We start from the raw sequence: 72,089 nt of genomic DNA, 5'->3' as shown, positions 1-72,089 counted from the left end.
GTTGCACTGTATGCTAACTAACTTAGATGTAAATTAAAAAATAATAATAATAATTAATTAATTTAAAAAAATTAGGACTGAAGGCTGGGGATTAGGAATGTGCACAAAGTGAGGCTGGCATTCATATAAGCCGGCAGATTTTCTTGATTTGTTGTGCAAAACAGGTTGCTGGAAAGTCAAGGCCAGGAAAGCTTGAAGTACAGGCCCTTACAGAGATCACAATCCATTGGGATTTCAGACAAAGAGGTAACCCAGGGTTTGATTAAGGGCTCTGAAGAGAGAAGAAGAGGGGTGCCTGGCAGGCTCACTTGGTAGAGCATGCAACTCTTGATCTCAGGTTGGGAATTTGAGCTGCACATTGGGTGTACAGCTCACTTAAAAATAAAAATAAATAGGGGCACCTGGGTAGCTCAGTCGGTTGAGCATCCGACTTTGGCTCAGGTCATGATCTTGCGGTCCGTGAGTTCGAGCCCTGCGTCGGGCTCTGTGCTGACAGCTCAGAGCCTGGAGCCTGTTTCGGATTCTGTGTCTCCCTCTCTCTGACCCTCCTCTGTTCATGCTCTGTCTCTCTCTGTCTCAAAAATAAATAAATGTTAAAAAAAATTAAAAAAAAATAATAAAAATAAAAATAAAAATAAATAAATGAAGAGAGAAGTAGAGATTACTGTGATGGTATAGCGCATAGGAAGGATTTGGGGCCTGTGGGAAGGTAAGCCTCCTAGAGGAAGTCCTTTCTAAGCTGAGATTTAAGTAATAAAGATGGCATTTCAGGCACAGGAGTGGGATGGGTGGGTGAGAATGGGGACCATGGAGGAAGAAGTGTTTATGCAAAATATTGTTAAATTCGAGGTACATTCCAGGAACTGAGTGTAATTCAATATGCTGAAGCACAGTGTGCAGGTGGAGTGGGTAGGGAGTGATTAAGAGCGAGGCTAGAGATAGATACCCAATTACAGAGAGCCTTATAGAACAAGGTAAAAATTGATATGGGGGCAATGGGGATCCAATTAGGATTTTAAGGAGAATGATCAATTGAAAAAGAGCAATTAGGCATCAGTGTGAAGAATGCATTGAAGTGAAAATAGTGAGATTTGATAATTGGTTAGAAGAAGGAGGTGAAGGAAAAGGAAGCCTACCTTTCTCTAGTTTCCTGGTTTAAAGAGCTGGTGGATGATGTATCAGTTCTCTAGCAGGGAACCAGAGTCAGTTGGGCTACTGTTCTTGGCACTAAGTCATACTATCTCCCTTCTATCACAGATCGTGCATGTTGTCTTGAGAGGGAAATTGGGGCAGCCAAAATGCAGCTACGTATTGGGAACCATAGTTGTGATTTGCCAAGTTAGTCCTGTTTTATGCCTATTGTCCTGACATCTCATCTGCTGAAGCATTTTTCTGGAGAAGAGTGTCCTGGTTTGGACCTTACTAATGGGTGACTTCCCTTAGAAAGAAAAATAAGTTAGCTCTTTTCTTGAACACAAATTTTACTAGGGTTGCAGTCATAAGCTAGTGTGTAAAAGGAATGAGTTGGCTAGAATAATATAGTAATGAATAATTCATTATTCATATCACTTATCTGAGTAAAATTACTGTAGGAGACATTCTAAGTTATAACTATCTTGATTGAAAAAAGTTCAAGTACTTGTTGAACCTGCCCATTTGAATTTTCACCCCAACCTGCCATTTTAATTTTTAAATTGTAAGTATAAGTTATTCTAAATATTCCAGAGAGGGTTAATAAACCATAGACATGGCTACAGTACTACACATGTTTTGCAGAGCTTTTTTTCACAAAGATATGATTTATTATAGGTAAGATTATTCTCAGGATATAGTTAAGGAAGCCCCATTATATCCTAAAGTAAATAACTGATTTCAGGGCTACGGGAAAAAAAAAGATCTTCAGGATGTCTGAATTTGGTGAAACTATTCTATGGCTCTGTCTTAAAAATTATCTATCTAAATGTTTTTATCTATATAACTCATTTATATATTTATAGCCCATCTCTTTCCAAAAAATATGTAAGATAGCCACAAAAGACTCATCCACCACTAGAAAACATTTTTGCACAGAAGGTGATATGTTTCTAACTGCAAACTCTTTCAAAAGATAACTTATACAGGCTGCCTGGTTATTTCATTTTCAAACAGATTGTATTCCAAAAATGCATTTGAGGGTTGGCTCTTTGGAAGTTGGAATAAATTTTTCTTTCAGAAACACTATGATGGTTGAGTTCCTAGGCAAGTGCACAAAAACCTGGTTAATCTTATATATATACTACTTGCTTGAATTCTGGGTCCTAGAGGCATTACTGAGGACAGCAGAATAAAGAGAGCTTTCCCCCCACTTTCTATATAAAGAGGAAAGTTCTAGAAAATTTGAACTCTATCTTGTTTTCTCCACCTTTTTCTCCCTGTTTCTTTCTCCTCCTGGTGATTCTTCAAGGTCCCAGTGATGTCCCAAGTCCTCACTACTTCCCTCCATTTGGGCCTGTTCCAATTCCTTGAAAATGTCCAATTTCCTAATGATTGCTTTGTTCTTCCTTAATACAACTCCCATGCTTTCAGTGTAGTTGTCTTAACTTCCCATTGAAACATTCTAGTTGTGAATAACTAATTAACTCTGGATATTTGAAGAGCTCTTTTAAAATATGAAGGGAATGTATATTATTTCAAACATTTATGTTTTGGGAGGAAGAGCGTAATGCAATTTAACAACAGGCCTCCAAAGTTTGATTCTTTTTTTTTTTTTCTTAATTTTTAAAAATTTTTCCAAAAACATTTCTTAACATTTATTTATGGGGGGGGGGGGAGCGGAGGAGGGGCAGAGAGAGGGAGACAGAGGATCTGAAGCAGGCTCCATGCTGTGAGTACACAGCCCAATGTGGGGGGTCAGCCCATGAACTGTGAGATCATGACTTGAACCGAAATCAAGAGTTGACCGCTTAACTGACTGAGCTACCCAGGCAGCCCAAAATTTGATTCTTTAAATTCCTACTTTTATTTTTTTTACAATGTTTGCCCTTACTTTTTAACATTTGTTGTTGCCTTTACTTTTTTAAGTGAATGATAGCAATGATGAACATATCATTTTATAAAGTACATTGGTATAATTTTGAAACCTGTTAAGGTATTGTTCTTATTTAACAGGAAAGGAAGACAAGGCTCAGAGAAGCTAAGTAAGTATCTTGCTTAGAATCTCCAGCTCAGGCTGGAAAGGACCCAGGTTCTGAGATTCTGCTTTTGGGCCAGTTCTGCTGCATTCAACTGCCTCTCCAGTTTCCAAAGTTCCCAATATTTCCATGCTGACATTGAAGGTTCTAGCACTATTTGTGAGGGGAAAAGCTTAGAAAGTCAGGGATTTAGTGTAGGACTGTCATTTCTTGAAAACCATTTTTTGTCAGACTATAGATGTGTTTCTTCTTGTAAGAAATAGTCATGTTGCTAATAGCTGACATAAACCTGAGATCTGGTCAGAATAGACGGAGGACGGGGCGCCTGGGTGGCTCAGTTGGGTGAGAGTCCGACTTCAGCTCAGGTCCTGGTCTCACCGTTTGTGAATTCAAGCCCTATATGGGGTCCTGCACTGACAGCTCAGAGCCTGGAGACTGTTTCAGATTCTGTGTCTCCCTCTCTCTCTGACCCTCCTTTGTTCATGCTCTGTCTCTCTCTGTCTCAAAAATAAATAAATGTTAAAAAAAAATTAAAAAAAAAAAAAAGAATAGACAGAGGAAGGGAGACATCAATAAATGGAAACTTTGCCCATTCAGAGGATATATTTATATTCATATATATATGCATATCAGAGAACATAGATCAATATATACTATAATTGTTTTTCAATTTTCCATTACTGATGAGACAAATAATGTAAACTATGAATGTCAGTATTTAGGAAACATTCAGAGATCGAGAACATATACTTGACCAAATCGTGAAGAAATGAAAAAAAGAAAAGGAGGTACAATCCAAGAGGCCATAATATTAATTGTTGTAATCAGAATTAAAATGAAGCCTGTCAAAATCAAATTTAGAAAGAGTCTGTATCTTTGGAAGAAAGAAAGCCTTATTGACAAGGTCTGACCATGCATTGGAAACTCTTTCTCTATTCCCTAATAACTTGTATGGATTTGTAAAAAGGATTTAGTTTACTTTCTCCTTTGGGGCCAATGTAACTAATCAGCAGTGAAAAAGATTACATAGGAAAACAGACATGCTCAGAAGTCCTAGCCACAGCTTTTGGCATGAAGCACCAAGGAGACCACTGGGACACCCCTTGGGGTGGTTAGAAGCATGAACCCTTGAAAATCTTGTTTTGGTCTGTCTAGTACTACAAGTGCTCTGAAAAAGCAATAGGGAAAGAACAGAAATAATTAACTCTCTCCATATTAAAAAAATTAAAGATAACTGAATTTAAAAATAATATTAGACAAACATTTATCAAAGCTTTTCAACAAGGAAAAACTTTTGCAAACCTGAGATCTGGTCAAAATAGACAGATGAAGGGAGACATCTGTGATTAAAGGAACTGTGATTAAAGTAAGTTATTAGACTATTGCCAGCATTAAAAAAAAAAAAAGAGTCAGATGATCTCATGGGAAAGAAAGTTTTGGGAATGGGGGTGTGAAATGAGGAGAATGAGCTATGGAGGGCTGTGGTGGTTTTTTTTTTTTTTTTTAAATTGCTGATAATCTATCAAACCTAGATAGGAGAAAATCTCATCAATGAAAATGTTAATCCATTTACTTTAAACAAGCCTAGAACTTGAAGTAGGCAGATAGGTTAGACTTTATCATTATTTGGGAGTGATTGGATATACTTGTAATTCAGAACCTCCTCAAAGAATGCTGAGGTTAAACTGGAGCAAAAGAAGCATTTTTCATTTTGTTTTGGGAGCTAGGGAAACTTGTTTGTCTAGAAGCATACTGGGTCTTACTGAGGTATAGGAAAATACACTAAGATTAATTTACTGTACTACATGTTATTAGTAAAATAAAGATTCTAAAATCAAAGATCTGGGGTACCTGGGTGGTTCAGTCATTTGAGTGTCAGACTCTTGATTTCGGCTCAGGTCACGATCCCAGGTTCCTGGAATCTAGCCCCATGTCAGCATGAAGCCTCCTTAAGATTCTCTCTCTCCTTCTGCCCCTCTCCCCCTCTTGCACTCTCTAAAATTTCAAAAGTAAATTTTTTTTAATAAAATAAAAAATAAAATTGAAGACCTATTTGTATGCAATGGTTATTTGTAAAAATCTTTACTCAGTTAATCTATCATTACTTAGACGTAAAAATGCTGTCTCTGTCACCTTAATTCTACTGCAAAAAATGATTTTGTTCTGATATTCTCTATCAACATACTTTGCTTTTGCCAGCATATAATTCTCATAGTTTGATAAAGGAGCTTCTTTTGTATTTAAAGGATATCTTTGAATAAAAATAATATATAAATTATGTTTTGGATCAATTTACATTCAAATCCTTTACCTTTAGATTTAAGCTAAGAGCTCAATAATTTTTGAATAAATGAGTTTAAGACCAAGATAAATTTTTTAGAAGGGCAGATTTACTTAGCTACGATAGGTGATACAGTACAGATACAAAGAGCATCCCACTGGCAGCAGAGTAAGTCAATATAGTCCTCTTAGTGCAATAAAGCCCAGAGGGGTGTATTAAAACTCAAAAGTCTTTACAGTATTTACTGTACAGGTTTACTAAATTTGTCCAGTTCATTATTTTATAACGTCTCCACAATTTCTATCTCCAAAATATGTCTTAAGTATGTCTACTTCTTGGAGCACCTGGGTGGCTCAGTCAGTTGGGCATCAGCTTTGGCTCAGGTCACGATCTCACGGCTTGTGACTTCAAGCCCTGTGTCGGGCTCTGTGCTGACAGGTCGGAGCCTGGAGCCTGCTTCAGATTCTGTGTCTCCTTGTCTTTCTGCCCCTCCCCCACTTGTACTCTGTTTCTCCCTCTCAAAAATAAATAAACATTAAAAAAATATATATTTGTCACAATTTATAATGACTTTGTTTCCTTCTAACTTACTGGTGTTTCTGTCTTTTCCCTCTAGACCCAGGACCACAGACTATGCCCATCTTGTTCTGATGAATGCCCAAGTACCTAACATAGAGACTGGTGAATTTATGAGAATTCATAAATGAAGAAATTAACAATAACCCTATAATGTGGACAGGCTTTTCAAAGAGGCAAAAATCACTTACTAATAATCACCCACCAGTGAAGTAGTGACCCAAATAAAAGTTAAGCCTTTATGATTGATAGTTTGGGGTTCAGTGAATGGCTGAATGATAGCTTGGGGTTCATTCACTGAATGGCCACTGGCTGTTTCTTCCTCTTGCCACACACCTTTGTTGAGAAAATTACTTACTAATAGGAAAAAAACTGAGAATAGTCATGGAGCATGAAGAATACACATGATAAATTTGTTATTTTCTATACATGAGCAATGAGTAGACCAAATATAATATCTGCAAAGTATGCAAAAATTAGACTGGAGAAGGCCTTGAACTTCAGGGTAGAAAGTCTAAATTTTATTTGGGAAATAATGAGCAGCCTGTGAAGGGTTCAGAATAGAGAAAGAATATTTACCAAACAGAACTTTCGAATATGCAAAATGTGTGAGGTTAGTGTATCATAGGGATATATGGAAGGATACCCTCTAAGGGACATACTGCTATTTGATTATGTGCTTGGTCAAATCATGTCCTTCCTGTACAGTGTCAAGATGATGAAATGAGGAGAGTCCAGAACCAGAGAAGAGGTATCCCTGTTCGAGTCCCATCACTAACTACCTACCAAAGGTTGTCATATATCCTGAGTCTTTCTAACCACTCAGATGAATGGCTTGTGTTAAATAACCTCTAAGCTTCCGATTCTAGCATTGAGGAAAGTGCATAGTGAGCACTAAACACATACTTACCTATTAAGAGAATTAATGAATAAATAAATGGAACCTATAACTACATTTGTCACATTTCAACATGTATAGTTCCTTATAGAAACTTTGACGTTTCAGAAGAGTATGAAGAAGGAAACAAATCACACATAAATCTCTGCTCCTCCCGTTCTCTCTCTTAAAATTAATTAATTAATTAAAAATAAATAAAAAATACAATATAAAATTATATGTGCCCCTGTACCATCTTTTTTAAAAACCATCTTAGTACAATCATTTTGTCATATTACTAAAAATTCTTCAGAAGCATGGTTTCTAATATCAGTAAAATAGTGATATACTTTTTCTTTTTTAATTTTTACTTATTTTTGAGAGACTGAGAGAGAGACACAGAGCATGAGCAGGGGAGGGGCAGAGAGAAAGGGAGAAATAGAATCTGAAGCAGGCTCTAGGCTCTGAGCTATCAGCACAGAGCCTGATGTGGGGCACGAACTCACAAACTATGAGATCATAACCTGAGCCAAAGTCCGATGCTTAACTGACTGAGCCACCAGGTGCCCCTGGGTACTCTCTTTTTAAATGAACCAGTACCTGGGGCACCTGGGTGGCTCAGTTGGTTCAGTGTATGACTCTTGGTGTTGGCTGAGGTCATGACCTCACGGTTGGCAGGATCAAGCCCTACATCCACCTCTGTGCCAACAGCATGCAGCCTGCTTGGGATTCTCTCTCTCCCTCTCTCTCTGCCCCTCTCGGCTGGTGCGTGCAGGCTCTCTCTCTCTCTTAAAATTAAAAAAAAAAAAAAAAAAAAGAACCAGTATCTCACTTCATGCCCATCAGTCATCTGAAGTGACCTGTTGAGCATACACTGTGTGTTGTACATGAATACTACCATCAAACTCAGGGCGTTCCCCCCAATTTTATTTTCCTAGTATTTATTACTCATCTTTTTACCCTGGGAAGACATCCTGGACTTTTACAATGTCAGCAGAATTATGTATTCCCTCCTCTGTATTCCCATTTCACTGTGTTTATCATTCTATTACTATAACTTTTATATCATAATTAGCTATCTATTTCCTTCTGTGAATTATGGGCTCCCAGAGGGCAGAGACGATTGTTCATCCTTGTGTCCTCAGGGCCTAGGACAGGGCCTGGAACTAAACTAGGTTGGGTTTGGTTTGGTTTAAATCTCAATTTCAATGTATCCTGTCATATAAATAGTCATCTGTCAGAAATTTTCACCTTTCAGGACTTACCATTGGTTCAGCTCTACATACCTAAAAGTATTAAAACTCCTAGCTCCTCCTACAAGAAAACAAACAAAAACATCCCTACTCCTTCTGTAAGAATAGTTCTCCTTGTTATTGGTACCTTATTATCTTGGTCAAGCTTTAAACCTTGAAATTATTTTGACTATATTTGGTTGCTTATTTCCAGTAACAATTTATTCTTTCCACAAATATATGCGGAGTGCTGCTTTAGGCCATGCCTTGTTCTGGGTGCTGGGTCTATAATAGCAAACAGGACAGACATGATTCCTTATCTTTTGGAGCTTACTTTCTAATGGAAGGAGGCAGTTAATAATGAAGCCAAGGAGAAAAATATCAGATAATGGTAAGTGCCTCGTGGAAAATTAGAACAAAATCATAAGTAGAGGGTAACTACTTTAGGTTGATCATCAGGAAAGGCCTCCCTATAGCATATTTCTCCTGTCTCTCCCCTTTCTTTCTAGTCCTGCCAACAGGCCCTCCTCACTTCATGCCTGCATCAGCGTAATAGCTTAATGGATAGGCTTCCTGGCTCCAGAATTAACTCTATATCTTACCACTAAATTGATCTTCTATTTGATTGTTGTGGGAAAGACAGGATAAGATCCATGGAAAATTGTAATTTTCTCCTTTGTTAAGCACACAGATAACAGCCTAAATTACAGAACTCAGATCCAATTTTTACTCACCAAACAAAAAAACTTAATTACTCATTAAGCTAATAAGGCATTAAAATTGGAGAGATCTCTTTGAATTTAGGCTCAGAAACCTATCTGATTAGTATTTAGGGAGAAGGGATTCAGAATTATACCCTGAAGGGAGCAAAGATTGACCCCTTTTTCTTTAACTACTGAGGCCAGACAGAAAAGAACATTCATGGAGCTCCAGCTAGATGCTATGAACTGTACTGTTTTATTATCCTTCTATTACTTAAACCTCAAGATAACCCTCTAAAATAGATATAATTAGTTAACTTGCTTCAAATCTCCACAATTAGCAAGTGGTAGATAGTACAGTGACTAGCACTCAAGTTTGGGTAGAAACCCTAACTTTACAAATTGTTTGGTTATAAGTGATATCCTGAGAAACAAAAACAAGAACTACAAATCAGCTGAAAGAGTGGTACCTAGAATAATTATTTTATTTACATAATAAATGAATAAACAGATGAGAACAGGCAGAAAAATTTATACCCAAAGTAGTCATTTAGGGAAATGGGCAGGGGATAGAATTAACCAAAGTTAAAGATACTTATCTATTCATCAATGCAACAAATAGTCAGATGCTGTGTTCCGCACTAGGGACATTGTTCCTTTCTCTTGAACCTGATGAGCTAGTGGGCCAGTAGATATTAATATATATGTGCTTTGAAACAAAAGCACAGGCTACATTGAGAGTTGGAGACCTGAACTATTCTAGAGGGTCCTTAGCAATTGACATTTAGGTTGGAATCTGAAAAGTAAATTGGAGTTTATCAGGCAAGTAAGCAGGTATTGAGCACTGAAGACAGAGTGAACATTACATTCTATATTGTACCATTACATCTTAAGGCAGAAAGCATCACAGTATTTGAAAACTGGAAGGGAACCACTTTGGGTGGAACACGAAAAAAGACAGGGGGACGTAGAGTAAGGGAGATTGTGCAGGGACTTAAAGATTTTGAGCTTTATCCTAAGAGTAATAAGTAGACATTAAAGGGTTTTAAACCAGAGAAGGAAACACCAGATTTGTATTTTAAGAGATCACTATGTCTGCTTGCTGGAAAATAGGAGGGAAATCAATTTGAATGCAGAAAGACTACTAGGGACAGGATGGGTGGGTGGTGTCATTACAATAGCACAGGTGAGACTTGATAATATATCTCACTGGATCAGAGAGAACTGGGATGGATTCAAGAAGTATTTAGGAGACAGAATAGATAGGACTTGGTGACAGATCATATTAGCATATGAGAGATAGGAAGGCTTCTGGAATTATTGGCCATATTTTCAAAGTAAGTAAGAAGGTGTTGTTAATTAGTGGCACTGGGACCCCAGATGGAAGAAGAGTGTGGGGAGTGAATACCATAAAGAAGTAAGCAGCTGAAGAATGTTTGGGATGGGCTGTATATTATGCCCACTGTGATAAAGGAAAGTTTGGAACTCATTGGCTGAGAATAGTAATCTCTAATTTCTTTTTCAGAGAGGGGACCCTGGGGCTATGGGACCCTGCCCTCCTGGGGAGAGTGGGGTAGGGGCCAGATTGCTCCTAGTTACAGGTCCCTGGTCTAAGCTTTTTTTTTTTTTTCATGCCTATTAGTAAAAATAAATTTTTAGTAAGTAGTCCCATAAATTATAATTCACCAAATATTGGTACTCTCTACATTGATTTATTTTATAGATAAAATAAGTAGAAATAAAAATGATATCAATTTCTTCATATACCCCAATAAATCATGATACTGTGGATGTTAACTCACTCGAGTGTTTTGAAAAACAAGGTATTATTATTTCAGACATAGAACTCCTGGAAGAACCAAAGCCACCCTAAATATTTTAATTTAAATAAAATTAAATTAAATTTTAATTTAATTAAATTGGTGGCCCAGTCAGTTAAGTGTCCAACTCTTGATTTTGGCTCAGGTCATGATCTCACCATTTGTGAGTTCAAGCCCCACTTCAGGCTCTTGCACTGACAGTGTGGAGCCTGCTAGGGATTCCCTCTCCCTCCCTCCTCTTTCTGCCCCTCCCCTGCTCACACACTCTCTCTAAATAAATAAATAAATAAATAAATAAATAAATAAACAAACTAACTAAAAAAAACAACCAATCAAACAAACTAGATAACAAAGGAAAGCCTATCAAATACTGGGGTGCCTGGATTGCTCCGTCAGTTGAGCCTCTGACTCTTGATTTCAGCTCAGGTCATGACCCCAGGCTCATGGGATGGAGCCCCATATCAGGCTCTGCACTGATTGTGGAACCTGCTTAAGATTTTCTTTCTTTCCCTCTGCCCCTCTCTCCTGCTCATTCTCTCTCTCTAAAACAAAGAGAGAGATAAACAAACAAAAAACCATCAAATACCTTACCCAAACTGAGAGGCTACCACCCTGGAGCCCAAATAGCAACTCTAGAAAAGTAACCAATCAAAGACAGGTTGCTCCCAGCAGACACATAACAAACTTCAAATTCACAGGCTACTAAAGTACATGTTTATTAGCTGGCACTGTTTTAGCTGCAAGAGACAGAGATACAAATTTTAACCTGTTTAAGAAAAAAAGGGGAATTAATTAGGAGGGTTCTGGAGTGTTTTATGGGACCTAAAGAGAGTAACATGGTGAATCAAACCCAGGAACTTGAATCACATCAGTCCCTACATTTTCAAGTCTCTGTTCTTTTATATATCTTCTTTCTTCCTTTTATATTAATTACTTTAATTTTCATAACGTATGAAGTAGATACAACTAACATTTCCATTTTACGGATGAGGACGATGACCCTGAGTAGGTTGTTCAAGGTCATAAACTTAAGAAAGTGGCATAGCCAGGATTCAAACCCTAGCCATCTATTGCCAGGGTCCATTAACTTTCTATTATGGAATATTTTAAAGATACACAAAAGTGGAAAAACTAGTACAATTAATCCTATGCATGGACTAATCTAGCTGTGACAATCTAGGATACACACACACACACACACAAGGCTATAACAATCATAAACTTATGCTCACTTTGTTTCATATATACCCCTACCAATTACTCCCCATTGGTACTGATTATTTTGAAGGAAATCCCTTAATTTCATTTCATCCATAACTATTTCAGTGCATACCTCTGAAGGAGAAATTTTAACATGATGGCAACACCCGTATTAGTCCTAACAATTAACACTTTCTTAACATCATCAAATATCCAGTCCATGTTAAAATTTCTAGTTGTTTCATAACTTTTTTTTTCTATAGGTGATTAATTTCTATTGGGATCCAAGTGGTATCCAAACATTACATTTGATTGCCATATCTCTTAAGTCTCTCTCTCTCTTTTTTAAGGGCCTATACTTATTTAGATAAGACCTAAATAGTTATATTTGAAGTAGAAATTGACAGATGGCATAAGACATAGAGAGCTAAAGTAAAATGGGAATTCAGAAATAACTTTTGGTGACAGTTACCAAGAATAATATTCTCGATCTAAAAAAAAAAAAAAAATTACAGGGCACCTGGGTGGCTCAGTCAGTTGAGCATCCAACTCTCAATTTTGGCTCAGGTCATAATTCCAGGGTTGGGGGATTGAGCCCTGTGTTGGGCTCCACATTGAGTGTGGAGTCTGCTTAAGATTCTCTCTCTCTCTCTCTCTCTCTCTCTCTCTCTCTCTCTCTCTGCCTCTGCCTGTCTCCCCCACCCCACTCATGCTCTCTCTCTCTCATAAAAGAAAAACAAAAATACAGTGGAAGAGTACATGATGCCTATTAACATCCCTTGTAAAAGACAAAGAATTCTTATACCTTGTTGTCTTTGAAAAAGAGAGAGAGAGCATGAGTAGGGGAGGGGAGTAGAGGGAGAGAAAGAGAGAGAGAGAATTTTAAGCAGGCTGATATGCTGGCAGTAAGTAATGATCACTGTCCACAGCAGCAGATAAACATAATATGAGCCACATATGTAATTTTAAATGTTATAGTACCCTTATTTGTAAAAAAGTGAAAACAATTTTAATAATCTATTTTATTTAACTCAGTATGTCGAAAATACTGTCATTTTGATACTTAACTAAAAATCATTAATGATATATTTTATATTCTTATTTTCATACTAATTTTTCAAAGTCTGGTGTATTTTTTCCACTTATAGCTGGTAGGTGTTACAGTCTGCTTGCCCTGGCCCATGAGAGCTGACTGTGAGCATCTCATCCCATCTACATTTAGGACATTCCACTGGTAGCTCAAAATGGCTATGGTGATAGTATTTACACCACAACAAACATCACAAAGCAGGGTTTTTTCCACCTCAGAGAGCCAGTTATTAAACACTTAACAGTATACCACTGGTTAAATCACATCTCATTTTGGACCATCCCCATTTCAAGAGCTCAATGACTATGTACGGCTAGCAGATATTGTATCACTTAGCCCATTATGGGGCATGGAGTTGAGTGTAATCTATTCTATCATTTCTTCTCTGCTAATTAGCTAGAATAGTCCTACAGAGAAAAATTTTCCTCGTTAACTTTTTTAGTTATCCTAATGTATAGTAAATTCAAGGAAGGCAACATACAGCCTCAATTATTTTCCTTTATTAACTAGTATTCACAATAATGAGTTGATTCCACAGCAAAAGTAACCAATTAGTATTTTTTGGTAGCATTATGAGTTCATAGATTCCAACATATTTGATTGTTTCAATCCATTGCATTTACTATTTTTATTAATGCTCATATTGTCCCATCTTTGGCCACTGGAGGCTTCTTTAAGTTCAGAACCCACATTTTAGACTGCTAAGCCACCACTAACACCAACCAGACTTTATGTCTTTTAATTTCAACCATTAGAAAGTAATTGACCTTATTTTCTAGATCAAAAGTACAAAAAGCTTGGGATTCATTGACCTAGCTTGTTTCAAGGTCCCGCCACTATGTACAGCAATGTCACATGGGAACTTGGCAACTCTGTTAGGAATCAAGGGTGAGGCTATCCTAGAAGAACAATCACTTGGTAGACAAAACAATAGATGTCCACCATCACATATTTAAAAGATTACCCAGAAAATTTTAAAGCACATCATCCTTTTCATGTCATTGATTGGTTGCTTTGTTTATTCATTCAACACATATCTATTAAGAATCTGTGATATTCATGGAACTATTATTCTGACTGTAAAAGTTAGTTTAAAAAAAACATAAACCTATGTGAAATTCTTATTTTGTTTTATTTTTATATATTTTTTCTTTTTATTTGTTGCTGTTATGCGTTTATTTTTTTTTAATTTTCCTTACGTGAAATTCTTGAATCCACAAAGATGTTTGACTCTATCAAACTGAAAGACAATGAGTGTTAAAAACATTGATATCCTTTAGAAAGTACTCATAGGCTCTTTAGAAAGTAGCACAGAAGGCATAATTGCACATATGTAAGGAGACAGAGAGCATCTTTTTGTTTCATGTGAGTTCAAGAAAGAGGCACTTTTACTCAGATCGTCCCTGAGATATGAAAACTAAATTTTACATTAAATGACCTCATTTAAAATTTTCTATGCCAAAATTAAATGGGACAACAAAGAGTTCTAACAGAGCAAGTGTGGCCCCTCCAACTTCTTAGTATCCCCTCAATGAAATCTCTGAGAGCAGTAACATTCATCCAACATCCCTGCTAATCAACTGGAGATTGGGCAGATGAGTATTTTAGTCATGGTCATATGCTTGCATAATCTTCAGTGAGCAAAATATGAAGAACCTATTTTCTAGTAAAAATAGAATGCACAATGACCAAAACATTCAAAGAATGAATTGTTAAAATTCACCAGGTACTCCAAAACAAGCAAAGAAGTACTTTCAGGATTTTCTTTTTAAAAACAAAAATATCAGCAAACGTTTCAAAACTGAAACTTAACTGACCTTAAAATTGTAGTTGTCTTGAAAAAAAGAAAAATTGTAGTTGTCTTATAATATTTATGGTTTTTTAATAAACTTGTACATTTGTAGACAATTTAACAAACAAACACAACCATAAAACATGCTAGCAGGGAAAATAATTAACCTGAGGGAATAAATGGGGAAAGTTACCAAGCAAAAGAAAGCCTAGATTCCAAGATCCCTCCAAATAGGAAATTGTTATCCTGTTCATTTTATTTTAGAATCTTGCTTCTTTTTTGTGGGTGGTGGCTACAGGGAAGTCTAGGAGATAATGTAAGGAAAATAAAAATATTATGGATTATATTTAAATTTTTTCATTCAAAATAGAAATAACATTGAGAGAAAAAATGTGTACTTTTAGAACTCAAATGATGTGTTTTATTGAAAACTGTCAATAAAGGAAAGAATATGGTATAACTAGTCATTCTTTTTATTTTTGTAATACTGATGACTCTAATTGTCCTGTGCTTTGAATAACAGTATACATTCCTGGAGATTTTCCTTCTAAGAGGTACCTGTACTTCTCTGGGAAATGTTTTTTCAGTCTAATATTTAGACTTTCATTTACAAGTGTGCTACTTAGCAATTCTGATTTGGTTAGCAACATTTAAATATATTACTTAGTCATTTATGATAATTTAGCACTAAAGATAAATAATCATACTTATTCATATTTGCTATATTCATTTGAATTATAGACTTCAGTGATTTTTAGGGGACTTGAAAGTATAAATGAGAGTTATTCTCCTGGTTTGGTCACTATATTTTATGTTATCAGTACCAATATAATCTGTTGCAAATTCAAGTTGATGATACTATTGCTTCTAATTGTATTCTATTGTATACACTAATAATAATACAGTGTCATTTTTTCAGTCAACATCTACAGAAAGATTGCCAGTGTAATAGACTATGTTAGTGTATTATAGACACAAAAGTAGATATGACATAATGTTCCTTTAGAGAGTTCATAGTGGTGGTGCAGAAAAATCCATACCTAGCCATATTAACATAATGTGATAAGGGGCAAAGATAGGCAGGGGTCTTGGGGATTACAAAGGCACAAAGGTGTGTGTGTGGGGAGAGTAGGTCGGTAGGTAGGTAAAAGACTTTCTAGGAAGAGATGATAACTGAGGTAGGTTTTATGAAAGAATTAATTAAATGATGAGAAAGAAGGAGGGTGCTCCAGACAGAAATAGCGCCACTGCTAGAGAGCAAAGTGAAAGATAAGAAGTAGAGGGAGATGATAAGAGATTAAAATAGAAAGTCAGATGGAGGCCAGATCATAGAATTATTGAATTCCATGTTAAGGAGCTTGAACTCAATCTCACAAACGATGATTCACTGAAATGTTTAAATAGGGAAATGATGGCGCATGGGTGGCTCAGTCGGTTGAGCTTCTGACTTCGGCTCAGGTCACGATCTCACGGTTCGGTTCGTGGGTTTGAGCCCCACGTCAGGCTCTGTGCTGACAGCATAGAGCCTGGAGCCTGCTTCGAATTCTGTGTCTCCCTCTCTCTCTGCTCCTCCCCCACTCATGCTCTGTCTCTCTCTCTCTCTCTCCTTCAAAAAATAAATAAAATAGTTTAAATAAATAAATAAATAAATAAATAAATAGGGAAATGAGATAGTAAGCTATAGACAGGGCCAGACCAGAGACTAGAAGTGTAGTTAAGAGGATGTCATAGTATTCAGGATGAGAGCTGATGAGAGCCTGAACTAGGAGAGTGATAGCAGAGTTGGGGGTAGGAAAAGGATTCAAGAACTAGTTAGGAGGTAAAGTGCATAAGAGTTGGTAATTGATTGAACATGGGACGTACAGAAAATGCAAGACTTAAAGACAATTGTGAAGCATAGCACCACACCAAGTACAACAGAGAATACAGGAGAATGAATAGGCTTCACAGGAAGTGATGGCTTCAATAATTTTAGATTTGAGTGTGAGGTGTAACTGTAGCATACACATAGCAGCCAATCAGCGCTCTGCAGAATGTTTTGACATATAGCTCTAGACTTGATGTCATTACCAAGTGGCAGTTAAAACCATGTCAATGGGTCAAGCAACTCAGAATGTAGTGAGAATTTTTCCCTCTCAACTCACTGTGGAATTATACTTTTAGAGTGCTTATCTCCACTTTTAACTGTGAACTTTAGATCCAGTACCTATCATGAGTGGATCAATCTACTTGATTCATCATTGATTTATGTATCTTTGAGGTTGTCTTCAGAGTCTAGACATGGAGGCTTATATTAAGTGAAGAAGCACAAAACAAAAGACAAGCAAAGTATCTAAAATTAAATGTATCGGCAATTCTTCAGGATTATTTCTTACATTCCAGTGGCTCAACAATAACCCCCAACATATTGATTTCTTGTGGAACTTTTAAAGTAGCAGCTGAATTCTTTGATTAGTTGAAAGCAACTCTATTATTTTTGTTGACTTTTAAGTTAAATCAAAACTATTTTCTGTGCAGGCTTCAAGGAAAGAACATGAATAAAACTCTTACAATGACATTTCAGAATCATGTGTGGCAACCATGCAGATTAGCACTGACACACTTTCCAAGAGCTACTAAAGACAGCCTTTATGCAACTGGGCAAAATGAGTGGGTGAATAGTTTTGTGTGTGTGTGTGTGTGTGTGTGTGTATGTATGTGTGTGTTTCATTTTATTTTTTTTAATTTACATCCAAGTTAGTTAGCATATAGTGCAACAATTCAGGATTTCAGGAGTAGATTCCTTAATGACCCTTACCCATTTAGCCCAACCCCCCTCCCACAACCCCTCCAGTAACCCTTTGTTTGTTCTCCATATTTAACAGTTTATGTTTTGTCCCCCTCCCTGTTTTTACATTGTTTTTGTTTCTCTTCCCTTATGTTCATCTGTTTTGTCTCTTAAAGTCCTCATATGAGTAAAGTCATATGATATTTGTCTTTCTCTGACTAATTTCGCTTAGCATAATACCCTCTAGATCCATCCACATAGTTGCAAATGGCAAGATTTCATTCTTTTTGATTGCTGAGCAATACTCCATTGTATATATATACCACATCTTCTTTATCCAGTCATCCATCAATGGACATTTGGGCTCTTTCCATGGTGTGTGTGTGTGTGTGTGTGTGTGTGTGTGTGTGTGTGTGTGTGTTTTAAGTGGAGCCATGACCTCTGAGATTTTCTGTTGTTTTCACTATGATCTATAAACTGAACAAAGTGCTATTTTCTTTCTCACAGAAGCAGTCCATTACTTGTCTGGCACTAAGGCACTGTATCGGAATGAAGCCATAGCTCCTGTTGCTTTTAATGGCAAATACGGGCTACCTGTGCCTCCTTTCCTATGTCCCATGTCCAAGGTAAACAATTTGATATAGCAATTCACAGTTCTAATTTTCGAAAATTCTAATTTGCCACAACATTTTTTCATGATCTAGGACCCTGCTTCAGAATCCTTCTAATCACATTGCTAAGCAGTAATTAAATTACCACCAGTCAACTGGAGCTGACAAGCAAGAAGGAACTTGAGTGCTACTGCTGGTCAAGACCTTCCTTTTCCACATTTGACTTAAGGCAGGCATCAAGTGTGATTTTCCTTGAGATAAAAAAGTGAACTGAGAATATAAAGATAACCAGAACTGTGTTCCTTCTTCAAGGAGCTCACAGTGGAGTAGGGGAGATAGACATGTGAAATAACTGAGGATCCTTCACACTAACGGTTTAATCTGACTCTACAGTTTAACCAAGAAAGGGGAGATGAAAAAGAACAGATGCTTCATCTATGTCACCCTATGCAAGTACATGGAGTACAGAGCTTTTACCTCCTACCCAAAGTGAAACCAAGGCAGATAAACTTATTTCATTCAATCACCTAAAGGTATTGAGAATAATCTCTTTGAAATGTCACAAGCAACATGGATTTAATGTTAACAATAAATACAAAAATTTAGCCGGTTACACATAAATAGCCAAAATAATTGGTTTACTAGAAATCCTGTATTTGACATGAAGTCCAAGCATAGCACTGGGATACATAAAGTTACCACATAAAAATTTAAGAAAATTCTTCCATGATCCTCAAAGTGAATCTCAAAAGCACATCTAGGAACGGACTCCACAGTTAAAGAAGGATGTGGAGAAAGTGGAAGGGATTTGAGAGTCACAGAGATGATTAAAGGGTTGGGAAGATGGGAGCTAGAAATTATTTAGCCTAAGTTAGAGAAGACTACCGGGTTTCTTAATAACAGTATTCAAGCAGAGGAAGGGTTGTTATATACAAGATGATGAACAGCTGCTTTCTATCTCAACTGGAGAGTGGACAGAGGAAACAGACTTTGAATACAGCATGATATACCTAAGTTAGACATAAAGAAGAACTTTTAAGAATGAGGATCATTGGATAAGAGATCTCAGGATCCTCTTATTATTTTTTTAATGTTTACTTATTCATTTTGAGAGAGAGAGAGAGAGAGAGAGAGAGAGAGAGAGAGAACGCACATGTGTGAGCAGGAGAGGGGCAGAAAGAGAATCCCAAGCAGGCCCAATGCTGTCAGTGTAGAGCCATACAGGGGGCTCGATCTCACAAAGTGTGAGATCATAACCTGAGTGGAAATCAAGAGCCGGATGCTTAACTAATTGAGCCACCCAGGCACCCCCAGGATCCTCTTATTGTACCTATTCCTTAAATGATGCTGTTTCACAGGGTCCTTTTCAAATTCTTTATCTCTTTTCACTTTATATGTTGTCCTTAATTTATTTCATTTACTCTGGTTTAAATTACCTAGTATAAGCTGATAATCCCCAACATACATCTATATAATTTTTTCTCTATATCTCCAATCCAGACCACTTTGCAAATGGCCTCCTGGACATCAGGCTTCTGTCTTTTACTTGTTTAACTGTCATAACTGATAACCCTGTCTCTCCAGTCTTCAATTCCATTCTCTGGTCTATATGATGTTCTGAACCTTGGTTTCAGCTGAGGTCATGATCTCACAGGTTTGTGAGATCGACCCCTACGTCGGGCTCTGTCCGCACAGGGCCCACTTGGGATTCTGTCTCTGCCCTTTCTCCACTCATGGGCGCACATGTTCTCTCTCCTCCAAAATAAATAAGTAAACTTAAACAAAAGATTTAAATAAATAAATAAATAAATAAATAAATAAATAAATAAATAAATAAATATTAAAAAGCAAGTCCAGTCATTTCCCTGCTTACAATTTTCTGACAGACCCCATCATTTACTTGCTTTCCAACATTTTATCCCTTAACCTATCCAATATCATCCCTGTCACTCACCAAATGTTATTAATTCCAAGATAATTTCACCCCTTTCATCCCACTCTGTCTTTACAAGTCTGTGCTTTTTTTTTTTAAAGTCTTTTTTTTTTCTTTTCCCCAACGTTTATTTATTTTTGGGACAGAGAGAGAGAGACAGAGCATGAGCGGGGGAGGGGCAGAGAGAGAGAGAGACACAGAATCGGAAACAGGCTCCAGGCTCTGAGCCATCAGCCCAGAGCCTGACGCGGGGCTCGAACTCACGGACCGCGAGATCGTGACCTGGCTGAAGTCAGACGCTTAACCGACTGCGCCACCCAGGCGCCCCAAGTCTGTGCTTTTTTAAGTCTCTGTATTATTCACTCTTCCTAGAACACACTTATCTCCTTCTTTCTCTGGTTCAGCTTCAGTCCTAGGAATTTTTCATTGACCTTACCACATTGGACTAGTGGCCATGAATAAATGCTCATGAATTTCCATGAAAACTTGCCTTGAATAATTTAATGTTGTAGTCAGTATTAATAAGAGCGGTTTCCAGACTTCAGGTTCAGTAATGGCTCATTTAGAAAACATTTAAGTAGCTTGCTAACAGAATCTAATGATCAACCTTCAAAAGTGGTATATATCAGACTATTGTGTTTATCACACTAGCCTCAGGCTGCTGTTCGTCTGACACTTCTTGCAGCATTTCCTCTGGCATTTCCATATCACTCTCCCATTACCGTACTAGTGCCTTTTCTCCATCTCTTAGCCTGGCACAATTATTGATATATATTTAGACACTTTATGTGCAGCCTCTTGAACTCATTTCTTACAATACTCCTATGAGGCAGGTAGTGTGCTCACTTTACAGGTGAGAAAGTCATCACCTATCCACAAACAACATATATGTCTGTGCATGTGTGTGTGTGTGTGTGTGTGTGTGTATACACACACATGTATATTCTATGGGCTCTGGCCTACCTAACCTGTCTTCTTAAATACCTCAAAAGAATCTCAAAATGAAATTTCCAAAACATGAATTCGTAACTTTACTCCCAAATCTTGCTCTTCTGATGTTACCTGCTTAGTGAATAGTGGACACTTAAGAGTCATCCTCCACACTTTGCTCTCTTTTAATCCCCATATCCAATCCATCCCCAATTTATATATATAAGATTTTCTTCCTAAATATTTCTTAAATTTGTCTAGTTCTCTCCAACTTTACCATTATTAGCTGAGTCCAAGTTTTCATCATCTCTTATAACAGCCCCTATATCCTTTGGTCTTCTTCTTATCCATTTTCTACAGCCAAGAGGATCTCAAAATCCAAATCTAATCATGGTACTTCACGCTGTCCCTTCCTCCCACCTCATTTAAAAGCTCTTTAGCAGTTTCCCATTGTTCTTATCAAAAAGACAAACTTAAAACTGCTATTCAATGGATCACATCCATGCATCTCAAATTCACCTATTCTCACATCCTGCTCCCCTTCCTCAATTGCTCCAGGCACTCAGGATTGCTTTCTGTCCTTCAAACCCATGATGACACATTGTTCTGCAGGCCTCAGCAGATGGAAAGCCATCTCTCTTCTCCATTTCACCAAGTTAACTTTTAATCATCCTTCAGATACCACTTTCCGGAGAAATCTTCTCTGATTACCCTCAAAAACCAAGTCTAATCTTTCTATTTCTAAAAGCCCATTTGTTTCCTTCTTCTCTTCTTTGTATTTGTTTTTGTGATGATTTGATTATCAACCTCCTCCATTAGATTGCAAGCTTCACGAGAGCAGGAACTGTTTATTCTTGTTCACCATTTTATCTCTAGTACTTATCTCTACTACCTGGCATGCAGTGTTGGAAAAATTGAATAAATTAATTTGTTGATTTATATTTGGTAAGCACTGATCTAAGTGCTTTACATATATACTTTCATTAAATTTTCACAACAGACTTACCAGGTTACTACCTTTCTATTATTAACTCCATTTAGAAATGGGAAAAACAGGGTCTAAAGATATTAGGTAATTTTCCCAAGACTCACAAGTTGAAAAGTTAAATCCTCTACAGTAAAACTATATGCCCAACATTTTGTGGATACCTTTGGAGACATTAATGTATTAATTAATGTAACACTGAGCACATGAGCAGGAAGAAGTCTCTGAATCATGAATTGATCATTTGTGTCTCTTGAGCAAACCTGAAAATCCTGAAATATTTAAGAGTCAACAACAGAATCCCACGGTTGTTAGGTCAGGTTACTTAAACAGAAGAAAAAAGTAGGCTGGACCTGAATTGTACTTGTTCAGTGAGCCTAATTGTTCCACTGACCAGTGAGGCATAACTTTGCACAGTACAACACTGACTGTGACTGGCCTAGGGGAATGTATCTCAGAGCAGTCAAAAAAATTTATCAAGCCAAAATTAATTAATTGATTCTCACTTCACCGAAAAGAAAACAACTTACCTCACTCACGTTCACTGTCTTTGTTCATGCAGAAGACTCTGCTGAGCCATTGTAAGTAGTGCAACTACTTTGAGCAGTTTATCCAAAAGTGCTTCTGAGTTTTTCCTTCTCCACCTACACTGTCTGGTCAACTCCTTTTGAGAACAGAGGTATAGTGGCATAGCCATTCTTTATGGGTCTTGTTGCAAGAGTAATATATCAAAGTTCAAGATGAATTTTATGTTGGTTGATCACGAATGTTCGGAAGAGCTTCACCTTCATTTCTGGAAGTTGTGTTAAGGATTTTTAAATTATCATTACCATCTTTTATGAAGTTACTGTCATCATGACTACTGAATTCTTACTACATGTAGGAGGCTGATAGATACACGTAATCTTCAGGTTACTACAGAGAAAGTCTTCAGAATTCCCACTAGCTTTTCAAGCAGGACTTGAAGAAGTAGAAATAATTTGTTGATCTCAGTAGTATTTTCTCAGATCTGCAACTCAGGTTTGGGCATTCCCAAACTGGGCTTGTTCACTATATTTTAAATACATTAGAGTTTGGATACTATCTCAAACCAACTCAGAATAGATTGCCAATTATTTTTCAATAGAACATTTATCTGGAAGAACTTAGCTTGTTTACTAAGAGAATTTCTTCCTAGTGAATGAATCTACATAGGAGGCCAAATTAAAGATCAGATTGTTGGATGAGCCTGTAATTAGGAATTAGATGGTATTAAGAAGTATCCGATTTAGTCATTTCCTTGCTTAAAAAATCTTTCAGTCTTGCCATTGCTTCAGGAGAAAAAACAAATTTTGTATTGGTCTCTCCCCCTTCTTTCTTTTCAGATCTCACCTCAAGCATTTCTATAGTCCAAACACACTTGAACTACTTAAAATGTTCTTACTTCTAGGATAATTTTCCTTATATTTTGGTAAAATTCATGCTTTCATCTATATTCCCTAGCAATTCAATTTTTAAAACCAGCAATAATCATTTTATCCTCCATGTTTCCACAGCAATTTGTACATATCTCAACACTTAACCATTATAATTATTAATTTTACATGTTCCTCTCCTTCATTGAAATGAGAGTTGCTTGGGGGTTGGAACAATCTTATTTACCTATTAAATCCTGGTGTTTGGTACACAGTAGAAATTCAAAACTTGTCTTTAAAATGCTTGTTGGTTACGTTCACTAAACTAGGTAGTAAAATGAATATCTCCATTCCTCAGTAAGTCCAGAATATTCTGTTTTATGAAATAAACATTCCTATTTACATTCTACTAGACTGGTGTTTCTCTCAGGATTTTGAATCTTGTGAGTTAATAAAAATAACTTTTTAAAAACATTTTAGGAAGCAATGAAGCAAAAAACATTAAAAATAAAGCCACCATTTGTTAACATCATAATTTTAAAATATATCTTAACTCTAAACCATGAGAAAGGATATAATTTAAAATAATAGCCTTTTAAATTGAACAAATTTAACTTTATGAAAAATTTTCTAGGTTATTATTTTTTTTTTCTTTCCCAACTGGTGAAAATTAGCATTTGGGACACACTGAACTAGATCAGTGTCCCCCCCCAAAATAATTTTAAAATACTAGGTACCCTTTCATACATTTCTAAGATAGCACTTGAGATATTTTCATTGTAAATTCAAATTATTGTAATGAATGTCATTTCTGGCATGTGATAGATATTGACACTACAAAATAAAATATCTTCTTAGAAAAATCCATTCAAGGGTAACTGGGTGGCTCAGTTGGTTAAGCATCTGACTCTTCATCTCAGCTCAGGTCCTGAGATCAAGCTGCTCATTGGGCTCTGAGCTGGATGTGAAGCCTACTTAAAAAAAAGAAAGGAAGGAAGGGAGGAAATCCATTCAATGGAATCTATATGCTACAACTGATACCCATCATTATTCATTTAAAAATATATGAACAAACTGTTGGAAAATTTACATTATTCCTTTACTTCCATTTTACTTCCACACAGTTTTATAATATGACACTTATATTTAGAAGTCCGTTATCAATTAAAACTTAATTTCAACATTTCTATAACCCTAAATGTATAAAATATCCTGAAATGAGTTACCTTTATAATTACTAGTGAACATTTGGTCAAAGCAACATAAATATATTGATATTAAACACGATATAAACATTTACTGAAAATACATTTCTTAATTAGCTGAGTTTCTTCAACTAATTAACGTGGTAAGAATTTGTTTGCTAGGATGAGAAATAGTTTGTCATACATTTTATTCCCTTTTTTCTTCTTTTTAAGACGTGCTGAGAATATTTGTTCACAAAAAATTATGGATGAGGGAAATGGAAGGGGTTTGTTTTAACTACGTCACAAATTCTTTAAATTCCTTGAAGTTACATGCAAAAAACCCTTAGTGATCTATTGTTGAAAACTATTTTTAATGATTAGCTGACACTTTAGTTAGGTCTATCTTCATTTTTGTTTAAAGGAAAAGCTGAAAAACATTTGTACAAGGATAGCTACCAAGTAATTAGGGACATTTTACTTTCTGTGTCTGGTGTCCCTTTTCCATCCTGGGGCAATATAACACAGTTAATATTAGGGATGGGTAAAATGTGTTTGCTTTTTTTTTTTGTTTTCTGTTTTTTGGGGGTTTGTTTTTTGTTTTGTTTTGTTTTGTTTTGTTTTGTTTTGTTTGGTGAAGGGGGAGAAAGGTTTGTGCAAGGTGGAGGTAGGACCAGAAAACCAATGGGGGACGGGCTCTCTAGCGGCTCAGTTTTAGAAAAACAGTGCATATGGAAATTTAAAGGCTGACAACTAATTCTCTTTAAAAAAAAAACAAAACAAAACTACATGCTGGTTACATAGTTCTTAGAAATTCCTTGGAAACCTCCAGAGCTGAGCATACTCCAGTTTGAAGAGCACTGGAATATACCTGAAAGTATATTAATTCTATTAGCTTTAGTTTCAAACTGTGGTATTTTCTGACCTTGACACTACCTCGAAATTCTGGGGGAAGGAACTTATTTGCAATTTTTAAGCCCTCTGTGAAATCATTATGTGAAGTTGTGTAGAAAGTCCTGCTTTAGGGGCGCCTGGGTGGCTCAGTCAGTTAAGTGTCTGACTTTTGCTCAGGTCGTGATCTCATGGTTGGTGAGTTCAAGTCCCGAAGTCAGGCTCTGTACTGACAGCTCAGGGCCTGCAGCCTTCTTCGGATTCTGTACCTTTTTTTTTTTTTTTTTTAATGTTTATTTATTTTGAGAGAAAGAGAGAGAGTTCACCAGAGCAGGGGTGGGGGAGAGGGAGAGAGAGAATCCCAAGCAAGCTCTGAGCTGTCAGCACAGAGCCTGACATGGCTCTCAATTTCATGAACCATGAGATCCTGACCTGAGCTGAAATCCAGAGTTGGACACAACCAACTGAGCCACCCAGGAGCCCCAGCACTGTACTTTTAGGGCCTTGGCATCTTTCTCTCTTCCATGTTTTCTCACCTGGTCCTTCTGAAGGGAACTGGTTTGTATTTGTAAACTTATGAAAGAGGTGGATTAGTGTGAAATCTGTGGCTACTGATCAGAGCCTAATTAATCAACCTATCAGGGAAATGAATTTGTGAACCAAACAGTTATCTGTACACTAAATATTTGAGATAGACCTCCTACAAAAATTGATAAAGTTTATGTGGTTTTAATAATTCAGTGTTCAATAAAAATAAATATTAAGCCTCTGCTCCTACCTTATTGTTCTCATTCTTTACAGTCGATATAAAAATTCATATTGTAAACATGATTTATTTTTGAACAAGTCAAACATACAAAGAAGGCCTTTTACTTTTTACTTCATCTGAGTACAGTGAACTCTTATTTGTGATCAATTAAAAGACAAAGTGCAATGACAAAATGGTTAGCTATCATTAAATTCTGGATTTCAAATATTTTTTTACATAGTACTCACCTAGGGGCACCTGGGTGACTCAGTCAGCTGAGCCTTGGTTCAGCTTGGGTCATGATCTCATGGTTCATGGGTTCAAGCCCTGTGTCAGGCTCTGTGCTGGCAGCACAAAGCCTGCTTGGAATTCTCTCTCTCTCTCTCTCTCTCTCTCTCTCTCTCTCTGTGTCCCTTCCCTGCTCACACTCTCTCTCAAAATAAATATTTTTTAAAAATTTAAAAAAATAAATGACACTACCTAATTTTTTAAATAAATAAATAATAAATTTTTAAGTACACTCCATGCCCAACATGGGGCTTGAACTCACAACCCTGAGATCAAGAGTCATCTGTTCTACCGACTGAGCCAGCCAGGCACCCCTGAATTTTCAAATATTTTTAATTAAAAGCAAAACTTCACAGATAAAACATTTCATTTATTTATATTTTTAAAGACCTAGTTTAGTTCTTAAAAACTTCAAAACAATCTTCCTACAACTGTACACTTTATAAAAATGCCTTACACTGTATAGCAGGTACGTATTATCAACACTTAACACCTATTGTATTTCTGTTCTAGTAGTTCATTTTGATCTATGTTTTAGTCTTTTGTTGAAAGTTCAAGGTTGTGCATACTTAGTATTTGCAAATTTGCACATTCATATATGATTCATTCAACAAATCCTTACTAATTATCTGCGATGTCATAGTCACTGTTTCTACACACTATTGAGTCAAGCCAGAAAGAGTCCTTGACCTCATGGAGTTTTCGGTTTATTGGGGGAACATGCAAGAATCAAATAATTACACATGTTTAAAAACTACAGTTATGACAAGTGCTGTGAAGGAGAGTTAAAAAAAAATACAAGAAGAATCTTCAATAGCATATATGAATGTTGGGTGTGTGTGGGGGGGGGGGGGTGGTTAGGGAAAGTTGCCCTGAGGAAGTGATATAAGGATGAATGTGGGTTAATTAGGAGAAAGGAGGGAAAAACATTACTGACCTAGAACAACAGCTTCTACAAAGGCCAGACAGGTATCAAAGCAAACATGAAGGACAGAAAAAGGCTACCTTCTGGAGGAGAGTATTAGAGGCAAGGGGAGCTAGGCATGAGATGAGGCTAAAGTATGAAAGGCAGCCAGATCTTGCTGGACTCTACAGGCATTTAGAAAGTGTTTTTACATGTAGACAAACAGAAAATAATTGAAACCTTTGTAGGGTTTTAAGCGTGATTGTGGGTGGGGTGATAGGATAAGATTTGCATTCTGAAAAGATTACTGGCTTCACAGTAGGAATGGATTAGAGGGCAGGGCAAGAATGTATGGTTTACTGAGATAGACTCTTCTCTGAACATTTGCATATAAACTTCAGACTTTGAAAAATCAGGTTTTAAAGGGATTGGGATTTTCTAAGAAAAGAAACACTGTTTTTTTAGCTTTTAAATATTTTGTGTTTATTTTTTAGGAGCAAAGCAAAATGGGTTCACAGTGAGTATAGAAAAAGAAAAATGAACAGTACACCTTCCCAGAAGTCCTGGGTAAAGTTTGTCATTGATTATTGATGTTAACTTTTTCTCCCCAAATGAAAATAGCTTCATTGATTTTTTTGATTATACACCCAATATAAGTTATATTTTCACTATAGAGCAGTACAGAAAATGTGTTAAGAAAGTGTTTTAGAAACTGAAGTTCAACTACTGACTGAGATAAGTATTGTTCCCATTCTGGTGAATCTTTTAAAACTACTCTCCATGCTAGTATTCACATATGAACTTATATATACATTCTAGGGACCATGGCTATCAATAAATATTAATAGGATGAATTAATTATTCCCATTATATGTGTTAATATATTGCTTTCTTCACTCAACAATAAGCCTTGGACTTATAAAATGCCATATGAACCTTTTTAATGGCTAGTGAATAATTCGTGATAAGTGTGTGCCATAATGTATGTAAACAACCCCACAGGATGGAAGCTCAAGTTTTTTAGGCTTATAAACAAGCCTAATGTTAAGCTATTCCTATTTACATTTCTCATTATGTTTATTTTGCTATACTTCTAATGGATTAAAAAAAATTACTTATTCACTGGTGTTTTTTATGCACACTCCTCTGATTACTGGCCGAGTCTGCACATTTTCCCATACATTTATTACTTACTTGTATTTCTTACATACTTTAAAAAAAATTTTTTTTAATGTTTATTTTTGAGAGAGACAAGCAGAGTGTGAGTGGGGGAAGGGGAGAGAGAGAGAGAAAGAGACAGAGAGAGACACGAAGAATCGGAAGCAGGCTCCAGGCTCCCCAGATCCTGACATAGGGCTCAAAGCCATGAACCAAGATCATGACCTGAGCCAAAGTCTGATGCTTAAAGGGCTGAGCCACCCAGGTGCCCCAGTCAGCCTTTTTCTTTAAGGCTCTTACTTTTGTGTTCTACTTAGAACTAGGTCTTTCACTGTCCAATATTATAAAAATACATCCCCAATTGTATTTTCTTTTGGTACTTTTTACATTTTCATGAGCATTTATGGAGGACGATACTGACTTTATTAAAATTTTTCCTTTTATGAGAAATTCCTCTTTTAGGATTTATCCTAAAGAAATAATAGACACAAAGTTTTAGTTTCAAGGATATTCACTAAAGAATTTTTTATAATGACCAAAAAACTGTAAGCAACGATAAGTTCAACACCAGAAGACTGATTACATCAATTATGGTATATCCATAGCCATTAAAATGACACTAAAAATATTTAATCATATTAAAACATGTTAATAAACATAAGCACAAATATGCTAAGATGTAATACACATACACCAAAAAACAATTTTAGCTAGGCACAGAAGAGTAAGATTGTATTTACATGACAGTGGTTAGTTTTGGTACCAGAAATAATGAGTGATCTTTTCTCTTATTTTTTTCTGCCATGAGCATGTATAAAGTATGAAAAAAGTTTAAAATTTAGTGTACCCTGTGATTACACAGTGTATAGTGGTGTTTTCGTAGCTACGGGTGCCTTAGACTAGAGATTGTCTTCAACCTTACAAATATAACTTTTGCTTCATCCAATAACCTTGAGCAAGTTGGTTAACCCTTTTGTACTTGAGTTTCCTCATCTTTTAAATAAGGATAATAATACCTATCTTGATTTCATTCAAAAGGAAGGTGTGTAGGGGCGCCTGGGTGGCTCAGTCGGTTAAGCGTCTGACTTTGGCTCAGGTCATGATCTCATGGTCTGTGAGTTTAAGCCCCCCCCCCACCCCCCTTCAGGCTGTGTGCTGACAGCTCAGAGCCTGGAGCCTGTTTCAGATTCTGTGTCTCCCTCTCTCTCTGACCCTCCCCCTGTTCATGCTCTGTCTCTCTGTCTCAAAAATAAATAAAAAAAACAAAAACAAAAACAAAAACAAAACAAAAGGAAGGTGTGTAAACTGTTCATAATTCACTGTAAGCTATATAGAAAATATGATTTACATTCAACTACATAACCATCATTGCTTTTTTGGGTTAAACCCCTTTCTTGAGGTGTGACTGACATACAAAAAGCTGTACATATATTTCTTAAAGCTTTTATTTCTTTTTTAAGTTTACTTTTTTTTTTTTTTTTTAGTAATCTCTACACCCAACATGGGGCTCGAACTCATGACCCTGAGATCAAGAGTCCTATGCTTTTTTGACTGAGCCAGCCAGGCCACCCACAGTACTATTGAATGTATACAAATTGGAGATAAATACACACCTGTGAAACCATCACCACAATCTATTCCATAAACATATCCATCACCTTCCAAAGTTTTCTACTGCCCACTTTATTGTTACTTTTTTTGTGATACAGACATTTAAGACCCACCTTCTTAGCAAAATTTTAGGTATACAGTACAGTATTGTTAAATACAGGCACTATGCTATACAGGAGATCTTTAAGACTATTCACCTTATATAACTGAAATGTTGCACCCTTTGACTAATACCTCTCATTTCCCTCTCTCCCCAATCTCTGGCAACAATTACTCCAATTTCTGCTTCTATGAGTTTAACTAAATACCTCATAGAGGTGGTATCATGCAATATTTTTCCTTCTGTGTCTAGCTTATTTCACTTACCATAATGTCCTCCAGTTTCAACCATATTGTTACAAATGGCAAGATTTCCCTCCTTTTTTAGGACAGAATAATATTCCATTGTATGTATATGATTATTGTTTTTAATGTAAATTTGATGGAAACATTAGTTCAATATCCTTACTTAGCTAAGGAAAGAAAAAAAGAAGAAACAGAAGAAAAAGTTGTCTACCAAATTAAACTGCAAGGGAAGACAAATTATTCAACAAACATATACTAATCCCCTACTATGTGCCAAGCATGGATTGGGATAGGGAATTATAAAAGTGAGTAACACATAGTCTCCATTCTCAGGTACTTCAATCTGGTAGATGACACATGTCAATCCCACAGACAGAATCATAGGCTATTGTCCCTAGAACTAAAGAGGCAAAGTGCCCCCACCAAAGCAGTAACTGACTGTCAAGTTTGACTATCAAAGATCAGATGAACCAGGTATAGGATGTCAGCCTCACAGCAGTTATAGTGAGACAGTATCAAGGTAACCTACAGAATTTTACACAGCCTAAAGTGAAATTAGGGGATAAATTGGTTGGGGAATGCCCCATTCTTGAGGGGTTCCCCTGGTAAGCGTAAGGGGGAATCCCCTTAAATATGGTAGAACCCCCAATAGTAAATGTAGGGGCTAAGGGGAGAACAGATCCCTACTTGCTAGCAGGAGGCTGGAAGGGGTGGGGGAATTCTTAAAAACTCCATTTACAGAACAGGAGATCCCCTTATGTTACTCAAAGTTCCCTCATACATACAGCTGTTTTGAGACGTTTGTGATTACTATCCTCTTGAACTTTGATTTTGATTCCATCTCCCTTAAGGTTTAGAGGAAGACCTTAATATTTCCTTATATATATCAGGAAGACCTGTATATTTATATAGAAAAAACAATAAAAATATAAATACATACACATACATACACCACACACTCACACTATTTGGCTGTTAGGAGTTCAATAGTCCTATAATTTAAGTCATTTACTTGTACCATTTGAATCTAAAGTTCATTCCCAATTAATACATGTTTAAATATAATTCCAGACAGAAGACAAAGTGGATTTTACAAAATATAAGGTAAGATATATGTCTGAGAAAAATACAGTCCTGACACAATTCACACCAGTAGGGATTCAAACATTTTTGGTGGTTCTAGTGCTACCAGAAAGCAAAAATAATACTAGCAAAATTCCTATTATGTACTAAACATATAAGATGAAAAGAAGCAAAGATGTTCATTTAACAGTTTGGAATGAAAATAATTTGTAAAGTTGAAATAAAAATTCTTAAACCCACTTTCACTTACCATTACCTTAATCCTAGATGAGCAATTAACTTTAGTAACTCTTTTTATGGGAGAGGCACTGGTGGTTAAAATACAGTAAATAATGTATTTATTTGCAAAGTGCCTGGAATTGAAAAAATGCATTAAGGACAAAGTACTGTATTATTATAGCATTCTTCCATATATTACATGGAAGCACATATTATATGTACCCCAACAGGCAGAATCCTATCTTCTCCAAGGTACAGATTAGGTCAATGTCATGAGTCTACTGTCTCAGACTTTCCAATAACTAAAACAAAGCAGGACAAAATGAAGAAAAAAAAAAAAACCCACCAACAATGCCAATCTAAGGATTTGTATCAGAATTTGAAGCTGTTGATCACTGGTGGGCAGGTGACCATATGGATAGGTGATAATATGATCATTACTGGAAAAATAATTCAAAGCCAAAATCTTTTTGTGGTAGGTTAATGTATCATTCTTTACATTAAAACTACATTTTATCTAAAAGATAGAACTAATATTTTTTTGTTTCATATACAACACCGTTCATTTATACTGGTACTAAAATTATAGAGAATTTAAGTGGAAGTTGCTTTGAATAAATCTATACAATCAATAGCATATATGAGTCTGGATGTGCATGCATATGTATAGCCATTGAAAAATATTAATATTAATGGTATTTTATAATATATCTGGGAAACTGCTTTTTAAAGCTAAAATAATTTTCTTATTTGAAAAATAGAAATTTCAAAAGAACAGAATCATCAAACTTGAGGACCTAAAAATTGTAACACATGCTCTTTATTAAACATAAAATTTCCCATTAATATTTAATGCAGATTATTAAGGCCTCTAACCATAGATAATTTGTAACTGTAGAGTTTGTATTTCCAATTTTTTTCTATGCACATTCTAACATATATTAATGTAAAAAGTGTACCCTGTCATATAAATGTCCTTTTTCCCTTTTTCAAGAGTAATTATCTTAAACATATTTCATATTAGTTTGTGATTAAACTTTCAATATATTTCTTTAAAAAGTTAAAAAGCCTCGCCATAGTTTGAGAACATCTTTTTTTAACCTGAAATAGGTTTGAAAAAAAAATAATTTAAAATTTCACATTTTAAAACAATAAAACGAGTCTAAACACTTTAGATTAGCTAAATTTAGCATACTAAAATTTCAAAAAAAGGAGAAGGGCTCTAAATTGGAAAACCTTCTTCTGAAAAACTCGACCAAGATCATGAGTTTCGTTTCTAGCTCAATCTGTTCTTTTAATCATTCTAAATTCCATATGCAATGTAAACAATTAAAAAATAAGTCTGAAAAATTAATTCTTGTCTTAAGACACACAGTCCTTGGAGTCGCACACAACGTCCGTAGAAGCAGACTCCTCCCCGCTCCTGGGGAAAACCCTGCCTAATATTTATAACGTTATGACATACTGTAATACTCACAAGGTGGTTGTAGAAGTATAAACACGACTGGAGTTATCTGATTGGCTGGTGGTGATGTAACACCCATGTCAATACTTCCCAGTGAACGCACGTGTTCGACCTTTTATTTAAATTTCCATTTCATCACAGCAATAAGACACTCGGGGCGGTGCATTTTCTGTGAAATGATTATTGCCTTGGGCCTGAGGTGGTGCCTCGCACACACAATGCTGCAGACGAGGAGGTGTCGGTGGTTGTAACCTCCTCGCGTGAAAGGCACCGCCTGGTCCAGTCTTTGTGAAGGAACAAAATAAGTTCACTTCCTTGGGTACCGCCACCCACCCCTAGGCAAATGACAAGGCTGGAGCGCAGCTCCCACCGCACAGTTATTTCTAAAGTCCCAGGTGAACTCGTGGCGAGAGAAGGAAAATGTGCGTCCCGGCCGCGGGTAGGTGCGTGTGGGCAGCGGGGAGGCGGCCAGACCCTGACACTCGCCAGCTGTTTGTCCTCCGCGTAGCCCGGCCCCGGCCGCACACGCCCGCCCCCTCCCCGAGACCCCCAGCCAGCCGCTCGGCCTTTTGTCCCCCGCCCCTCGGCCGACTTCCTTCCCCCCCGGCCGCACCCCCGCCCCCCGGCCGGAGGCGCGGCCCAGCCCCTTTCCCGGTCCCCTGGCGCCCCCACCCCACCCCAGCCCAGCCCCAAGCCCAGCCCCCCTCCCCCAGCCCGGCCCCCACCCTTTCCCCCTCCAGCGGTTACTGCTACCCCGGTGCATTGTGGGCGCACGGTCCGTTGTTCATTTGCCATTCGACCTCCGCCAGGGCCTGGTCGGACGGAAACGCTCCGCCGGCTTTATTGTCGGTTCGTTATGTGGCGGAGCCTAGCAGTTTAACGTGCCTCTCGCCCTCAGCGCCTGGGAAGCCGGCGGCGGCGTCGGGACTCCTCGGCGCACCGGAGGAAGGATATTTGTTTGGAGGGTCGGTGTGTGCGCGCGGATTTAAAGAGGGGGCAGCGGAGGGTCTCCCCGCACTCCGCCTCTCAACTTCGAAGGCCCCACGCGCCCCCGGCTCGCTGCTCACCTCTCCGCCGCCCGCCCCCTTCTCCGCGCGGGACGCTGCCCGGAGCACAGCGGGGCGGGGGTGGAGGACGAGGAGGCGGCCGGAGGCGGCGGCCCGGCGGGCGGTGGTGGACGCGTGAGGCAGCCCCGGGAGCGAGCGCGAGCCGGGCGGCCGGGCGGGAGGGCGAGGCCGAGCCCCGCGAGACCGGAACGCCGGGGGTGGGGGCGGGGGCGAAGCCGAGGGGGAGCGGCGGGGAACGCGCGGGACGCGGCCCGAGGCCGGGCGCGAGCCGGGGCACCGGGCGGCGGCGGCGGCGCGCGCCATGTCGTTCAGTGAAATGAACCGCAGGACGCTGGCGTTCCGAGGAGGCGGGTTGGTCACCGCCAGCGGCGGCAGCGGCGGCGGCGGCAGTTCCACGAACAATAACGCTGGCGGGGAGGCCTCGGCTTGGCCTCAGCAGCCCCAGCCAAGACAACCCCAGCCGCTAGCGCCTCAGCAGCTCAATGGGCGGGGGGCCGACGAGGAAGTGGAATTGGAGGGCCTGGAGCCCCAAGACCTGGAGGCCTCCGCTGGGGCGGCCGCCGCCGCCGAGGAAACCAAGGAGTTGCTGCTCCCCCAAGACGCGGGCGGCCCCACCTCGCTGGGCGGCGGTGGCGCGGGGGGCCCCCTGCTAGCGGAAAGGAACCGTCGGACTCTGGCCTTCCGAGGAGGAGGCGGCGGCGGGGGTCTCGGCAACAATGGCAGTAGCCGCGGCCGCCCCGAGACCTCGGCGTGGCCCCTGAGGCATTTCAATGGGCGAGGGCCAGCGGCTGTGGATCTGGAGCTGGACGCGCTGGAGGGGAAGGAGTTGATGCAGGACGGCGCGTCCCTGAGCGACAGCACCGAGGACGAGGAGGAGGGGGCGAGCCTGGGCGACGGCAGCGGGGCGGAAGGCGGCAGCTGCAGCAGCAGCAGGCGGTCGGGCGGAGATGGCGGGGACGAAGTGGAGGGCAGCGGTGTGGGAGCTGGCGAAGGAGAGACTGTCCAGCACTTCCCGCTCGCGCGGCCCAAGTCCCTAATGCAGAAGCTACAGTGTTCCTTCCAGACCTCTTGGCTCAAAGATTTTCCCTGGCTGCGGTATTCCAAGGATACTGGCCTTATGTCTTGCGGCTGGTGCCAAAAGACCCCTGAGGACGGGGGAAGCGGGGACCTTCCTCAAGTGGGGCACGATGAGCTTTCGCGAGGGACCCGAAACTACAAGAAAACCCTTCTTCTGAGACATCACGTCTCTACCGAGCACAAACTCCACGAAGCCAACGCCCAGGTACAGTATATCCTCCTACTTTTTAAGGTCTTTAAAGGAAAGATTTATCGGCTAAAAAAAAAAAAAAACAAAACACTTTCCTGGGTGAAGGCATCATTCCAGTTGTGGCAATGAAGGGAGCTCGTGCGTGGGGGTTTAGAAAGCCTGGGAACAAGTTTTCAAAAGTTATCTGTGTTGGGGGTTGGGGGGAAGGAATGACAATTTTCTAATCGTAGCGCTGAATTTTTTTGATGACTCCTTTCTTTGTCCATGGGATTGAATTTTTTAAAAGTTTAATAAAGTGAGTTTGAAAGTTTTAACCCCAAAAAGTTGATTTCGCGGTCAAAAATTTTATTAGCTGTGAGTTTAGAAACGCTGCCTTATGTTTCAGTCTTTCAGCATGCTGGTGGAAGTCAAATCTGGCAACTCTTTGAAGAATGAATTAAACAATTTCCTTAACCTTTGATGCTAACCCTTTCAGGAAAACGTTCAGCTGAGAAAGTTCTTTATATCAGGTCAGGATAATGTGAATTATGAGAGCAGTATGTAAATGTAGAGCAAGCTATTTGGGTAACACTCCCCATGAATAATTTTACTAAATTCATCTCTGTTGAACTTTGTTACCAAAGGCATGCTTTTGGTAAATTACTGTAGTTTTTCCTTGTTTCCTCCTACCCAGATTTTTGTGCTGAGATTTTCTCTAATCCTCCCTTTTAAAAACCTTCTTGTAAATGCAGTTCATTTTACACTTAGCATATTAGAGATGTTTCACGTGAGGTTATTTCCATCAGGTAGTAGGTTGGTAGAGACTTTATTTACTAAACTGCTTGAAAATATAAGTCCTTAGTTACAAAACATAAGCTGTACCTTAGTTATTTCTTGTTTTAATATTTCCAGTCTAAAGATAGTAGTCTTAACATTTTGGTAATCCCTTTTCAAGCCAAATAGATGTTGAGCACTTCTCGTTTAAGAGTTTTTGGACAACCAATGTGGTGGATGGAATTCATTTTTTTGTATTGGTAGCCATTCATTGATTTTAGAAAGTCAGCTTTTAGATACTAGTCTCTGTGTGTGTATTGGAGTGATCTTACTGTTCACAACACTGGAGTTAATTAGGCGCTATCCAATAACCCCCCATAGCACAGCAGTTTCTCAGAAGTTAACTTTAAAGCATAGGGTTATTTTTCCCAGTGGAGAATGGCAATAGTCTTCGTACAAATTTTAGTTGCCTAAGCCCTAGAAGGAAGGTGACTTAAAGATATATGGCCCCAAAAGGTTAAGTAAATTGTCCTAAGTCTTAGAGTCCTCGATGACAACTGGGACTAGGGCCTATAAAGAATGTTGTAATGGAAAAAGAATGGGTTTTAGAGCAAATCTGGGTTCGGATCTCAGCTTTCTACAATTACTAGCTTTATGAGCTTGGGAATGGAGTGAAATATAACTAGCATTTTCTTGTGTAATGTATGCCAAACACACATCACCTTACTCTGCAAAGTCATATTATTTTATAGAAGTGGAAGTAGAAGCTTTAAAGAGTTAAGTAATATATTAAGTTATTTTGTAAGATGATGGAGGAGGGGGACTTGTGAAATTGAAAGCATATTTTTCTAAATAATCATAGGTTGGTTATTCAGAAAACTACAAAAAGACAATGAGAAGGAATATATATATTCTTAATATACATGTGGACCCAGTTACTTTTCTTGTCAGCATAGTCTGTCCCTCTAGGCAAATCTGAATGGGAATGCAAAATATAATTAGCTGCTTAGTGAACCTGAAATCAGAGGAAGGGGAATTAGAATTAGTTGGATAACCTTATGATAGACTTAGTATGGTGTAACCTTCTCCCCTAGGCATTATCAGGATCAGGGGATTCATTCCCTAGGTAAAATCTTTTCTGAATTTGATCTCTGATTTACCCTTCCTTTTCCCTTTGCCCCCTCAAAAATTTTTATAGATATACCATTTTTCTCTTAGGACATACTTATATTAGGCTGAGGATAATACAGTTTAGTAAGTACGTCCTGTGTGTCTAAGGGTGTGTATACATATATTGGTTCCCTTGATTGAGTTTCAGATGTTTCCCCTCTGAACTGATCCTGATTTTTTTTTTTTTGTTTTCATTCTAACGTTAGTTTGTGGGTGTTAACCTTGCTGTTTACCCCAGATACCACCTACATATCTGTCTTGTTAATATGAGTGACCTGTTCAAGAATTGAGTTATTCCTATGGACAGAATTCCGGGTTTTTGGTTGTTTTTTTTTCTTATCCTGTAGCCTTTGATTACCTGTAGGAGGCAGTATAACACAATCTGTAAGAGCATTCTTGGGCTTAAGGTTAAGGGGACCTGAATCCTAATCCTCTACTTTCTTGGCAGGCAAAGGAGTTAACTTCTAATTTCCTTGTGTATGAAAAGTATATATGCCAGCACATAATCACTTAGTAAATGCTAGTCATTATAATCATTGTGTATATTTATCATAGATAATCGTAAGGGTGTGTGTGTGTGTGTGTGGCCTGGTACCTCATGTGTCTTCAGTGTTCCAATTTTGACAGTTAGGAAAGCACTTTATCTTGTGGAATCAATCTTGATTCTAGAGAATAAACCATTTCTCCATTTCATACCTTCAGAGACTTGGTTATCCAGTTCTTTGAACATTCTGAGATTTTCTCACATAGGCAGATTTTTTCACAGCTTCATAAGAATACTTTGCTTTGGCTTTCTCCTGTCTTAAAAATAATGAAATGAGAGTTCTGGAGTTCTTCAGGCAAGAATTGAATTTGAGGCTAAGGGTAGTTCACTCCCTTTATTCCTTTCAACTCCACCCCTCCTTTTTTTTAAATTTTTTAATTTTTTTTTTTATTTTAAAGAGGGATGTTTTTTGAGAGGAGGTTGGCCAAATTTTAGACTATCACTAAGTGTTACTTTTCTTATGCTTTCTGAAAGTACGATTCATTAATTCTGTAGTGACCAAAGAATTACAGTACATTCCTAAAAAGTTTGCTATACCGTTAATTGGCTGTTGGTTGTTAAGACTGCTCATGGGAGAGTCAAAATATGCTCTCAGAATCTGTTCTGAGCCTTCTATTTCAGAGAGATACCTGTATTTATAAGGGTGTAAGGGGCAGCATACAGGTTTTTTTGAGTAGTAATTATCTTCTTTGAGGCAAGTTCAATGATTAGCTCATACAGAATTTGACCATTTGGCCCAGAGGACTTTAAAATTGCTTTAATAACAGTGATTACCACTGTATCTTGGTTCAGATCACTTTCTACCCAATTGTGACATTTTCATAGCCTAAATCACACATTCTGTCAACTCTAAGTTTGCTAAGTCTGAAACATACACTTAAATATATTATAAATTTAGTTAACCTTTCTAGAAAGTAAATACTTAATTTAAATCAGTGATCTGATTGAAATTACTAATAAGAATATGTTGAGGTTAGCAACTAAAGCAAAAGTGACAAAGTGACAGTCTACCCAGCCTTCTTTGCATTTGGCAAAAATAAGGCTTAAAGGTTTGTTAACAATTTAGGAAGAAAGTCTGAAAGTTTTCACTAAGAAATCTTAAAGATGAACTTATGGCCCATTAAAGAAGCATTTTGTATAATATGTAGGTTCTAAATTCATTGTGTTTGGTTTATTGAGCTGGTTCATTTCCCTTGTGTTTGACTTTTTAGTAGTGTCTTTGACTACCTTATAGTGTATCTAGGATTGGCTTCTTCTCAAATTTACTTATATTAGGTACATCCAAGGCACTGGAGATAAACCTATAAATCATTTTCTCTGCCATCAAGGAACTTGTAGTCTAGTAAGAAGAGACAGACACGACAATAAAATGATAGATACCATGTTAGAAGTATGTTCAGATTACAATGGAAACAGTAAAGGAAGGGAGTCATAAATTCTACTTGTGAAGGTTGGGAGAAGCTTGTATAATTGGCTCTTGAACTTCATTGAGTTAAATGAATAGCTGTTGAACAGGGAGGGGAGGGCACTGCAGGCACTGCAATTGGAAGCAGCATTAACAAAATGAAATTGATGTGTCTAAGAAGTGGATAATTTGGTTGCTGACCAGAATGAAAAATCAAGTTTGAATAGGTAATAGACTATGGAGGGTATTTTGTCATGCTAAAATGATTGTATTCTATTCTAACAAATGGGCAACCATTTAGCAGTTAAATTTAGCAGTTTTAAACAGGGGAGGATCATGAAGAAATATGTTGCTGTTCAGAGACACCTGGGTAGTTGTGTTTTTAGAAGAGAGCTGGTAATAAAGCATATCTTAAGTATCTAAAATTGAAGATTTCCACTGCTAACCTATAGAATTAGAATTTCCATTTTGTTCTAAAATTTGGATTTGGAAGTGAAATTGACATTTTCATTCTTTGAGTATAGTGTTGTAGTGGGTTGCTGCGACAAAAGCAGTAAAGATTTTTGTTTTTAATACTTTAATTTTATACTTTGTTTTGCATTGGAAATGCCTTTTTTCTGCTAATCCATTTATTTAAAGGACTAGTTCTGGGTAGGGAAAGTAAATACTAATTGTTGATTTTTAACTAATATTTTCTTATGATTGGTGGATTAACTACAGATGAACTCACTGTAAATGAAGGTATCCCCAACTCTTCTCATAAGGGTGTGGAGATGGGTGGTGGTCTTGGATTCTTTGCAAGTTGGTGGCATTATCTAGCTCCCCAAGTTAGAGTGCTGAAGACCAACCCTATGATCCCTACCCCCTCAACCAAATCTAGTTGATTATTCAGGTTCTGCTGATTTTTATCTTCCAGGTATTTTTCCAGGCTGTGACTCATCACCCCTCCCCCCATTAACGTTATCCATCTTAGGTTAGTTAGGGTCCTGGTTTCTTGCAAGTATGTTGCACTATTAAACAGTAGCTTCCCCTGGTCACAGTATCTCTAGTTCTAGTTCCCTGATATTAATCCCCTACTTTGCTATCATAACCATCTCTTATATCTTCTAATCCAATCAGATCACTGCTTCTAAGGCTCTGTAGGTACCTATTACAGTGGTTCTTAATCTGGGGGTGGGCAGGGGACAGATTCCAATCTCTTGGTAACTGATGGAAGCTATTGACATATGCCTCAAAAAATGCTCGTAAGTGTATACTTGTATTTCTTGGGCTTTTTTGGGATCACCTTCAAGTTCTTTCATAAATCTGGTATTGTGAAGATTCTTGTAGACTGTCTTGTTTCTTTTAATGTTTTATTTGCTTAGAATGTTCATCCTTCCATCCCACTCTTTTGTCCTGTAAGGCTCTGCTCAAGATCTTTCTTCCAAAAAGCATAAGCATCCCCCCCCCACCACCAAAAAAACAAAACAAACAAAAAAAAAAAACACTGGACTGTATACACCTCCTCTCTGCCCTCATAACAACTTTGTTACAGTCTTCAGTACCTTAAGAGTCTTGCGCACTAGTGATAGTCTTCAAATTGGGAACTCTACTTCCTCATTTTTGGTCCCCAGTGTAGAACTTGTGTAAAGTAGGCATTTGTTTAATGCTTATTTAATAATTGAGTGAAGTCAGAATTTTTCAAGCTTTTAGCAGCTTTTTCCTCTGTGAGTAAAGTACTTATATAAGCTTCTTTGGAAGTAGATTTGAAGATACATGTTATGAGGATTTTAACTAAATGGACACCTTTTTATATTTTCTTGATTATAGAAGAGTTAATTCTAAGGTCTCTTACAGATGTAAAATTGTAATTTTACTTTGGGCATTTTCACAAGTAAAAAACTTGAAAGCTTTTCACATTTATAGAATCTTCAGTGTAACAAATTGTCTAACTTGAAGTCTGAATGTCCGTTTCCTTAAAATATCGTTCAGCCAGTTTAGACTGATGTCTAGGCTAAGTTGTGCTTTCCATTTTTGGGAAAGGGAACAGAAAAGGTTCCCAACATTTGAAAAGACCACTTCTGGAAATACTTAAATCTTTTCATCAGTATATTTTTACATATCACTGAACTTATATTACCATATACTAGGAGTGGACATTTAGAATGTTAAAGAACCAGAGACAGATGCCAAGAGTTCTTAGGAAACTACTTTAAAGATTTTTATATTTAGTACTAAGATTTTTCTTAATTTATTTAGTTCAGCATATAATACCAGCAATTTACTTTAATGCTATGTGCTTATTGAAGCTCTGTTTTACCCAACTGCCGAAACTACACATATTCTTGACTTGCAAACCCTTCATTGTGAAGAGCATGTTTAATAGGTGCTACAGAAGCAAGACCTAGTGCTCTACTCAGTAGTGGAAATGAAATTGCTGATGTCGCTCATAAAATCAAAGAACATTATTATTCTTGTATAACAGTAATGAGAGAAAAAATGGGTGAACAGTTGTGTTTGATTTGTATAGTTTGTGTTAAAATAGTATGGGTAAATATTTTGGTGGATAGGCTTTTGTCTGAGTTACTGTTAAAAGTTAGGACATTTGGTCTGATAATGCCAGAGGACTTCAGAAATTGGGATTGGCCCAGAAAATCAGAAAATGCAGAACACAGTGACCATAGCCTAAAATGACTGCCACAGTTAGATATAGCTACCTCTTTCTTAAAGAGTTTGAACTGCGAGTTTGAACTGCCAGATGTATAAACTCTATGTGGGTTCTTGATTTGTAAATGCTAGTTCACTGCTTCCACAAATACTTCATGATGTGCTGCCAAATTTTGATCAGTGCTTAAATTTTTGCTTCTTCCAAGTATTTATACTGTTACTACAACATCAGAACTTTGAACCAAATGAGCTTTGCTGGGCAGGTATGGCATGCATAGCAAAGCTCAGTTTCAGGCCTGCATCAAAGGAAGATTTTTCGAGTTTGGAAATTTCTGTAGTGAGTAGAAAGCATAAGGTTATTAGTAAAAAGTCGTATTCAAATAGTCTCATAAGAGGGAGATCAAGTAAGCAGTATGATGCTTTTATAGAAAATTATACCATAGCATTGATTGTAGGTGTTTCTAGTATTGGTTTAGTTCTTTATATATTTATACGTGTTCATTCCCCTCTACCATAACTTTAGTGATGCTAAACATGCTGGTTTATGTACAAGCTCTAAAGGTTGAAACAATGTCTTTTATCTCACCTCCTTCCCTGCACACCTTCAAAAGCAAAAAAAATTTGGACTTGAGCATTATTTGTTTTGATTACTTCACACAAACCTTGGCTATTACCAGTTTTTGCTGAAGATTGGGTGTTTGGTAGGGAAAAATAGCTAATTTAGAGCATGAGACTTTTTGGTATGGTAGATCGAGAATGTGAGGGACTAGGCATACAGTATAAGGCATTCTGTATGTGAGACACCGGGACGGTGATAGACTGCCAAGGGTCAGTTGGAAATAGAGGAAAATCTCTACTTGCCATTCTTCCTTCTGTATATAGTGATCCTGTATCTCAGATTTGCAAGGTTATCTTACAAACACTGAAGGGACCTGGAATTCTAATTTTGGTTCTTTTCAGTTGACTTCTCATACTTGAAAACACACAAATTCTTAAGTGGACCATGTGACCTGGTTTAGTTTCAAGAGAATTGGAATTGTATGTATGGCTGTGTTCAGTACTCAAACTTTAACCTAGTATTTTTGTGCTTTAGCCTTACCCATGTGGGGTGGGGTTAATTAAGGAAGTTGTGGGATTGTTTAGGAATCTTACCACCAGTTAGAATATTATTTCCATGAGAATTCTTTTGCAGTCTTAACTGTGTTTCCAACACCCTTCAATATTTTTCCCTAATTCCCCCTTCCTCTCTTCTCTCCAAGCATATCAGTCCTCCCAGCATGTTTACAATCTAGTATGTATCTTTCCATGTTTTTCCCATGCTCATATAATCTTAGATTTGTCTGTGTGTCATTATTTCACAGAAATGGACTAACACTTCAGGTCACAATTTTCAGTTATCTTTTCTACTAGAAATGTCTAAGCACTTTTTTGATTGGAAAAAGTGATTACTTCAGTTATCTAGCGAAGTTATTAAACAGTGTACTGTGGCTCTAGAGGAAATTACCATAACTTTAGTGATGCTAAACAGAACTCTAATGAGTACTTGTCAGATTGAAAGAAAGAAAATTATAAACTTTTGAGAATTTTGAGTTCAGGAATTTTTGATAAGGTATTTTGAAAGTTGATTGGGAAATTATCTAGCTGGATATTCCTGTAGTTGAAACCCATTTTCCTATTAGGGTCTTAACTTTATCTTCTTGAATTAGATTTAATTAACTTCATTGACCTAAACTAGTTGGATGTTTGCCAAGACTTAAGATTTACCTTTTTAGTAGTGTTAAATAGGATGAGATGCCCAACATACTGTAACTTGAACATTGTTAGTTCAATTAGGAAGGCTGCTGCATTCCTATCAGAGATAAAACAAACTAATTTGATTCATATATAGGAAATTTTCTTTTCATAAGAAAGTATTATTATGATTTTAAGTAATTCTTAATCTATATCCTTGGCTTATATATGAAAAAAGTAACATGATTCATGCTATTCCTCAAATGAACTCCTGCTGATCCTCATTCAGATGTGTTTGACTTAGAATAGCAGTGGCTTGCACCAAGCTCTTCACAACTTTAATCTCAGTATTTGGGATCCCTGTGAACACTATGGTCTCAAAATACATCAGGATTACTAACGTTAATGTGTTTGGTTAGCACTTTTTAAAAAGTTATATTGATGATACATGTTTTCCTTTGGGGTTTTTAAAAACTAGATAAAATTTAATGTTGATGTTTTCCATCCAATTACAGGAGTCAGAAATACCATCAGAGGAGGGGTACTGTGACTTTAATAGTAGGCCAAATGAGAACTCTTATTGCTATCAACTTCTTCGACAACTAAATGAACAAAGAAAGAAAGGTATTCTTTGTGATGTCAGCATCGTGGTGAGCGGAAAAATCTTTAAAGCCCATAAGAACATCCTGGTTGCAGGCAGCCGTTTCTTTAAGACTTTATATTGCTTTTCAAACAAAGAAAGCCCTAACCAAAACAATACTACCCATTTAGATATTGCTGCAGTTCAAGGTTTTTCAGTCATCTTGGACTTCTTGTATTCTGGTAACCTGGTGCTCACAAGCCAAAATGCCATTGAAGTGATGACAGTGGCCAGCTATCTTCAAATGAGTGAAGTTGTTCAAACCTGCCGAAATTTCATTAAAGATGCCTTAAACATAAGCATTAAATCAGAAGCTCCAGAGTCTGTTGTCGTGGACTATAATAATAGAAAACCAGTTAATAGAGATGGTCTATCTTCATCACGGGATCAAAAAATTGCCAGTTTTTGGGCGACACGGAATCTTACCAATTTGGCAAGTAATGTAAAAATTGAAAATGATGGTTGTAACGTCGACGAGGGCCAAATAGAAAACTACCAGATGAATGACAGTAGTTGGGTCCAGGATGGTTCACCTGAATTGGCTGAAAATGAATCTCAAGGTCAAACAAAAGTGTTTATTTGGAATAATATGGGCTCCCAGGGAATTCAAGAGACTGGCAAAACAAGGAGGAAAAACCAAACTACAAAGAGATTTATTTATAATATACCACCTAATGAAACAAATTTAGAAGATTGCTCAGTGATGCAGCCACCTGTTGCCTATCCAGAGGAAGATTTATCATTCATCAAGGAAGAACCAGGTAAATATTTTATATACAAAGGTATCTGGGTTTTCATTCTAATTCTGATTGGATATAATCTTGAAGTATATTTTTAAAGTATTTTTTAAATCATAAAAGTAATCCACAAGTAATACTAAATTGGAGTGTTTATAGTAGAAGGGAGAAAATTACTCAAGCATATAATTCTGCTATGTCTTTTTTCTCTGAACATGTGTGTGTGTGAGTTTCTCAAAGTTTGTGTTAATCAGGTGTTTGTTTATATTATGTGTAATGTGGACTCAGCTTCATTTATAGTTCTTAGGTGTTTCTGATCTTTATGCTCTGATCACTTTTTTTGCATCCAGTGCTGGAAAGGATAAAGTCTTTGTAATCTTAGTTAAAATCTTAGTTATAATATATAATCAGTTTGTCATTTCAGAACATTTTTGAGACCTAGTTAACTTAACATTTTTTATTCCCAATTTGTGGGGGGAGTAAACATTTGTTTTATAGAATTTTGCAAATGACAGTGGGATTATTCTAATTTGTTTAGGGCTACTGTTCTGTTCTCACCATAAATCTTACAGAAGCTAAATGTTTTTTTTTTTTTCTTTTCTTTTTTTTTTCAACGTTTATTTATTTTTGGGACAGAGAGAGACAGAGCATGAACGGGGGAGGGGCAGAGAGAGAGAGGGAGACACAGAATCGGAAACAGGCTCCAGGCTCTGAGCCATCAACCCAGAGCCTGATGCTGGGCTCGAACTCACGGACCGCGAGATCGTGACCTGGCTGAGGTCGGACGCTTAACCGACTGCGCCACCCAGGCGCCCCAGAAATTAAATGTTTTAAATTTGTCCCATTGTCCCCTCATTTTCATTCTCATTTGCCTGTTACTAAGAGGACTCAGACCTTTCTCATTATTTAACCTAAATGTATACACATACAACACAATTTTAGCATATCACATTTGTACTATGGATTTGTTTTTTTTAGTGGAGTGGGAGACCATTGTTACTGTGTGTGTAAATAGAAAGATTTGAAAATTTTCTTTATCTTTAATTGCCTGTGCCTAACTAACTTAAATATATTTGAAGAAGAGTTCAGTGGATTTGAGGTTTTCCTTTGCAGACCCTAGACTTGAGGTATATATCTACCACTGTCACATATGATTTGATATTTGTTTTGTTGCTTTCAAAGCTCTTTCAGTGTCTGATTTTACATCATGGTGATGATCATCTGGGGATGGAGTACTTTCTGTTAAAGAGAATCATTGTTTTTAGATCTCAAAGGGCAAAATGCCATAGTAATCTTATGAAATGAAATGGTTTCTCTGGCTTTTTAGGTTTGGATTTAGTTTTCATTGGTTTTTACATTTACTTTTGTAAAAATCAGCATGCCTGTGTAATAACAATTTACTGCTCTTTTCCCTCCTACTTGTCAACTGTTCAGTAAGAAAAGCCCAGAGGCAGTTTCTTTAAAGTATTAAGGGAAGATAGAATTTCTTAGCGTCACTTTATTTTGGCTTAATTAAAAATTTTTTTACAATATTTATTTTTTTGAGAGAGAGACAGAGCTCGAGGGGAGGAGGGGCAGAGAGAAAGGGAGATAACAGAATCCAAAACAGGCTGCAGGCTCTGAGCTTTCAGCACAGAATCCAATGCTGGGCTCAAACTCATGAACTGTGAGATCATTACCTGAGCCAAAATTGGACATTTAATCAACTGAGCCACCCAGGTGTCCCTTGGCTTAATTTTTAATGTACAAGCCCTTGAAAGCAGTTCTCAAAAATTAGAACTACATTGTCTTTCCGCTGCAGGGATTAATTGTTTAATAGTATGTTGGGAACCCTGTAGTGTTTTTTAAATAAAATACATATATACACAATTTAAGGAATAAGCAGGTTTTGGGGGTAGTAATTGGCAAAACTAATCAGAGCCAAACCCATTCATAGTCCCACATATAATTGGAATGATTCAAAGAAAAGCACTCATACTGAACCACAATGCATTCTTTAAAAAATAACATTACTGGCTATTATTTTGGCAGCCCCCCCCCCCAGCTGAGTTTGCATCAATGGAGTAGGTGTATCATAAATTAATTTTTAGTAGTCTAATAATATGTTTTCAGTTTATCCCTTACATCTTAGAAAAGATTATTACGTTACGAGTATCACTTTGGTTTTGGACCTTGTTTAACTGACAAATTGGTTTAATCAGTGATGTGCTATATTTCAGTTGTTAAACTTTTTGCAACTTTTCAAGGCCTCTAGATCCAAACTCACTGAATGGCAGGAAATAGGGTCTTATGAGATTGTTATGGTTCGGACATAATAAAACGAGCCAGGGGTTGGCAAATTTTTGCTGTAAAGGACCAAAGAGTAAGTATTTTTGGTTTTGCCAGTTATAAGGTCAGTGTCTGATTTACATCATGAAAGCAGCCATAGACAACACAAATGAACATGGATATGCTTCACTATAAAGCCTTATTGCCAACCCTTGGTATAGAGTAGTGGATCTTAATTTTGGCTGCATATTAACATCACTTGGGAACTTTACAGACCATGATGCTTGAGTCTTTACAGTAGGGATTGAGTTCATTGGTTCTGTGATGTGTCCTGGTTGTTAGAATTTTTATAAGCTCTGTAGGTGATTACACAGTGAGCAAAGGTTGAAATCCACTGACAAAGAGGAAAGAGCCCAAATGGAGTTAGATTTGAAAATGAGCTGTGTATTTAACATTTAACTACAGTGTAACCATGATCAAATTAAACTCTTGCCTTTGGTTTCTTTATCTTTAAACTATGGTACTTATTTCTAGGATTATTAAAATTAAATGACAAAGCACACCTATCCTAGTCATCCTAGGTCCCCTTAAAGTTGAGACTATTGAGATTATTTGAAGTCAGTTTTCCAGTGCAGTGTACTTTATACTAAATTCTACGAAGGATGGTCTTATTGGCCTCAGCTTGACCTTTTGTTTGAATATTTAGAAAGAATACTCTTTTAAGCAGCCCATTCCAGTGTATGATGACTGTTAGGAAGGTATTTTATATTGAGCCACAATTTGCTTCTTATAAATTTCCTGATTTTTCCATTTTGAGTAGTATAATCTGAGCTTAACCTAATCTCTCCAAATCTACCTGATAACTCTTGAGATATTATAAATAATTTAAGTATTCCCCTGAAGTCCCTTTTTCTTCCAGGCTAAGTGCTATACCACCCACCTTCTGAATTCCAAACCTTTTTACCATCTTTCTTACAATTAACCCCCCCCTTTTTTTTACCCAGAAATTGTGGTGTACAGAATTAACTACAGCTCTTCAAGCAAATTCTGACCAATATAGAACACGGTGCATCTGTGTTTATCAAGGTTAAGGCCCGTCTCAAGGTCAATCAGCTAGTAAAAATAGAGGCAGGTTTCATGTTAAGGACTATCTCACAATAAAACTTTGCAATTAATGAACTAGTAGACTCAGTCTTTTAAAAAATTGGTCCCTTTTAAAATCTCAAACATTTTTATGAACTGTACCATCATTGGTTATACTTTGACTTCCATTTATTTAGAAATGGTGAAAATGTTCAGTGAAATAGTTTTAAATGAATTTAAAGTTCTATATGTAAATATTGAAAAGTCCTAGTAAATTATATAGTCTACAAGCAATGCTTGACATATTTGGATTTGTGGATCCTTTATAAGAACTATGACTTCCCCCAGATTCTTAAGTCTACAGTTTGTAAACCACAGCTCTAAATATCTTCTTGCCACATAATGTTGAAGCTGGTGTTCAGATGCCTCATTCAGAAAGGTTGTAAGATATTGAGATAAGATGTACCCACAAATATCAGGGATTTTATTTAGGTGGGTTTTTTTTTTAATCTTAAACTAGCATGTTTGTTATTTGACTCACTAATGCAGTTTGCTTCAAATTATTTTTAATATAGGAGGATACTTGAAAATAGAACTCAGGAGGGGTGTCTGTGTGGCTTAGTCAGTTAAGCATCTGACTGGGGCTCAGGTCATGATCTATCTCACAGTTCATGAGTCCTCTATCAGCTCTGTGCTGACAGCTCAAAGCCTGGAGCCTGCTTCAGATTGTGTGTCTCTCTGCCGCTTCCCCACTTGTGTTCTCTCTCTCAAATAAACATTTAAAGAAAATTAAAATAATAAAGTAGAACTCAGGAAAGGTTAGAAACTTCTGTCATTTTTATTTTATTAAGGTTTATGGGATAATTAAAACTATTGGGAAAGACTAAATTCTAGGTAATAGGGAAAAAAGATGTCATTAATGAGTTAGTTCCTCTGCTAATATAAAAATTTCAAATACTAGTCTTGCTGATATACAGCCAGAAAACCAATTTCAGCCAAATGAAGTAGATAAAAATCTAAGATTAGAAATTAAATTGTATGAGTAAAAATAATAACTAAATTATTTAACAGTGTGTTCACAGAGCAAGTCAAGTGTTAATCCTATTTTTGATCTTTTGATGCTCTGGGACTATAAGGAACATGGTTTTCTGAATCTAGATTCTTCTGTTATTTCATTCACACTAGCAGGTTGCACCCATTGTAAATACTGCTTTGCTTGTATACACATTTAATTTATGCATGCATATATACCACATTTTGTACAAACATTTTTTGAAATGACTGACAAATCAGCAAAACAATTTAGCAGTAAAGAAATTAAGTGTGCTAGTCAAGGGTGTTAATATGGTTGCCCTAATTAAGCTTATAATTGGCTCTAAGATACTAAGCCTCTCTCAAAAGGAGGAAACATGCCAGTTCTGGAGGATGACAAACTTTTCTGGTACTGAATTCTGAAAGGAATTTCTCTATTGGGGTTTTATATAGTTGATACCATGTAGCATAATAACCATTTCCTCTGTAAATGAAGCCGTAGATTATATAACCTGATTTTTATCTTTAATAAAAGCTGATACAATTCTGTATAGATGATTGATTTTTTTAATGTTTTGTTTATTTTTGAGAGAGTGCCAGCAGGGAAGGGGCGGGGAGAGAGAGAGAGGGACAGGATCTGTGAGCTCTGCGCTGACAGTAGCAAGCCACCTGAGCCAAAGTCTGACGCTAAACCTACTGAGACACCCAGGTGGCCCTGGATTTTTTTTTTAATGTATACAGGATGCAACGTGATTTTACCTCAGCGAAGAATTTAACAGTTCTTTTAAATAATCTAAACGTTCCTTTCTCTCATCTGAACTTCTCAGGGAAAACAGCTTTACAACATTTGTAAATTTCTATTAATCCTTTACAAATAGAGTTTTAGCTTTAAAATTTCAATTTGCATATTTGCCTTTTGGTTAAAAAGCAAATAATTTTTGAGTATTTAGAAGACAACTTGGAGAACAGAATGTTCAAGCTAAATATCTTTAAGATACTCTAATGGGTCATGTTTGGACTAATGAATTATTCTATTTATATTGAATTCTTCAGAGTTTGCTACTAACCAGCACTTCTGCTTTTCTGTGTTTTGGATGATAATAGGTATATGTATTACCTTCAGTCAGATGTTGCAGAAACTTTAAAAAAATTTTTTCTAATGTTTATTTTTGAGAGAGAGAGCACAAGAGGGGGCAGGGCAGAGACAGAGAGGGAGACACTGAATCTGAAACAGGCTTCAGGCTCTGAGCTGTCAGCACAGAGGCCAACATGGGATTTGAACTTACGAATGGTGAGATCATGACCTGAGCTGAAGTTGGATGCTTAACCAGCTGAGCCACCCAGGTGCCCTCAGAATCTTTTTTAATGTTTATTTTTGAGATAGTTTGAGAGTGTACATGCACCTGTGGGTGCGTGTGTGTACATGGAAGCTCGTGCATGCAAGGGAAAGGCAGAGAGAGGGACAGAGGATGTGAAGGAGGCTCTACATTGACAGCGAAGAGCCTGATATGGGGTTCCGATTCACCAGCCATGAGATCATGACCTGAGATGAATGACAAACAACTGAGACACGCAAGTGCCCCAAATGTTGCAGAATCTTAAACTGCTTTCTAAATGATTAACTTTTTACAATTTTGAAAATTGGCCATCAAATTTGAGAGTCCTGTTTTGACCATGCCATATAAATTTACTGTATAAACTATTAAATATGTTTAAAAACCATGCAACTTGGCTTTATTTAAGGAGATGTGGGCTTTGGACTAGCTTTTGCCACTTAACTGTAACTGGTTCTGATTGTATCCCACATAATGTCTCTAATGGGAAGAAAGAAAGGAAAATTTTGTAATTCTGAAATCTTGAAATCTGTAAAAACTACCCAAAGCTTTTTCTTAATCATTTTGGCAACAAAACTTGATTCTTAGCTGGCAGCAAAACCAGCTATTTATATCTTTTACTCATTTCTTTAAATGTGAATATTCATGTTTCTTTGCAGAAATACTGTTCTGATTATAGGATGCTACCCCTAGACACCACTAGGAGTATTGTAGTTATTACTTTTATAAAATCTGAAAATTGCTGCCTTCTACATCTTACTGTAAGTAAGCATTTCAGAAAGATTGATGGATCTAGATTAGTTTTCTTTGTTAGGGAGTCCCAGATGTTGTTTAACTTTGAGGCATCCTTTTGGTTGAATGTGTTATGAAGGATGATCTATAAGTGATAATATCCAGTCACTTTTCTTCAGAAACTGTTACAGTTGGGTGTTAAATGATAGTTTGAAGGCCTGATGATCATTTTAAAAAGTAAATGTCCACCAGTAGTGAATGGATTATAAAATACACTAATCCATAAGAATCTTCCCAATGTTTAATCTTAAAAGGATGATAGTAGATAGCTGTATGGTGGTAGGAATATTCTGCCATCTTTTTTCCCCCTTCTTTTCATCTGCCTAGTGTTCCTTTCCTTCCCTGTCTGCCATATTTGTCCCAAGAGATGACTGTAGTTAGGATTATTACCAATAAGTTAGAAACCCTAAAGAAATAGAATCTGTGTGGCCAGACTAGGTACTGAAGAAGCCTTATAGGTCAGTTACAAAAGCATTTTTGTGAGTTCTGCCTGAGAGTATCAGATTGTCTAAGTGTCAATCCCTGAGAGTTCTATAAAACTGAAACTTTGGTTTCTGACATAGTTTTAATATTTATTCTGGGGTGTGACCAGAAGGCCTTAAATCTTCATTCAAAGATTTACTCTCCAGAAAAGTTATATTATAACCAAATATTATTTTTCTGAGATACCAGAATAGCTTTCCACATCAAAACAGGAAATCTACTAGTAAATTTTTAAAAAATGTTTATTTTGAGAGAGTGAGCAAGCAGGGGAGGGGCAGAGGGAGAATCCCAAGCAGGCTCCAGGCTGTTAGCATATAGCCTGACGTGGTACTCCATCTTGTGAGATCATGACCTGACTTGAAATCAAGAGGGCTGCTTAACTAACTGAGCCACTCAGGTGCCCCTGATAATAAAATTTCTATTTAAGTCCCCAAAAAAGTAAGTATCTTGTCAGATGACGTTGATGTCAAGATTGAGGATTACCTTACCTGGAACTTGTTCATAGTAGGGTCGCTGTAGGGTAGAAATGTACCCAGTGCGTTGGAACAAATGTTTAAAATAAGTAGGATGAGCAGATGCAATGGGAGGTTCCTAACTGCTCAGAAGAGTTGGAGAAGGCTTCATGGAGAAGGCAATAGTAAGAACAGGGTCTTGTGTAAGACTTTGCCAGAGGAGGGGGAGGGCGTTCAGTGACTACAACATGGCAAGAAATCAGGGTAAATAGGTGAAAGAATAGAAGGAGTGTAGTGGGAAGATGAGGTTGGGTAGGTAGGTTAGAGCAGATTGTAATTCTCTTTGTTTTACATGGTAAGTTTGTCGATTTGGTTTCAAAAATAGACTGAGGTAGTGAGAGGTTTTTAACTAGAGATTAGGTGTGTTTATATTAGCCTTTAGGAAAAAAAACATTTGGAGTGTGTTGTTCATGAATTGGAGTGGGGAGTGATCTGGGTAGACCTTTTAAGGACTAGTGAGGGCAGAAATAACAGCCCTAGTTGAGTAGTGCAAAGAAAAAACAGTAGAACTTAATCTAAAGATGGGGCAGTCACTTGAGTCAGTGGGGGAAAGGAAATTACTATATGTTGAGTCTCTATCCTACTACAGGAACTGTCAAGGGCATTTTATATGATACATTTATAACTGACTACTCTCCACTGAAAAGCAGAAAAAACCTGATCACAATCAAGAGAAAAAAAAATTGTACCTGTTTATGAAAAAACAGTTCTGAAACTGTCTTCAGAGAAGAGAAACTTGATGTTGATATATTTATATGAAAGTGGAATATATCTTACTGGGTCTCTTAAGGGTTTTTTGTACAGTTGAGTTAGTGACTTCCAAAACCTTGATTTCTGGGGCACCTGGGTGACTCAGTCGGTTAGGCTTCCGACTTCGGCTCAGGTCATGATCTCACGGTTCATGAATTCAAGCCCTGCATTGGGCTCTGTGCTCACAGCTTGGAGCCTGGAGCCTGCTTCAGAATCTGTCTCCCTCTCTCTGCCCGTCTCCGCCTCATACTTTCTGTCTCTGTCTCTCTCTCAAAAATAAATATTAAAAAAAATAATAAATCCTGATTTCTGATGTTCTCTATCATTTCATTGATTTCAAGAATATCTGTCTTTTAAGACAGTCTGAGTAAGTTTGTACCTGCTTCATGTTTGGAATTTTGAGACCCAGAAGAAAATTGTTGGGGAAACCTTCCAACTTGGTTTTGTTTATTTAGCATTTACAGGCAAGTGCCGTACCACTCCCTTTACCAGATTATTTGGAAGCATTGCCTGCCGTGGTCCAAGAGAAACTTATAACGATAGGCCCCAAGATTAATCACACTTAATGACACCAGATTGATATTACACTTCACAGTTTACTCAGTATTTTCATTTACTGGTGTCACTTTTATTCATTAAAAAATTTTTTTTAATGTTTATTTTGAGAGAGAGTGCGAGTGGGGGAAGGGCAGAGAAAGAGGGAGACAAAATCTGAAGCAGACTCTAGGCTCTGAGCTGTCAGCACAGAGCCCGATGTGGGGCTCAAACTCGGAACTGTGAGGTCACGACCTGAGGCGAAGTTGGATGCTTATAAACAACTGAGCCACCCAGGCGCCCCCTGGTGTCACTTTTCACAGCAACTTTGTGAAGTGGGCAAACATTGCCACTCTTTTTTATGTGAGAAAAATGAAGTTGTGATTGTTATAAATTAAAGAGGGAGTAGAGACCAAGATTTTACTTTATTTTACTTTTATTTTTTTAAATATTTATTTTGAGAGAATACTTGCAGGAGTGTGGGGGGAGAGGGGCAGAGAGAGGGAGAGAGTGAATTCCAACAGGCTCCTCACTGCCAGTGCAGGGCCCCACGCACAGGGCTCAGTCTTAATCTCACAACTGCAAGATCATGACCTGAGCTGAAATTGAGTTGGATACTTAAACGGAACTAACTGAACCACCCAGGCACCACACCACTCTTTTTTTAATCTCATTCTCTTTTCTTTGCTTGTTAATCTGATTTTCTGTTAATCTGATTTTTTAAAAATCCATGAATAAAATGTCATCTTTTTAAACATGCAAAAACATGGTTAGTCAGTTACTTAAAAATAAACCTGAAGAGAAAATTGCCTTCAAAGACAAAAATGTAATACTTACAAAGAACCGCAATAGCTGATACCTAGGTACATTTAAGATTTTGGAAATGGTTTTATTAAATAAAGTTAGTAAAGCAAATGTTGATTTAGCATGGAGTGTAAAGTTTATTTTCATTTAGCAAAAAGTATAAAGTATCACTAGGAAACTAAGTTAAAGATGGGTGTACTTCACTCATTTCTAGCATTGCAGATTGTTTTTTTGTTTTTTGTTTTTTTTTTTTGCCTCATGTGCAGCAAGTCCATAGGTTTGGAACTTATATATTCTCAGGAGGCAATGTAATATAGGCAATAAATGTAGCACTCTGCCACTAGCTTATCTTAGGTTCCTCATAAAGCTGATAATATTTTTACTATTCTTCCATAAATTTGTAGTAAAATTTAAATGAGATACATAAGGGGACTTACAGACTTGAATGCATAAAATCTGTGTTTGGTTTGTGTGTGGGGGGGAAGAGGTCTGTAGTTACCTGTTCACTGGAGAAAAAGCAGCTTATAGCCATTTGAATTCAATCATTTAAATTCATTCAGTCGTTTGAATGATAATACATAGTGTACCTATACCTGCTGTAATTCAGAAAGATGGCTATCTTGTGAAACTGTTTTAATAGTTCTTTAAAAAAAGGTCTTTTGTTTACAGAGATATCTTAGCCCTTTTTGCCAAGTTTAAATGAAAAAGATTTCAGTAGGAAGGTGGCGAATGTCCTAAAACCAAATATAGTAGACTTTATTCTTTAATCCTATAGTTTTGGAGAAAAATGATGACCCAGAGTTACTGCTTTTGCTTGCTAGTGAAACAAAATTCATTTCTGTTTGAAGTGAATGGTTAGCTGCCTCCTATCCCATTCACATCAACTGATTAAAAATGATTTGCTAGGCAGTTTGGCTGGTTTTGAATAAGGTACCAGCATGATGTATTGATTCCTGAGTTAAACATGCTTATTGTCAACCTGGAAGAGCTCACCTATTCTAAGAATTTGTGTGTGTTTGTTTGCTTGTTTGTTTTGTTTTTAATGTTTATTTTTGAAAGAGAAACAGTGTGATAGGGGAGGGGCAGAGAGGGAGAGAGACAATCTCCTGAGCCATCCAGGCACCCATGAGAATTTGTTTTTGATATCAAGAACTAAGTAGTACCTTTTGAAAGAGATTTGATATTTGTAGCATGGTTATGATTTTGTTTTTGAGAAGAAATATTGTCCACAGAAAGAATATATTTGCCATCTGTTAAGCTTTCAGGTTGAGGTGTTCTGAGCTTAGGGTAAAGATCACAAATTAAATTCTAATACTTAAGAGGTAGAGTAGGAGACAGGAAATGTCTATTTTAAGAACTAGCTGAGGAAGCCTTCAACAAATCACTATAGAATGTTACATAAATAGAAACGCCCTGCCTGTATTTACAAACCCACTTTGTAGTGCCCTCTGAACAGGCTGTATTCTTCAGAATAGTGACTTTAAAAAAAAAAAAGATATTGGGGAAACCTAGTACAGTTGTTTGAATAACAATTTAAATTTACTATTGAAATACATTCAGGTTTTCATAGGAAAACAAAGGCACTAGATTTCAGTTAATTATTTTCAGTTACTGGTTATGTTTTAATGTTACTGTACACCAGAAAACTGAGAAATTGTCATTTAAATGCCATTAATTAAACTAGTAATAGAGGTTGCAGAAGGCAGAATATTCAAACCAACATTTAACAACACTTGTTGAAAAGCATTTTGTCACTCATTATGACAATGCTGGGAAAATAAAACCTAACCAATATCCCGTCTGTCAAGGAACAGGTAAAGGAGTCTGTGTCTATTTCCTTTTCGTGCTCTGCATATGAAGTACTTGTTCATTCTCCTGACAGCCAACATTTACTGTAGGCAATAACCTCCTATTTTACTATTCCACCTTATAGAGAATATAAAAGCCAATAGATGAATGCCCTTAAGTACTTGTCTTCAAATTTATCTCTATATGTTGATTATCCTTTCTCTCTCTCTTAAGTACCCAAACATTTGCTTCTGGATTCCAGACTCCTCTTTGCAGTATTTCCTCAATATTTTTAACTTTTCTCTTTCTTAGTGACCTCTTCATTTCAGCATTCAAAGATGTTTATTACTTTCATCTTTAAAAAAATAAACTCTTACTCTTACTCTATTTCTCACTATTCCCTTTTGCAACCAAATCTCTCAGATTGTATTATATATCATAATTCTTCATTTTCCATCCACAGCACAGGCCACTCTTGCTCTTTCTCCTTGCCCCACTGATAACACCAGTGTTACTCTAAGATCACTAGTGATGTCCTAGGTGCTCAGTATTTATTGAATGAAAGTAATGCACATTTCAGTCCTTAATCTTGAAGTTTTGGCAGCATTTCAGCATTGTCATGGTGGAGTATTTCTTGAAATAACTCTTTTTCCACAGGCGCCTGGGTGGCTTAGTCAGTTAAGCGTCCGACTTGGGCTCAGGTGCCCCATATCAGGCTCTGTGCTAACAGCTCAGAATGGAGCCTGCTTCAGATTCTGTGTCTCCCTCTCTCTCTGCCCCTCTCTCTCCCTCCCTCCCTCCCTCCCTCCCTCCCTCTCTCTCTCTCTCTCTCTCTCTCTCACACACACACACACAAATAAACATTAAAAAAATTTTTTTAAATAATCTTTCTTAAAGTCCTTTTATATCCTTTTCAAGTTTATTGAATGCTAGGATTCCTCAGCATATTGGTCATATTTTTTTCCTCATGGTCTCCTCTGTTTACTTCCGTGGTCTTATTTACCACATATATTCTGACAACTCATTTTTATCACCAGTTTAAGCATCAAATCTGTATAGCCTTTGGTACTAAATTTCTTCACTTGGGAGCTTAAATTAAAAAAAAAAATTAAAAGTTTGAGTGTTTGCTATTTACCAAACAGCTAAGCACTTTTCACTTATCTAATTTGGTCCTTTGAGATAATAAATGAAAAGTGCTTAGTTCTTTGCCTGATAATTTCCCCATTTTTATAATAGAACAGTTCTCAGTCTCTAGTAAGCATCAGAATCACCTAGAGGGCTTTTTAAAATGCAGATTTCTGGGCCCCATCACCACAGTATCCTGATTCAGTAGGTTTGGGATAGGTTCTGAAAATTACATTTCTAGCAAGTTCCCGGATAATGCTGATGCTGCTGATTTAGGAGCTATACTTTGAGAACCACTACGTTAGAAAAGCAAAATAAGCTGCTTCACAACTGTCACACAGCTGGGAAGTGGCACAGGTGAGATTTGGTCCCAGGCAGTATCTAGAGTTTACCCATTTAACCCCTATTCCTACTCCAAACCTATTATTAAATTACCTCTTTCTTAGGTATGTCAAACTCCGTATCTTCATAACTATGTAAGCCTCCAAAACTGGTCCTCTACCCACCAGAGTTTCCTAACTGCCTTTAGTATAGGCTGGAAATTTCCCTCATTACCTTCAAACCCTGCCTTTTCCATATTCAGTCTGTCACCAAGCACTATTGGTTCTTCCTCCACAAAGTTTCCTTATCTACTTTCCCCCATTTGTTGCTCTCGTCAGTCAAGGCCACCATCAGTTCTTACCTGAATTTCTAAAATAGTTTCCTAGCTAGTCACCTTTTTGCCCTCTTTTAATTAATTCATATAATACCAGGATTTTTTTTTAAGGTAAATGAAATTAACACCTTGTTTAAAATCCTTCTATTGCTTTTAGACTATAGGCCAGAATCCTGACCATGACCTGCAGGGCTCTATATGACCTATCTGCACCTGCTTGAGAGGACCAATATATACTCTTCGCTCCTTCATTATGCAAATACGTAATCCTACTGGCTTCTTAAACCAGACCATAAATGCCAGATCCATTCAGTGATTTGAGGTTTTATAACTATGCACTAGAACCATTACTGGGTGGAATTCCATTGTGTAAGTGTACCACAGTTTCATTTGCCCACCATGGAGTTTTTTGTTTTTTTATTTTTGAATCAAGTATCTGCTTATGTAAAGAGGAAGGATTTCTCTTTTTGTTATTAAAAAATTTTTTTTTTAATCTTGAGTGTTGGGAAGTAGATCAATAAGTACGGAGTGGTATTATCAAAAATGAATCTTGGGGGACGCCTGGGTGGCTCAGTCGGTTAAGCGTCCGAATTCAACTCAGGTCACGATCTCGCGGTCCGGGAGTTCGAGCCCCGCGTCGGGCTCTGGGCTGATGGCTCAGAGCCTGGAGCCTGCTTCAGATTCTGTGTTTCCCTCTCTCTCTGCCCCTCCCCCGTTCATGCTCTGTTTCTCCCTGTCTCAAAAATAAATAACCGTTAAAAAAAAATGAATCTTGGAAGTAGAGGACAGATTGTCCATAAAAAGTGGCATTTAAAAAAATAAAAAAAAATTTTTTTTCAATGTTTATTCTTGAGAGAGACAGCATGAGTGGGGGAGGGGCAGAGAGAGAAGGAGATACAAAATCTGAAGCAGGCTCCAGACGCTGAGCTGTCAGCATGGAGCCCGATGCTGGGCTCGAACTCATGGACTGCAAGATCATGACCTGAATGACCTGAGCCAAAGTTGAAAGCTTAACCGACAAAGCCACACAGATGTCCCCAATTTTTTTTAAAGTTTGAGAGAGATAGAGGCAGCATGAGCAGGAGAGGGGCAGAGATGAAAAGAGAGAGAATCCCAACCAGGTTCTACCTTACATGGGGCTCAAATCCACAAAACTGAGATCATGACCTGAGCTGAAACCGATAATCAGATGCTCAGCTGACTGAGCCATCCAGGAGTGCCAAAAGTGGCATTTTTAATGTTTATTTTTGGGGCTCCTGGGTGGCTCATTCAGCTGAGCGTCTGACTTTGGCTCAGGTCATGATTTTGCAATTTGTGAGTTTGAGCCCCACATCTGCTCTGCACTGACAGCTCAAAGCCTGGAGCCTGCTTTGGATATTGTCTCCCTTTCTCTCTGCCCCTCTTCTGCTTGCATTCTGTCCCTCTCTCAAAAATAATAAACATTAAAAAGTTTTTTTTAAGTTTATTTTTGAGAGAGAGCGTGCCTGTGCACACGAGTGGGGGAGGGGCAGAGAGAGAGAGGGAGACAGGATCTGAAGCAAGCTCTGCACTGTGTATGACCTGAGCTGAAGTCGGACACTTAACCAACTGAACCAACCAGGCGCCCAATAAAAGTACCAAGAGGATGCCTTGATTTCAACTTCAGGTCATGATCTCATGGTTCGTTAGTTCCAGCCCTGGGTGAGGCTCTGTGCTGAGGACGTGTAGCCTGCTTAGGATGCTGTCTCCCTCAAAATAACATTAAAAAAAGATAATGAATAGAACTATGAGCATTATATTTTGAAGCAAGGAGACCCAAGAAACTGTTTCAGTAATTCACTAATCCAAGAGAATGATGATGTCTGAATTAAGGCAGTGGTAGAGAAACAGAAGGGATGGAACAGATTTAAAAGAAATTAACAGATTGGAACCAAAAGTATTGGTATCATTAGTATGTCATTTACGCTGCCTTTCCACATCCTTTCCATATATCAAGGTTAATTCTAAGGAATTACCTCTTCTCTGAAGCCTTGCTTTACTATTCTAGCTTTAATTGGTCTTTTTCATTTCTGAATCAATACAGAAACCATGTTTTACACACCTAGTACTTGATACTAGCCGCAGTAGCAGCTGTCATTGGATGCCAGACACCAAAACTCTAACACTTGACTTGCATTACCTATATATATCAAATCTGTGATCTAGTTGGAAGCATATGAGGAAACTGAGGTACATGCTCACATAGCCAGTAGCCTAATTCACCCTGTCTCTAAAGCTTATTCATGTTCAGTACAGTGTACTCACTGTTGAGTGTGCACTTGTTCTTGTGGTTGAAAACCATGTCTTAACGATTTTGTACCTTAATAGCATTAAGCATATAGCAGGTATTTAATACTTACAGATATTTTTCTACTTAGTGTCGCATAAGAAACAATACCAAGAAGGGAGTGGTGTTTTGATGATGGCTATGGTATGGTTGTAAATAACTGATTAAAATATCTCCTTTTCAGACCTGGATGGTGCTCTACTCTCAGGGCCAGATTGTGATAGGAATGTGAATACAAATTTATTGGCTGAAGCCAGCTCCAATCAGGATGGAGGTGATGCTGGTAGGTGCAGTAGGATTTTATTAGTAAGAGTATGTTTAAGAGGATTTAAAGCTTTGGCATTGTTTGTGTATATGTTTAAGGACCTACTGCAGTTTCTTTACTATCTGTCTGTCTAATCAGTTTATCTATTTATTTTTAAGTAGGCTCCACACCCAGCCAGGCGCCCCTCAGTTTCTTCCCTTAAAGGAGAGTAGCTATGTTTCTGATAATGCTTTGGAAGCCTGGTGAACACAAATAGATGGGTGTTTCTTATTCTTTGTGGGAGGCATTTATTTAGAGATTTTAGAATTCTTAAATATCAGAATAATTAAGTTAATAGAGATGGTGGTTTCCTGCTAGTTATATACATGGAATGAGAATGGTAATTATCCAAATGGCTAGTTAATGTATTTTAATTAGCTTTGATATAAAATAATAGTATGATTAGTGATGGCAATACAAAATGTTAATTCTGAATAGTAATATTTCTATCATTTGAACTTTGGGAGAAGTAAAGGCAAAGAGTGCATGAATATTCCAGAGAATAACGTGAGTCTAAGTAAATTAGGAGAGGGAAAAGCTTTCTTAACAGAATGCCAAGCTAATAAATACAGAATGATAGAATTGAAAAATAACCCACAGGAAACAATTCAAGATCATCCATGGATGTTAAGCCACTGTTGATGGGCTTATCCCATAATGACTGGGCAAAAGACTGTTGTAATAGCATATTCACATGGTCTCCGTGTTATCCCATAGATTATTTCAGTTACAAAAAGGAAAAGATTTCTTTACAATAAAAAAAACAGAAATAACCTGCCTCTTGCCATAATGCAGTAGCAGGTGCACAACATCACCTATGCCAAAATGTTTAACTCAAATCTGATCATGAGGGAGATATCAGACAAGCCTACAGAAATCTAGCTACTCTGGGTTTTTTAAATGTTAATGCCATGAAGGACCAGCAGAAGAACCACTAGACTCCAGGAGACCAACCAAAAGGCATTATCAGTCTTGATAACATCAGGGTTCTAAAATGAGTAAAGGGGCATTTGGGGAACAATTGGAAATTTGAATATGTAGTATGGGTTAAATGGTAGTTGGGCAATTTTAAATTTCTTGGATGTGATAAAGGTACTGTGGTTATGTTTGAAAAAGCTCTAGAAGATACATGCTATATTGAGGGGTGAAGTGAATTTCTACACATAAACATTTTCAATGGGGGATGGTCCATATAATCTTTTCAAAAAAAGTAAACCCTTGATTTAAAGCTGTTTCTCTTAGGGGTCATTTTGATCCATGTGCTTTTTATGACTGAGATCAGCCTTTGTCTTAGGATTTGAGTTCAGAAAAACGCTGCTTTCTTCTTAGTTTGCCATTATGGAAAAATGTATCCTGAAGGATATTATTAAACAGTGAGCACAGTTTTGAAGTAGATCTTTAATTACCTTAATGATCTTCCAGTGTATTGAATTATAAAGGCAATACCTTTGTCAAACTGCTCATATACTTCCTATAAATAGTAATTTCTACTGTTATAAGAATTGGGACAGGTGAAAGAAGTTTGGATTGAGGTTTTCTTAATTTGAATTTTGTATTCTAGATATGGTGTCTCTTGTCTGTTATCCTGGATGTTTATCAGATCTTTAGATTACCTAGAGAAATACAGAATTTCGAGTATTAAAAAGTTTTAATTTTTTTAAGTTCAGTATTTTGAGGAAGTAAAAAATAGTACATGTGTGTTAGCATTCACTAGATACATTTATTCAATAAATAGTTGAAGGGTATATGCTTTGGACATTAGCAATACAAAGGTGAGTAAAACAGGCAAGTTCTTGCTCTCAGCTTTTTTGTACTGATTTCATCAAGAACTACAAGTCAAAGCTCAGGCTTTATGTAGAAGTGTAAAACTGAAAATTGATAGATTTGTGTTCCCAGGCTACCACCCCCATCCCAGTCTCCACCCCCCCCCCCACACACACACATGTACACACATGATGTCTCACTTTAGGATTCTGAAAACTTACCCTTGAACAGAAGTACATTATAGTTTAATTATCTAATTGTCAATTCAGAAGTCTTTCTTGACATTAAAAAGGTATAAAGGTATTCCAAGTATAAAACAATTTACATTAATAGAAATGAATTTTTTTTTAAGTTTATTTATTTTGAGAGAGAGGGGCAGAGAATCCCAAGCAGGCTTGTGCTGTCATTGTAGAGCCTGATAATGGGGCTCAAACCCAAGAAAGGAGAGATCGTGACCTGAGCTGAAATCAAGAGTTGGATGGCTCAACCAACTCAGCCTCCCCTGTGCCCCGATAATAGTGAAATTTTAAACACCTTAGAGACCTTTTGCATTGTTGGTTAGTGATACTTTCACTGAAGAAGAAATATTAAGTTATTTTAATTTTCTTTAATGTTTATTTTTGAGAGAGAGAGAGAGAGAAGGAGAGCATGAATGGGGGACAGGCAGAGAGAGAGAGGGAGACCACAGAATCCAAAGCAGGTTCCAGGCTCTGAGCTGTCAGCACAGGGCCTGATGGCAGGCCTCAAACTCCTGAACCATGAGATCATGACCTGAGCTGAGGTCGGATGCTTAACCGACTGAGCCAGCCGGGCACCCCAAGTTATTTTAATTTTTTTTTAAGAGAAGTAGTATATCTGGCAGGTAGATACAGGAAAATAAATTTTTACAAAGTCCTTTTTAACAAGCATTGTTTTATATAAAGTCCATGGTTTTTGTGGGAGGAAAATTAATTACTGCACAAGTGAGTGAGTATATAGCCTGGAAAGGAGTGTTCAGGCAGAGGAAAGAAGAGTTTAAGTGCAAAGGTCTTGCAGAGGGACCCATTTTCCCATGGAGGAACAGTACGGCTGAAACAGATTGACCAGGGGGAGTCGTTAGAAGCAAAGGCTAGAGTAGGTAAGGCTATGTAAGATTTTGGAAGTCTTTGGTTTTTACTATGAATGAGATATGGGTAGTCCTTGCAGGCTTTTGAGCAGAGCAATGCCAGGCTCTGAATTAAAGTTCTGAAAGAATCTCTAATTGCTGTGTTGAGAGCAAACTGTAAGAGGGCAACATTGTGAGCCTGGATACAAACTCTGATGGCTACTGAAAATAATCCAGAGGCAAGAGTTGATGATTGATTGGATCAGTGTGGCAATAGCTATGGAGAATTCTGGATATGTTTACATTGCCACAGGATTCCTGGATTTAGGGAAATACATACAATATTCAAGAAGGAATCTTGTCCAGGGGTGACTGGCTGGTTCAGTCGGTGGAGCATGCAACGCTTGATCTCAGGTTGTAAGTTCATTCAAGCAACCACATTGGGTTTAGAGATTACTTAAAAAATAAAATCTTAAGAAGTAAAAAGGAATCATATCCAAAGGAGGTAATTTTTCTCTTAGCTAGTCTAAAGGTCCTCTGGCACAAATTCCTTAAGGGATATTGACTATTCTAATTCTACTTTCTGGATTTAAGGATGGAGTTAGAGAGGTTTTGATGAACTCCCCAAGAGGGCATTCAGTTACCTTGCCCAGTGTGTCTGAAACAACAAACGGGTGTAATAATGCGAGAACCTTGAATTTGTAATTTCCTTGTATTTATTCTTCATTCTTCATCCGTTTTTCTATACTGATTAGTCTTAAAAACAAGATTGTGATTATTTTGGGCACAATAAGGACACTATTCCATTCCACAGCTGGGCTTCAGGGCGATAGTCTCAAATGATATAATAATTAGGAGTAACAATTAAGAGTGCTGTTTTGAATGTTTGAAATACAGTATAAAAGAGCACTTTTCTTGTGGCCTCCATGCAGTATTAAATAGTATTTAGATTTATTTCCCTAAATTTTTCTCTACCTGTGGTTGAATTGTGTTTTAAATTTTAGTTTTTCTATTTCAGATGCCTGCCAATCAGGGTTTTATGATTAGGATAATAAATTATGGAAAACAGTGCAATAAAGTATGCAGACATGTCAATTTTAGACTAAAATGTAGACATTTTTATTTAGCTATTTATATTAAGCTTCTCTATCATAGTGCTCATAAAATATAAATAAATATTTTTTTCTTTTAATTCTAATAAGAGGTGTTTATTACTACCATTATATCAGAATGACTTTTCAATTGTATTAGGTACTTCACATGATTTCAAGTATGGCCTGATGCCTGGCCCTTCAAGTGATTTCAAGTATGGATTGCTACCAGGTACTTCAAATGATTTCAAGTATGGATTGATACCAGGTGCTTCAAACGATTTCAAGTATGGATTATTGCCTGAATCTTGGCCAAAACAAGAAACTTGGGAAAATGGCAAGTATTAGTCATCTAAACATCTACAGATTTTTTAAATTATTTTTAACAATTAAAAGCTTCCATATTCTGGGTTTAAAAAAAAATTGAATAGTATGGTAGCCCTATAAATAATCCCTGTTCTCAGGGATAGAGACATGGTTTTGATAGCGAATTTTCTGTTTAATATATAATTGCTTTTTGTGTGTGTGTGTTTTTGTTTCGTTTTGTTTTGTTTTTATTCTCAAAGGTGAATCATCTCTAATCATGAACAAGTTAAAATGCCCTCATTGTAGCTATGTAGCCAAATACAGACGAACACTAAAAAGGCATTTGCTCATTCATACGGGAGTCAGATCATTTAGCTGTGACATTTGTGGAAAACTGTTTACTCGCAGAGAACATGTGAAAAGACATTCCCTGGTAAGTAACTTTAAATATAAATGATCTTTGAGATAAACTATATTCATGTCAGGGAAATTTAAGATATTTTAACACTATTACCTGAAATTTAGGGAAGGTTGATATTAAATAAATTGCCTTAAAGAGAGAATGTGATTTATGAACTGAACTTCATACAGAAAAACAAGGTATATATTCACTCATTGTTGAATGGGTGGTTTGAGTGGTTCAGATGCATTATTGTCTGTACTATCCTTATATTGGATTTTTCCCCCCTTCAATTAGGTGCATAAAAAGGATAAAAAATACAAATGTATGGTGTGTAAGAAGATCTTCATGTTAGCAGCCAGTGTTGGAATAAGACATGGATCTCGACGCTATGGTGTTTGTGTAGACTGTGCAGATAAATCACAACCAGGAGGGCAAGAAGGTGTAGATCAGGGACAGGATACAGATTTCCCTCGGGATGAAGAATATGAGGAAAATGAAGTAGGAGAAGCTGACGAAGAGCTGGTTGATGATGGAGAAGATCAGAATGATCCATCTCGATGGGATGAATCAGGAGATGTTTGTATGTCTCTAGATGATTAACTGACCTATACTCCTCAAGGATGCTGCATTTGGACATAATATGAATCGACAATTTGAATTGTTGAACTTGAAGGCTTGCAAAATATGGTACATGCTGGATGGTAGTTATGTTGCTGTGAAAACTGTAGGGTCAAAAAGCCTTATAGCAAAAAAAAAATTTTTTTTTTTATATTTGCACAGGACTGTACAGCAAACAACCTTGTGGTTGGATTACATGGAGTCCCATCTTCAGTCAGTTATCAAAAATATTTTTTATTTATAGGATATACAGTAACTATTTGGGTCCTATGAATATATAGTACGTGTCCTTAAAGAGCTTACATTCATGTGCCACTTTAACATGAATGAAGAAAACCCATTTATGAGACTACAGTGACAGCTGACCCAATTACTCTGTCCATCAAACCACTCAGGCTAGTTTGTACTAGTAGAGTTTTGTTTCTATTTTTATTTTTATTAATTTTATTTTTTTTAATACAGATTTTCAGTGAGGGGCCTTTTCAACCCCATGGGTTCTACCTTTCTGTATTTTTCCATTTTAATTTGCTTCATAACTTAAACCAAGTCTCTTCTAGTCTTAGGTATTATTTCTCAATTTTGTGCTGATGGGCATGTTTATAAGAACTGGAGAGGTAATTTATTGGAATGAACTAACTGACTTCCTCCATTCCCCCTTCCTTTTTGACATGAATTTTACTACTTTACAAATGAAGAAATGATGTTGCAAAGTTAACATGGCGAAGTTGACAAATACCACTAAAATGATTATGATCTAGAAGTAACTTTCTCCTGCTGCTGTAATCGATAAATGGTTACTATATGACGTTTTCTGACATAGTATTCGGTTTTGGGTATCTGTTACTTTGGCACTATTCTGGTTTGCCTCTTTTTATTTTTGCCAGTGTACTATACCTCAGTCCTATATGAAAAGACAGAAATCTAATCGAAAGAAAAGTCGTCATAGAAACAATAAGGAAAATGATTTGTCTCCTAATTTGACCTCCATGTCCAGTTTGGTTAGCTTGTTATGCAATATAAGTGAAATATCAGGTTTTTATTCCTGTGCCCTTTTTATCATTAAAAATAACACAAAAAGTGCATTCTCTTTTGTTTGATACTTACTGGGATATTGAACGTTTTGAAATTATGATAGATCATTATTTTTTCAATTCCTCAAAGTTACTACATCTTCATATATAGTCTTTCTGGTAGTCACCATGATTCAACAATCTGCAAAAATCTTACAAATAAGATATTGAGAGGCTTTACAATTATTCTGTTAACTAAATTCTTCAGGGTACAAGGGGTGATGTATTAAGTTGAAATTGTCAGATTTATTTAGCCTAATGACAGATGAATTAGCTGATTGTTAAACTCACAGCAGCATTTCACATAATTAATATTAACATGCATGACATTTATCAGGAACATATTGTATATTATATAAGATTGAGGGATATCATATTTTCAGCTTTCTTTTAAATAGAAATTGAGTATATTTTCCTATTTTATATCAGGTCACTAAATTATGCTATTTGTGTGGAAAAAATTGCAAAGTATACTTTGACAGACATAATCCTTTTGGTGCTCCATCTGATCAAAGTTGAAAAGCTGATAGGTTTTTTAAGAGACAAGCTTTCTCATTGTCTCCGACTTCAGTACTATAATGGTTTAATGTTAGACATTGATGTTTTTGCTTGGATAAATCAAAGATATAAAATACAGTTACATGGTTAGATACATCTTTTGTCATCTAAACTTTATTGTAGTTTCTACATAATTGTAAAACTGACATGAATAGTTTGGTTTGATTTTTGTTTAAGACTGAAGAGTACATCTTATTCTCAGTGTTCTAGACAAATGAGTATAATGTAATTCTGGTGGGGTCCAAAGTAGACGTTAGTTGGGCAAAGATACTATGAATGAAAAAGTATTTTAAACGTAAAATGTTCTGCTTTGTGAATATGTAAGTATAGTATAAAGATTTCTTTCATCCCATTATCCCCCTCCTTTAAAATAAACCATAGTTTACAATTGGTAGATCTGTCTATATATAAATATATATTAAAGAGAAAAGATATATATCTGAAAATCACCTAAATCTGCTTTATTAGACTACAGTTCACTTATTGCATAGAAACTGGACTTGGCTTTACATTCTTAATGTACTTTTACTTTTCCTCAAGATATGAACTTACTCTCTTTAAACTGAATTTTCTTTTACTACTTAAATCATTTATGTATATCTGGTAAATTATGACCAAATTTTTGTTAGATTGCATACAGTAAATTGAAATACACACTTGGTACACTACGGGATTGTTGTGCTTTTGTTTTGGTTTTAGTTGGAAACAAGGTTTGATGTAGATGGCTTGTTACTGTTAATTTAAAATATTCTATAATTGTCCATTACTTTTTATGTTGTGTTGTGACAGATTTGGCTATATTTTTAGTCAACTGAAATATGATACTTTAAAAGTTTGTTTTTAGAAAGGTAATCCAAAGGAATAATGTTTATACTCTTGAATATATTAGCCTCAGCCTATATAAAAATTTCTTCTTTAAAGTAAACATTTTACCAGAAACAGAACTGACAGATTTTTCTACTTGCTGACTGCCTAACTTATTTTGTTTCATGATCTCGAGGGACTGCCTTTTCCCTTCTAGGTCTTTTTTTAAAAATAGTTTTAGTACTAAGGTATACTACTGGACTTTTTTTTTTTTTAAGTATATTCTTTTTCTGACTTACAGTACAATTTCAGGAAGTTGATAGATAATAAGAACTTATGATTGGTCTCAAGGTGACAATGAAATACTCATAATTTTGTCTGTGGAGCCCTGGCAGAATTATGTGTTATACATTTGCTGAATTTTTCTCTTGTAACTTATATTTTAAATGAGAAGCATATTTTAGAGCTTGTAATTTTAATGAAGAGGAAGAATATAAACTTTCTTTCCTATTTGCTCTAGTAACAGACCCTCTCATATAAATCAAGATCATGTATTATTTCTTAGAATTCTCAGAGACAGTTACTTCCATATGGTCCCTGCATTGTTGTTATTGGCCCTCATTATTCATATTCACTAGATGTTTTGCTAAATTTTAGCACCCCAGCAATTAAGAGCTTAAAAAAAAACTGTAGGAAGGGGAAGCTGAACACTAATGAATAGCTTTGAAATTTGAGGGGGGGAAGGGAAACACTAGCTGGTTTTGGTAGAGCCATCCTGCTGGAGAAGAGAGAAATGAATGAGTTAATTCATGTAAAGCGCTTAGAACAATGTCTGGTGCATAATAGGAGCCTAATACATCTTAGTTTAATAATAGATGTGAACCAAGAGGAAAGGGGGAGAAAATAGAAAATGAAAGGATCAGGGTTGGGAAATTTATATTCATACAGTACAGTTGTAAAAGGCCTGAAGATGACTGGAGGAGTATAACACGGGGCAAAGTGTGATGGAAGAGGAGTTTTAAAAAATAAATTTTAAAACTTCGGTAAGCTTTATGTATATTTTAAAGATTTTGTCAACATAGAAGAGTTTATTTTTCTGGATAATGATTCAAAAGCTACCATTGTTTTAGTGCCTACATGTGCCCTTGCGCTTTACATTATTTTGTCTAATTCCCTAAGGTGGGTGCTATTGTCTCCATTTTATGGAAGAGAAAAGGCTCCAAGAAATTTGCATAACATAACTTGCCTGATGTGACACAGCTACTAAGTGTTAGAGCTGGGTTTTGACCACATCTGATTCTGAAGCCCATGTTCTTTTTAGGGGGCTCTATTAACTGCCTCATTAAACTTTTGTAGAATTTCAGTGCTTTAAAAGCAGTTTGTGTATGGAGACATGTTCTCCCCATAAAACATCATACGTTAGGAATTTGAGTGTCTAATCTTTCCTCCCCCTCAAATATCCTTATCAGTCTTTTCCTCCTAATACAGCAGTTTTGTCACCTGACTATAAATAAGACACCTGACCTCAGTGTAGCACATGCTATTAATTGGCTGTGGCATTTTTATTTTTAAAAGGATGGTCTTAAAATGAAGAACTAGATGCGAACCCCAGTTTTTGTGCCGTTCAGTCACCCAGATCCTTAAACTTAACTATGGTACATAATATATGTGCTTAGAACTAACAGGTGTTTTTTCTTAGTCACTTTAGGATTTAAAATGGAAAGTTTTTTCCTGCTGTATCCCTGCTTTCAAATGAAGCTGAACAGTTCTTAGATAGTTTAAAATGTGTTAGGGATAAGCACACTTTAAAAGATGTTTTCTGGCCCTGAATTTTATGACATTGGGTACTTAATTTGGAGTACACTGGCTATTGAGAACAAAATTTTGGGTTGAGGAGAGGGATGGTTGAGGCCATTATGAAATGGGAGAATCAGCATTTTAAACACTGTAAACATAAAAGAACGCTTTCTTCTGCCTGCTGTTTGTAAAAGCTCTTGGGGAAGATCTTTTACGAAGACCAATTTTTTAAATGTAATTTACCTACCTAGTATAAGTGTCCTAAGACATGTATGTAAACTTCCAAAACTGTTTTGTCTGTGTATTTAGAAAATACACAAGAATCTTTATCAAACCTAAAAATATAAACTTGTGAGCACTAAACTTGCTTCTGGCTTTGTGAATTTTGTTGACTCTGACATTTAATTCAGATTTCTTTGAAAGTGTATTAATTTGGACTATTTGGGGTAGGGGAGCACCTTTGTAAACTTTGACTTATGTATAATTCAGATATCTTTGTACTTAAGGTTTACAAGTTTGAATTACATAATAGGGTTTTTTGGTTTGTATGTTTTTATATGAAGTGCATAAATGACTCAAACTACCTCCTCGTAATGCTTGGAGAGCTGCTTTAATTCATAGATAGCAGTGATTTGTACTCAGCATTTCATCTATCTTTTAATCTTTATTACTTTTGGGATTCTTTACAGGTTTTAGAAAACATTAAAATATTTCCCCTCTAATTTACACGTGTGCATAATTTTGGAAGTGGATTGAAAAGCAAAGGTAAACTACATCCCATATTTACTGCGTATTACTAGACTAATGAATTACAAGTAAATCTATGTTTTGGGTGTCTGTTAACTTTAATAATATAGAGAAAACATACTTGTTTTATTATTACTTTTTTAAGGTATTTGTGGTTGTGGTGTTAGTAATAGAACAAAGGAAATCATAGAATGACCAGATACAGACTTTACTAAAGAAATGAAAGTTTTGTTTGGAGAGGGGTGGCCATGTAACGTGCAAAAGCCTAGTGTCTTAAAATTATAAAAGCCGTCATGTGGCAGAATAATTACATATATTCTGTATGGTTCCAAGAGGTTAAGACTGGGACTATTTGACTCCAGATTAAAAACCAGCTTTTAGTAATTATCCAAAGATGAAATGTAATTGCTTCAGAAAGAAACCAGATGTCCTATTGCTGGAGATATTCTAGAGGAAGTGGAAGATTACCTGATAAGCCTTTTGGCTAAGGTAATAATTGACCAAACATTTCTATCCAAAGGTGTTTTGTTTTTCGCTTAAAAATTTTTGGACCATTGTAGTTAACCAGTTTTTTATCTGGTTTAGCAAGAACATTGATAAGATTATGCGTAAGTATCTCATGACACCAAAAAGGATACAGTGGAAATTAAGAACGATTGGTTTAGCTTTATGGAAAAAATTGCTATTTGAGCTTTTTTCTTTTTCACTTTGCACATCATCACAGACCAATGTTTGGAAGGTAGTATAGGAAATTAAATTACTGGGTCCTTGGTTAGATAAGAAAATTAAAGGTCCTTCAGGTCTTCGTCTGTGTTGTAACTTTTTCTCAATTTTGAACTAAAGGAAATAAAAAATGAACCACA

General features: G+C 37.0%; 1 protein-coding gene across 3 annotated transcripts; it reads left to right on the top strand.

The window, feature by feature from the left end:
• The first annotated feature begins 33,428 nt into the window (after positions 1-33,428).
• On the top strand, positions 33,429-71,201 carry ZBTB10 (zinc finger and BTB domain containing 10). 3 transcript variants are annotated; one of them, XM_015067558.3, is made up of 6 exons: positions 33,429-33,694; positions 44,354-45,239; positions 60,865-60,963; positions 65,084-65,260; positions 65,490-65,662; positions 65,927-71,201. In XM_015067558.3, the coding sequence occupies exons 1-6, from the start codon at positions 33,599-33,601 to the stop codon at positions 66,230-66,232; spliced, it is 1,737 nt and encodes a 578-aa protein (XP_014923044.2). In that variant the 5' UTR covers positions 33,429-33,598; the 3' UTR covers positions 66,233-71,201. The 3 variants fall into 3 exon arrangements, with proteins under 3 accessions (XP_014923044.2, XP_026920131.1, XP_026920130.1); XM_027064330.2 differs by lacking the exon at positions 33,429-33,694 and adding an exon at positions 33,904-35,604 and having other exon boundaries at positions 65,084-65,155; XM_027064329.2 differs by lacking the exon at positions 33,429-33,694 and adding an exon at positions 33,935-35,604.
• Positions 71,202-72,089: the final 888 nt, after the last annotated feature.

This window comes from Acinonyx jubatus, chromosome F2 (assembly GCF_027475565.1).
Source record: "Acinonyx jubatus isolate Ajub_Pintada_27869175 chromosome F2, VMU_Ajub_asm_v1.0, whole genome shotgun sequence".
Classification (NCBI taxonomy): Eukaryota; Metazoa; Chordata; class Mammalia; order Carnivora; family Felidae; genus Acinonyx; species Acinonyx jubatus.
This window is presented reverse-complemented; position numbering and strand designations above follow the sequence as displayed.

Bases quoted from the DNA above. Each gene is read 5' to 3' on its own strand.
- ZBTB10 (XM_027064329.2), top strand. From the start codon at position 34,624: ATGTCGTTCAGTGAAATGAACCGCAGGACGCTGGCGTTCCGAGGAGGC. The intron at 35,605-44,353 runs GTACAGTATATC...ATCCAATTACAG, and splicing joins TCCACGAAGCCAACGCCCAG to GAGTCAGAAATACCATCAGA. The intron at 65,261-65,489 runs GCAAGTATTAGT...TTATTCTCAAAG, and splicing joins ACAAGAAACTTGGGAAAATG to GTGAATCATCTCTAATCATG.